General features: G+C 60.1%; 1 protein-coding gene across 3 annotated transcripts; it reads left to right on the top strand.

The window, feature by feature from the left end:
• The first annotated feature begins 13,309 nt into the window (after positions 1-13,309).
• SLC9A3 (solute carrier family 9 member A3) lies at positions 13,310-68,525 on the top strand. 3 transcript variants are annotated; one of them, XR_005210919.1, is made up of 17 exons: positions 13,310-13,667; positions 41,930-42,232; positions 45,829-45,989; positions 48,614-48,692; positions 48,798-48,975; positions 50,688-50,908; positions 52,351-52,553; positions 53,000-53,089; positions 53,379-53,449; positions 54,872-55,001; positions 61,889-62,004; positions 62,826-62,955; positions 63,203-63,379; positions 63,651-63,723; positions 64,038-64,148; positions 64,446-64,929; positions 66,892-67,020. XR_005210919.1 is itself a non-coding variant. In XM_037798986.1 (17 exons), exons 1-17 carry the CDS (start codon positions 13,451-13,453, stop codon positions 66,893-66,895), a joined length of 2,493 nt encoding a protein of 830 aa, XP_037654914.1. In that variant the 5' UTR covers positions 13,310-13,450; the 3' UTR covers positions 66,896-67,034. The 3 variants fall into 3 exon arrangements, 2 of the variants coding, with proteins under 2 accessions (XP_037654914.1, XP_037654913.1); XM_037798986.1 differs by having other exon boundaries at positions 64,446-64,674; positions 66,892-67,034; XM_037798985.1 differs by lacking the exon at positions 64,446-64,929 and having other exon boundaries at positions 66,892-68,525.
• The last annotated feature ends 544 nt before the right edge of the window (positions 68,526-69,069 follow it).

Here is a 69,069-nt window from a genome sequence, read left to right as displayed (position 1 = left end):
GCTGGGGGTCAGGCAGCTTCTCCGCCCCGAGCTGGGGATGGGGATTTGGGGTCAGTCCAGAGCCCCTGCACTGAGGGGCAGGGAGGGGAAGGGCTGTGTGGGGGTCCCGGGGTCTGCCTGCCACCCTGTGCCATCACTGCTGCATGAACGCTAATTAGCACGAGTTAATATGTAAGGCTCGGCCCAGCAGGTCCCTTACCAGCCCTGGCTATTGTTTGATAAGGATTTACAAGGAGAAAGGGAAAGCCCCATAAGCACCTTCTGCTATTGTGAGCTGCCCAAGGTCACGGGTGGGGGCAGGGGCGCTGGCACCCCCTGGGCCGGGGCAGGGCGCCAGGACATCAGGCCCGAGGCTCTCACCCCCTCGAGGCCCCATCCCAGCTGGAACCCTCCATGCGGGGCCCTCACCGCCCAGGGGCCGGGCCCCATGCACCCCCTCACCCACAGCCCCTGCCCGCGGCCGCAGTGCCAACATTGGGGCCGAAAGCCAGAACCCGGCAGCATAAATGTGCCTCATCCCCCAGCCCGTTCCGAGCACCAGGAGACGACAGCAGCCGCCACCACCTGAGAGCAGGGGCAGTGGCCGGGACTCGTCCTGTCACCTGCTGGGCGGTGGGACACGGGGGCGGGGCATCGGGACACGGGGGCGGGGCATCGGGACATGGGGGCGGGGCATTGTTCCCCGAGGGTGCAGGGCAGACACCCCCTTGCTGACCCTCTGGTCTCTGCGGCCACTTCTGTCCACGCAGAGACTCTGGGCCCAGGCAGGGGCCCCCAGCAGGGGCCTGGACCCCACCCTCTTCCTGGGCACAGCCCCTGGGGGTGGCCTCCCAGGCCCGCCGTCTCTGCACAGCCCCCTTGGGTGAGCACACGGGAGGGCGGCAAGGAAGACAGGCAGGTGATGGCTGGTGAAAGGGCCACCTGGGCAGGGGGGAGCCCCCGGCCAGGCCCGGCTCCACGTGGGCGCTCGTCGTCCCCCTGCACACGCCCGGCTTTGTCTCCAGCGTCCGGGCCGGTTTCGAGGCCACTGCTCCACACACACGCAGCCGCTGAGTCACCTCCCCACCTGCCCTGCCTTTGTGCCCAGAGCTCCGGCAGCTGGGCAGGAGGGCCCAGGCCTGGAAGGGCACATGGACGGCCTGCACTGACCTCCGCCCCCTGACCCTCAGCCTGGCCGGTGGGCTTCGGGGAGCCCTCAAAGGAAGCAGGAATGTGCACCCCGACCACGGTGGGGTTGTACCCTAGAGAGGGACACCTGACGGCCGTGGCCTTGACAAAAGGCAGCTGTGCGCACGGCACCTGGGCAGGAGCAAATCAGGAGAGGCCATCCTCCCCCCAGGAAAGTCGTTCTCTCCCCAGTAACGTAGGACAAGCTCCGGAAGTTTCTCTAGAGCTCTCCCGCAGCCGCTGCAGGATTTCCAGGCTTCTAGACATGATCCAGCCACACGTCGGGTGGAGCGTGGGTGAAGCGCAGACAAGGCTGTTTCTGACAGCTGAGCAGAGCGATTTCCCTCCAGGCCTCAGAAGCTTCCCCACGACAGGTTCCAGCTGCTGCTCAAGGTTGGCCAGGTCTCCAGGCGCCCCCATGGCTGCACCCAGAGCCCCTCCAGGAGGCTTTGGGACCTGGCCCCTGCTGCTCGCCCGTCCCGTCGGTGACTTTGTGCTGCAGGCGAGACTGTTGGGGCAGCGAGGGGTCAGGAAACACCAGGCCAAGGGTCCCCAAGTGGAGTCCGTGGCGTGGGTGTGCCAGGGCCCAACGGCGACCCGCGTGTCGCACACATCGGCTAGCAGACTACCTGTCACCCAGGGCCGGGCCGGACACATTAGTGAACTGGTCCACTGCTAGGGCCATCCTCTCCTGGAAAATCAGCCCACTCACTGCTGACCCAGGGCTTCCCTGCCAGCTGGACTCTGTGGGGCCGTGCCTGGCAGTGGCTTCTCTGGGAGGGCTGCACACAGCCTTCTGTACCTGAGGAGGGACGTCCTGCTCCTTCTCTCACCTGTGCCACACCTGCACTTACCTGCTCCCTGGATACCAGGTCCTCACAACCCCCATTTTACAGATGAGGAAGTTGGGGCCCAGAGAGGTTGGGTCACTCCCCCAAAGCAGCACAGCCAGCAAGTGGGAGGCAGAGTCCACCCAAGCAGCTCAGCCTCAAGCTGAGTTGGGGGCGAAGGGTGCAGGGGTGCCTGTGACCTTTGGCCCTGCAGCCTCCTCATTTTAAAATGGGGCTGGGGGTGGATGGTGCCTGCTGGGCCACCCCACAGCGTTCCCATACGTATCAGGTGAGAGTGGTGGGACCAGGCCCCACGGAGACACAGGTGCACGCGATGGGGTGCCGCGATTGTTTTCTAATACCTGATCTCTGAACAGGGAAGCGGGGAGGCGGGGAACAATGCACGTATTCATCTGTCGGCCAGAGAAAGTTTGGCCCCAGGAGCTGAGGCAGGGAGATGCCGGGGGCTGCAACGCCCCGAGAGGAGTGGGCACAGCTCTCCAGTCCCCTCCTCAGCGGCCTCGGCCGACGTGAGCCACCGAGCCTGGCTGGTCGTGAGCAAAGCATTTGCCTTCGACGTGCTCTCAAAACTCAGGCTCGAAAGAGGAACGCCCAGCACCTGTGGTTGAGAAGCGGGCAGGGGGCGCCCACCTGTTGCGTCCTGTTCCGTGGGCTCCGTGCGGCCACGGGGCCGGGAGCTGACACCGTCCAGCTCTCCTGCAGGGCTCCGTCTGCACACAGGTCCAAGGAAAACACCTCGGTTCTCACAGGCCGGAACGTCACGCGCACTAGAGACTAGTTTTGGAAAATATTATTCCTGAAACCTAAACTTGCAGCTGGGGTTTCCTGGCAGCCAATGTCGTTTGGCCGTTTCACACCTGGGTTTGGTGTCCACCCAGGGTCTGGCTGAAGCACCTCCGGACGCCCTGTTGGACTGGGAGGACGGGCTTCTGACTCTGCATGTTGCCTTGCACCCCGAATCGCACGAGCGGCTCGGCCCTGGGGTGCGGGAGGGTAGAGCTGGGAGCGGCTCTCCCACCCCCGTATCCTGCGCCCTGTCCGGGGCCACTGAACGGTGACTCAGCTCGCACTGGCTTCCGATGCCTTCCCCAGAATGACAATCAATAACCCCCGCTGATGCCCGTTTCCAGAAGGAGTCCTGGCTTGTGTGAAGTGGCACAACCATCTTCCTTTACAGCACAATTGACCTTGGCCCCGGCAGCACCAGCCCTGGACACCGTGCCCTACGTTCTGGGTCAGGCCCCTGGAGGGGGTAGGGGTCCTGAAACAACATCTGGGGATGGGACAGGCCCTGCCCTCCAGCAGAAGCTCCTCAGCTCCAGCCCCAATGGCCGGAAGACCCAGCTGTGCTGGGCCACGGGAGAAGCCGCTGAGCCGTCCCCTTGCCCCTTCTCTCCTTGAGCCGGCAGGAACCAGAGGAGCATGACCGGATGCAGACCAGCCTCCCAGCCTCCCAAGCGCCCGCCCAAAACGGCTTCAGAGGGATCTGGAGGTCAGTGCCTGCTCCACTGGGCCCCCCATGGTGCTGGGGCAGGTGACTGACCGGCTGGAGGGGCTGGGGGCAGGGGAAGGCCCTCAGGGGCCGTGTCTCCCTGTGCCTCCGTTTTCCCACCTGCACACAGGGAGCTGATGCCACACACTCTTCTGAAGCGTAAGGGCACTGCCCCGGGGCTCCGTGCCACCGTCACCTCTTCCCCTGACCACACTGCTCCTGCAGACAAGGAGGACACAACCAGCAGCTGCTGCGCTTGGAGCCAGGCTGGCACCTCCCGAAAGCCCCTTCCCAGGTGCGAGGTGGTCTGCTCGGAGTGGCCATGCCGCGAGCTCTCCGGGTTGGCAGTCGGGGTTTGAGAGCCCGGTAACATCCGCCCCAGAGCAGGGCTGGGGCGCTGCATGCTGAGACGCACACGGCAGGGAGGCCGGAGGGGCTGGATGGGGCAGGGACTCGTGTGTGGCCGTGAGGGCTCCTGGGTGGACAGGCAGGCGGGGAGGCCGGGGCTGACCACAGCCCTGTCCAAGCTGCCCAGGATGGAGAAGGCTGTGGGGGCCGCCATGCACGTACGGAGCTGGGGGGCTGTGCCTGGACAGAGGCCAGTGACCCCTGCCCTCAGCCTCTGCATCCCTGGAGTCCCGGATGCACCGAGGGGCAGGGCTAGGCCGTGTGGGGGTCTCTGGGCCCTGGCAAAGAGCTCTGGGGGCTGCACTGGTGACCTGATGTGTTCACATCCATCCGTGGAACGGAGACCCTGAGGCAGGCCCGAGGGAGTGCCCGGCACTCATGTGGATGTCCCGCTGTGGACCCCCACCCCACCCATGGGGTCCCCCTTCTCCAGGCCCTGACTCGGGCCTCCTGGTGCCCACAGCCTCTGAGGGGGTCCTGGAGGGTCCCAGGCCCCCAGCCCCTGCCCCTGCCTCCCTCCGCAGGACGCCAAGGGCCTGGTGAGCAGCAGAGGCGTCCCCCGTGGGGCTGGGGGGTGGCCACCGGCCAGCAGTGGATAGAGAGCAGCGGATAGAGAGTGGATAGAGCCCCGCTCTCCCCCCGTGCCGACCTCCACGCTCGGGAGTGGGTCCCGGGCGAGGGCAGCGTGGGCTTCGCGCCGGGGCGGGGGAGGACGCGGGAGGGCGGGGGCGGGACCTTGACTCCGGGCCGGGCGGCCGCCGGGGTCCTGCATGAGCACTTCGGATCTGAAAGGCTAATGCGCGCACACGGCCGCCGGCTCGGCCCACGGCCTCCTCCGGGAATTCCTTCCCCTCCCCACAAGCCGCGTGCCTTCCTCGCTGGGGAAATTTTCCACTGTGGGGGCGAGACGCCGCTGCGGTTCCTGCCAGCTGGGGAGAGCTGGGTGCCCGCGGGCCCCCTGCCCCAGCCTTGGGGTCCTTCCAAAGCAGCCGGCCCCTTGGCAGGGCTTGGCCTTGGCGACCCAACAGGAGCCAGAGCTGCTGTTCCCGAAGGGCCTGGGGGCAGCACGGGGACCGGTCCCTCAGAGACCCGCCCAAGGGAGGGGGAGGGGGCCCCGGCTCGCAGCCGGAGGCTTCTGGGTCCAGGCCCCTAACGATGCTGCACGTGGAAGGCCCCACCCCAGCCACGAGGAAAGCACGTGGGATTCGAGATTCTGCGGCGGGGTGTGTGCTGCGTCCACAATGGGGCTCCTAATCCCAGGTGACAAGCCAGCTGCCTGCCCTGTGCTGATGGACGCGCCCTCCGGCCACCCCTGCTTCCCAGGCTGTGCCTGGGCCGGAAGCCCCCGGGGCCGGTGTGTGAGCAGGAGGGAAAACAAGGCAGATGCAGGTAAAAGCCAACCAGTGGGCAAGGGCTAGAGAGGGGCCCCAATGCCCCTGCAGCGGCCCCAGGGGGCCCTGCCTCCCACCTCAGACCCCCCAGCAGCCCCCTGCGGGCCGGGGCAGTTCCCAGGGCTGGGGCTGGGGCCGGGGCCGGGCTGGGGCCCACCAGCCACGAGGGAGCCCCCAGACCTGTGCGCTGGCCCCGAGCCCCGGCTGGCCCTGGGGGGTTCCGGCCTGAGGCTCGCCTGGGGCCCCTTTGCTCCCCTGCTCCGTAATCCGGATAGTGATGACAGTCTAGAGCCCCCACCTCCACCCCCACCATGAAGATTTCAGCCTTCACTGACGCATAAGAGGCTTTAATGCCAGATTCTCATGTTTGTCGCTAGGAGCCCTCCCAGGTTCCCACCAGCAAAGCTTCCTTCTTTGGAAGTCTCTGGATCTTTTCAGAGGAGATCCTGTCAGGGGTGCATGTGTTAGCAAAGCCGCGTCCCTCCGCCGTGCACAGGCGCTCACCAGAGCACCCACGGGCTGCTCGGGGAAGCTGGGGCTGGAGGGTGGCCTGTGCATTCTGCTTACCCGGCGCCGCCCCACCTGGGCTCCCCAAAGCCTCCTGCACCCAGGCCAGGCCCTCAACAAGCCCCACTGCCACCAGCTCCACGTCCTGGGCCCATCCCTCGGCCTGGGTTTGCTTTGGAGCCTGCGCTGTTTCCGCGATGGCGGCCAAGTGTGGCTTTGCTGGCTCGGACAGCGCCGGTTTCCGGGCCTCATGGCCCCCTCCAGGCCAGCTTGCCGAGCCTGGGCTCCCAAAACCCTGGAGGCCCCTGGCAGCGCCCACCTCCCGACCTCAGGCTGCCGCTGGGAAGGCCCTGCGGCTGCGGGGCTGGAGGTGAAGCCATCGAAAGGGGCGTGGGGCTCCCCCCACCCGCCACCGTTGAGGGAAACAGCAAAACCCCCTCCCAGGGCAGGAGACGCAGTGGCCAGACAGCAGCTCCCTTCTCCAGTGGTGCCACCGAGGCAGAGCGGAAGGATGGTGGTGGCCATCGCGACGCCAGACTCGCAAGCCCAGGCCGCAGCAACAGGAGGGGGCACTGGTGGGTTCCAGGAGCCACACCCGCAGGTTAAACCGCTCACACCCTGCTCTGGCCCCTCCCAAGCGCCCCTCATCTCCACCCCACGGAGCAGGGCTGAGGGCCCAGGGAGGATGGGCATCTGCGCCCGACCCCCAGGTCACAGATTGGGCCCGGCCTGCGCTCCTGCTGCCACTCCAGGGACTCTGCTTGTCTGCCCGCCGGCCCCGGGGTCTAGAGACTGTGGGTGGGCTCCGCAGTCCTCGGCCGGCCACCCATAGGGGCTCCGGTTTGCCTTCAGGGTTGTGACCGAGCCCGTCCAGAGGCAGGGCTGGCTCTTCGAGCGAGGGTGCAGAGGCCGGCCCAGTGGGAGCAGGAGAGCAAGACCACAGCAAGCTGGACGGACGGCGGGCAGGTGAGCGGCCTGGAACCAGGCCATGTTGGCCAGGGCTCCCGGGGGCCTGGGAGGAAACCCAGGGATCCCTGGACAGCTGGGTTCTGTGCATCAGCAGTCTGCAGCCCTGCGGGCAGGGAGGTGGCCCGAGCAGATTGCTGGGGTGCAGGGACCAGGAATTGCCTGGGATGTGTGTGTCGGGGTGGGGTTGGGAGGGGGCCCAAATCCTGCTGGCTTGGAGCCCTTGCACCCCGGACCCCAGGCAATTCCTGACTTCACGACTCCCGAGCCCTGCTCCGAACTCGTGGGTTTGAACAGTGTCTGCAGGCAGATCCTAACAGCACTGAGCAAATATTTGTTGAAGTGCAGTGAATTATAAAATAAAGCCTGAACAATGTCCATGATTAACTGTACAAATATTAGAAAACTCTTCCATGAACCAGAACAAATGTATGACAATACAACTAGAAGTTAACAATAGAGGGACATATAGGGAAGAAACATATACCTATTGCAAACTATATACTACAGTTTGTAGCATTTCAACATTCTTTCATAAACAGTAACAAATGTACTATACCAACACCACAAGTCAGCAATTGAGGGGGGTTGGTTAGGGATATGGGAGGATTCAAGTTTCCTTTTCTTTTCCTTTCCTTCCCCCCCCCCCCCATCTTTCACCTTATTTCTTGTCTGGAGTAATGAAAAAGTTCTAAAAATTGAACAAAAATTAAGTGCAGTGATGGATGCACAGCTGTAAGAGGGTACCAGGGGCAACCGATTGTACACTTTGGATCTTTGGATAATTGTAAGGTATCTGAACAATCCCAATAAAAATAAATAAATAAATAAATAAAGCCTAAAGAAGTTAACAAAGAACAAAAAGGCAGTAAAAAAAATTCAAGGACACAAACCCAGAGCAAGTATTGTTTTCTGCTCTGGGTCTGCCTAAGTGAGCAGCACCCCTGGGGGATGTGGGGACGGGGAGGTGAGACCCAGCCCCATGCAGAGGGGAGGGGCCGGAGCAAGGCACAAGTCTCCCGTGGCCTGGGTTCGCCATCTGTCTGCAACCAGCTAAGAACAGACGCATTAAGACAAAGATTGTTAGACCCGATAATAAAACAAAAAATACACTTCGAGTATAAAGACAGATAGGTTGAAGATAAAAGAAAGAAAAACGATAGACCTTACCTAAAAGGAAAACTGGTGTGGCTATTTTAACATCAGACAAAATGGACTTTTGGCAACGAGTGTTATGAGAGATAGAGACATTTCATAATGAAAAGGGGTCAATTCAACAAGAAGACGTAGCAATCCTATATTTGTTTGGAGCTAGTCATAGAACTTCAAAACATAGAAAGCAAAAGTTGATAGAACTAAAGCGACAGACAAATCCACCCTTCTAGATGAAGAGCCCAGCTCTCTCATTTACTGAAGTTGAGTAATGATGTAGATGTGAACATGATTCACCAGTTTGACCAAATGGACAGGTTAAAACACTACATCAACTGCAGAACCTACATTGCTATCACAGACACATGGAACATTTGCCAAAATAGACACTCTAAGCTATAAAGCAAGTTTAAACAAATTCAAAAGAATTGAAGTCTTACTATATATATTCTCTGACCACAGTGTAATTAAATTAGATCCCAATAACAGAAAGATAATGGGAAAAATCTTCAAATGTTTAGTAATTAAGTAATTTCCAATTAAGCAACATATTTCTAAATAACCTGTTCAAAGTAGAAATCAGAAAATATTTTGAGCTCAATAAGGAAAGCACAATGTATTAAAAACCTCTAGAATGTAACAAAATTAGTTCTCAGAGGGAAATGTATAGCTGGGGGGGGGGGTAGAGACAATCAATGATCTAAGCTTCCAATCAAGAAGCTAGAAAAAGAACAGCAAAATAAAGTAAAAATAATAATAATAAAGAAGTCTATGAAAAAGAAGACAAAAATACAGTAAGAAAATCAACAAGACCAAAATCAGGTTCTCTGAAAAGATTAATAATGCTGATAAACCTCTAGTGATATTGATCATAAAAAAAGAGAGAAAACAAAAATTACCAACCTGAGGAATAAAAAGGGACATTCATCACAGAGTCTAGTCATTAAAAAAGATATCAAAAGGATATTATGAACTTTGCATTAATGCAAAATTTTAGGTGAAATGGAAAAAACTCCTTGAAAAGTACAGTTTATCAAAACACACAAAAAGAAACACAAAATCTGAGTAGCCTGATATTTATTAAGTAAATTAAACCTACTATTAAAAACCTTTGTACAGAGAAAACACCAGGTCCAGATGAACTCACGGGAGTACGCTCCACGGCCTTCAATTGAATTCTCCCACAAATGTCCTGCACGCCTTTTGTTAGATTTTCCCCCTAGGGATTTCACATTTTTGATGGTGTGTAAATAGAACTTTGTTGCTAGTATATAGAAATGCAATTGATTTTGGAATACTGATTTTGTGATTGGCAACCTTGCTGACCTCTTAATCCTAACGAGGTGTTTGCACTCGGCATTAAATACAGGCGTCACCTCATACGCTAAGCCAGGCCTAACTGTTGGATGCTTCTCACGTCAGTCCTTCCCCCTTCATTTCTCTTCCCACCTTCCTGGCCGGCTGCGTCTGCAGCACAGAGCGGCGAGGGCACGCGTCCTCGATTTGTTCCCGATCCCGAGGAGGAAACCTTCCAAAGTTTCATCAATAACTACACTTGGTGTAGGTTTCTGTAGACATGATTGATCAAGATATGAAGTTTGCTTCTATTCTAAATTTGCCAAGAGTTTTCCTTCTTATATTTTTGCCAGGAGTGGATTTTTAAATTTCTGCAAGGCTCCCTCTGCATCTGTTGAAACGATCTTTGGATTTTCTCCTTTAGTTTACTAAGTGTGAAGAATTGTACTAATTGCTGATGTTAAATTAACCTTTCACTGCTGGATACACTCAGCTTGGTCAGTACTTATCACCTTGGCTGGATTCGGGTTGTGTTCACCCCGGGGCGGGCCTCCCTTTTCCTTTTCCTTTCTTGGCGCTCCTCTGCCCAGGACCACCCTGGTGTCAGCAGCACGGTCTGGGCAAATGGGGCGGTGGGTCACCCCGTCCCGGCAGGTGGGGGAGAGCCGGACCCCATCCCCTGAGGACTCCTCCCGCCACAGTGCACAGACCGCCTGGGGGCCGGGGCCCAGCTGGATGTGGCTGTGGGTGGAGGGACCCACTGGCCTAGGCCCTGCGCCGGGCGGGTGGGGGTCTGCAGGCTGTTTTCAGGGAGGTGGAGCAGGCTGTGCTGGTCAGGGGGTGGGCACCATGGTCCTGTCTCCAGGAAGGGGTGGGGAGGGGCTGGGAGCCCGGAATGCCCAGCACGTGGCCCTGCCCATGGAGGGGCTGCAGAGTCCATGGGGTCAGCCAGACATCTGCAGGGCCAGGAGAGCATCTGAGGTCAGAGGCGGTCTGGGAAGGGGGCTGCGGGACAGGGGGTGCCCAGCCACCCAGCCAAGGTGACCCCACAGAGCCAGGATTTGAATCCATGCCCTCTCCACTGCATGAGCTGCCACTCCCCTCGGCATGAAGCTGCTGGGAGAACCCAGGGAAAAAAGTCGTTCTGGGAGCCCTGACATATGCTCAGACAGGAGGAGATGAATCTGTCTGCCTGTCTGCCTGTCGGCCAGTCCATCCATCTGTGCATCCGTGCATCCAGCCATCTGTGCATCCGTGCATCCAGCCATCCATGTATCCGTGCATCCATGCATCCATGCATCCGTGCATCCAATGTTTGCTGAGTGTGAACGGGTGCCAGGTGGTGTTCTGGGCAGTGGGGTACCGTGTGAGCCAACAGCCCCTCTCCTGGAGAAGGCAGACGGTAAGGAGATAAGCTATGGAGGAGAGGCAGGAGGGGTGGGTGCTCTCATGGCAGGTGTTTTTTTTAAATGCAATTGTATTGAAATATAGTCACATACCAGATAAGCACCTAAAGTGTACAATCAGTGGTTCACGGTATCATCATATAGTTGCGCATTCATCACCACAATCAATTTTTGAAGATTTTCAATACTGCAAAAAAAATTTTTTTAAATAAGAATAAGAATTAAAAGGAACACTCCAAACACCCCCTACCCCCAGCCCCCCTATTATTTATATGTATTTTTTGTCTTTGTTTTCTTACTCATCTGTCCATACACTGGATAAAGGGAGTGTCATTCACAAGGTTTTCACAATTACACAGTTACACAATAAAAGCTATATAGTTACACAATCATCTTCAAGGATCAAGGCTACTGGGTTGCAGTTCAAAAGTTTCAGGTATTTCCTTCTAGCTATTCCAATACACTAAAAACCAAAAAAGGATATCTATATAACGCTTAGGAATAACCTCCAGAATGACCTCTCGACTCCATCTGAAATCTCTCAGCCACTGAAACTGTATTTTGTTTCATTTCTCTTCCCCCTTTTGGTCGAAGACTTTCTTGATCCCATGTTGCCAGGGAGATTTATACACCTGGGAGTCATGTCCCAGGTAGGGGGGAGGGCAGTGAGTTCACCTGCAGAGTTGGCTTAGACAGAGAGGCCACATCTGAGCAATGAAAGAGGTTCTCTGGGGATGACTCTTAGACACCTTTATAAGTAGGCTCAGCCTCTCCTTTGCAGTAACAAGCTTCACAAGGGCAAGCCCCAAGATTGAGGGCTCGGCCTACTGCAGTGTAGTCCCCAGTGCCTGAGAGAATATCAGTAATTCCCCAAGTGAGAAACTTTAATATTTCCACATTTTCCACCAGTCCCTCAAGGGGGACTTGCAAATACTTCTTTATTCTCTGCCCAAATTATTCTGGGATATATCGAGGCATCACAGTAACCTGTACAAACCAGCAAGATCTCACTCCCTATTCAAGTTTCCATGTAATAATCGTGTTTGAATAAACTGACCATACAAGTTAGATTAGACAGTATGCCAAGATAATATAAATTATGCACCAAATAAACATCTCTACCTTTGGCCATACACTGAAGTTAAAGTTTTAAAACACAGTCAGTATCATCCTTTACCCTTTAGTCTGATTTTCCTTAGTCCTAACCAGATCCGCTTCATTCCTATCTCTAAATGAGGTCTGAACTCTTTTTTCAGCTTTTTTTTTTAAACAGTTGCTGTATGGGGTAATCCTGACATTCCTAGCTGCCGAACTCTGGCTCCGAGTCTCAGGTGTCACACAGATACCTCAAGTCCCAGGGACCCACCAGGTTATACACAAAGAGCAAAGCATTTCAGAATTTAGAAATAGCTATCACAACTCAGGAATAGACGTGACTGCAGTGAGAGCTTACAATCTAGGGACCTTTACAATAAGCCTTCCCTGACAACCCACGCTGTCAGATTCAATTCTCAGAGTCTGCACATCATGGTTAGTCCATGTTAGTGAGATGTTGTATTTGTCTTTTCGTTTCTGGCGTCCTCAAGGTCCATCCACCTGGCTGCCACAGTTGTTGTGGTTTTAAACTGGGCAGTCACAGGATGGAGTGAAGGGAAGGGACATTTGAGCAAAGACTCGCGAGCAAGGGGGTGAGCAGGTGGCATCTGGGAAGGGGCTTCAGGCGGGGAGAAGGCGCAGGTCCCCCGGGGGGTGATGCCTGGCGTGGGGCAGGGGAGGGGGGAGGTCCGAAAGGGGCTGGGGTCGGCTCTCCTGCAGCCTTGAGTTGGAGGGTTCGGACCAAGGGCGCTGGATGGAACTTGGGCTTTTTGATGGGGCGCTGTGGCGGGGCAGGGGGCCCAGCAGGAGCCCTTGCCGCTGCTGGGCGGTGGAGAGGGCCGCAGGTTGGGGTACATTTTGAAGGCAGAGCGGACAGTAGGCCGGGAGGGTGGAAGGCTGAGAAGCAGCAGCGAAGCGCTCTCCATGCCTGGGCGTGACAGCCGGGAGCGCGCGCTGGCCTGCGTATCGCGCGGGGGCCGCTCCGGGAAGGACTGCGGGGCGCGGCACTGCCCCGCGAGCCGAGATGCCCAGCACGAACTGTGCGGCAAGAGCGCCCGCGAGCTCGGGGCGGGGCCGCGAGGCCGCAGCCCCCACGGGGGCGGACATTCCCGGTTCTGGCGCTGGAGGGCCGAGCGGCCGCGGGCTCCCGGGTCAGGGGCGGCGGGGATCCTCGGGGGCGCTGCGCTTGCGGCCTGCCGCCCCCTCCTCGCCTTCCCGATCCTCGGCGAGGCCCAGGCCCCGGCCTCCCCGCGCGGCATCGGTGGATGCGGAGCGTCCCGGGCAACCCGCGAGCTGAGCGAACGCCTCCGTGGGGTGCCCGAGGCTCCGGCAGACGCCCCGAGTCCACGGACCCCGGCCGGCCCTCCTGGCCCTTCGCACCCGCCGCGGGCTCCGGGGAGGGGCGGTCGCGGGGGCGGGCGGAGGCCGCCGGACGCGCGGGGCGTGGCAGGGCGCGGGGCGGGCGCCCTCGGGGGCGGCTCCGGCGCGCGCGGCGGGGGCGGGAAGGCCCCGCCCCGGTACGGGAGGGGGCCGCGGGATAAAGGCCGCCCCGGCGGGCGGGACGCGGACAGCCGCCCCGCTCCGGAGCGCGCCCGGCTCCGCGACGCCCGTCCTGCCCGGCCCGGCGCGTCGTCCGGCCTTACAGCCGCGCGTCACCCCTAGCGCAGCAGGGACTCGTGGCGACATGTGCGCGCGGCAGAGGCGCTGAGCGGCCGCGGGATGTCGGGGCGGGGGGTCGCGGCCCCGGGCTGGGGGCTGCTGTGGGCACTGGCGCTGGCGCTGGACGGGCTGCCGCGGGCGCAGGGCACCGAGGAGGCGCCGAGCAGCGCGCACGGCGCGAGCCAGGGCTTCCAGGTGATCACCTTCAAGTGGCACCACGTCCAGGATCCGTACATCATCGCGCTCTGGATCCTTGTCGCCAGCCTGGCCAAGATCGGTGAGCGCCCGCCCCGCTCTTCCTCCCGTCCGCGGGACCCCGCTGCAACCCCAGGGGCCAGGGCCTCTGCCCTTGAAACGCGCGCATCGCATCAGTGGCCGCGCTCGGGTCGGGCCCCGGAGCTGCGAGTCCGGTCAGGCTGAGCGAGGTTTGGGGGCGCGAACCTGGCCTGTCCCGGGACGCCGGGCGGGTCCCCGCAGGGCACCGCACCCACCCCCGGGCCGCCGCTGCCTCTCGGGCTCCGCAGTCGCAGGGTCGCCGGATCCCCCGCGCCCAGATCCCCGCGGAAGCACCTGGAGCCCCAGGAGCCGAGTTGCTGGGGCTGTTGGAGCTGTTTAAAATGCACAGAGAGACGAAATGTCCTTGCTCTCGGGTATGGGAATGACATTTTTGTTTGTTTCCAGTGAAGAAAAAAGACCCTATTCAAGATGTAAACCCAGAAAAATCCTATTTTTTTGGAGCAATCTTCCAGCTGACAGTCTTCTTTCTCTCTTTTTATGGCCAATCTGTTAGATTTCTCTTAACGATTTGCTTCAGTGAATCAAAGAAAGTGGGAATTCTGATTAAGTCTTGGGCAAGGTGATTGGAAGGTCAGTTTTCTTAGGAGCTTGTGAGGATCGAAGTTTCAAGGTGTTGGTCAACCCCAGGGCTGACTGCTCCCTGGAGCCTGGAGGAGTGGGGGGGGGGCCTGGAAGGGGGTCTGGGGGCCCTGGGGACCAAGAGAGACAAGGCCAGTTGGGCAGGGGGTGAGGAGGGGGCATCTAAAATGTGGTTTTGGAATGCGGTGGGGCAGGGTGAAGAGGAGAGGGCCCCGGGGGGCTGGGGAGGGTGGCAGTGTCCTTGGCCAAGAGGAGGGACAGGTTTTGGGGACAGGCGCTGGCGCACCTGGAGGACGTTGCTTGAGCCGACTTCCCTCAGCACCCGGTATCTGTCCTATTTATGCCGACATCTCCCCTCCCCTTTCCAAGTCCCCGTCGTTCCTCTCTGCTTCCTCGCTCACTGCTGCCTCCTCGTCCTTTCTCCTGGCCGCTTCTGTCGGTCACTTTGTTCTCTTTGTCCTCTGCTGGACTTTGCCATCTGGTGCCGCCTGACTTTTGCTGGGAAGCGTGAGCGCTGTGGGATGGCCCTTAGATGCTGTCTCTGCATGGGGGGCTGCCCATGCCGCCCACTTTCCACAGTCACTTTCTCAAGGCCGAGGGCCACAGGCCCCAGGGAGGTCCCGGCTGGACCTCCGCTCTGGGAGTGTCCTTCCACCCCACGCCGATGGCCACACTGCCCCCCTCTGAGCTGACCGGTTCCAGGGGGCAGAGTGTGGCTTGAGCCCCCCCCTATGTGAGACCTGGTGGACAGGACAGCTCCAGGACAGGGCCAAGGGGATCCCTCCTGGAGTGTGCCCATGCCCTGCCGAGACCCCCGTCTTCCCCATCATGGGGCCCCTCCACTGGGGGCCCTTGGGGCCAGGGCTGGGACAATGCTCCTTGCTTGCGTGAAGTGAGCCAGTGCTTTTCCCGCAGCCTGGGAGCCGGTCCTGTCTCAGCCCAGGGCACGGATGGGGAGCCTGGCCCCCACTGTCCATGACTGGGTGGGCTGCCGGGAGGTGCGGGGGGCCCTGGGGCGCCGAGCTGACAGGGCAGACCTTCTTACGTGCCCAGGAAGAGCACAGCCCATGATTTACCCAGCACAGCGCTGGCCCTGGTCCATCCTTCCCCACCCCCTTGGGGCGAGCTGGCCCAGAAAGGGCTTCCTGCTGGTGACGGCTGTTTAACAAGCTCCGCTGAGAGCGCGTGTTCCTGTACCGTTGTCTCTATTTTGATGCCACGCACCTTGAAGGGGCTTTGGTGGAAGCCTTGGGGCCGTTGGAACCTGGGAAATGACCCGGGAGGGCTGGCGATATCTCCCCGACGGCCTCTACCTCTCTGCCAGTCGTCTGGGGGGCCGGGCCCTGGCCGCAGGCCCACCCCTCTCTCTGGGACCTGGTCTTGGCAACGCAGGGCTTGTGGAACATTCCCCCGCAAACCTCGCCCAGACCCCACCCGCCCGACCCGCTGTGCTCAGAGGCTCCTGCAGCGAGGACCGGACACTCAAGGGCGGGGTCCCTTCTGGGGGCAGGTGGCTGTGGAGGGAGGGCTCAGGCACCCCCATGTAGACAGAAGCTGGCCCCACGCCCACCCGCGTCCCTCCGATGCCCGCCCCCTGCCCACTCACCCTTCCACCCCGTCACCCCTCTGTGTCACCTTCCATCCCGTCTGGCTCCAGTCCCCCGTCTGCTGACACTGACCCTGCCCAGTCCCCATGGCCTCCCAGTGGCTCCTTCTTGGGGCCTCTCCCACTCGGCCACCCATCCGGCTTCCAGCCCCTTCTCTGGCAACCCACCCTGTGGATGGCTGTGCTCCCTGGGCCTGGGTCCCCAGCCTCCCTCCTCACGTGGGACCCCTGAGCTGTCTCACCCCACAGCGGGGGCCCCACCTCTGTGGGCTGCCCCCCCACCTGGGGTCTCTGCGTGGACACCTCCAGCCCCTCACGCCCTCGGTCCCCTGCCGTCCACCTCTCGACAGCAAAGCTCGGCAAACCAGCCAGACCCACCTGCTCCCCCTCAGCGCCCAGCTGACCCCCCAAAACCCTGGGCTCCTCCAACACCTCATCTTGGCCACATCCACCCAGTTGCCACATCCCAGGGGTCCGACTTACTCTGGGCCAGACCTCGTCCCTCCTCTTCACCTTCCCTGTGCCGCCCTCCCGGCCCCACCACCCACCTGCATTCTCCAGCCTCTTTCGCTCGTGAAGAGGACAGATCTGATCTCCGCCCGCTGTGGCCACCCCGATCTCCCACAGCCCTGGGCCCAGGCCCCCAGTCCCACCTCCTGCCTGGGTTGGAAGACCCTTCTCTGCAGCCCAACCCGGCTGCTCCGGTGAGTGCCGGAGCCCTCCTGACCCCCACCTCTGCAGGACTGCAGCCTCCCCGGGCCCAGCCCCTCCCGCCCCCTCCCCGTGAACTCAGGCCTTCCTCTCCCATCAAGGCCGAGATGTCTTCCTCACATCTCCCAGGCTCCTGCAGACCCCCACCCTGCATCTCCCCCACCAGAGCCCCCCACTGCCGCCCCTTAGGCCTGGCCTGACTGGAGCTGCATGGAGCGGGGCACGGGGCCCACAGGCAGGCCAGAGGCCACTATCTGTGGACAGACGTGGAAAAACGTGAATTCCAGAGAACCCACTCAGCATCCCCAGGCGTTCAGGGTTCGGACTTGCTTTGAAGTATTTGGCCCTTTTCTTTGTTTCCCGTGATCAGGGGTTGTCCATACTATTTCCATCACAAGTTGCATGAACAGAAACCCATTTTCTAACCAAAAGAATGGTTGAACTTGTGTGGATTTTCCAAACATTTCTTGAATGTCTCACATTTTGTGCTAAGCGCTGCTAACGTGCTCATGCAGCTTTGCGCTCGCGTGGAGGGAGCCGCTTCAGCCTCCTTCCGGCCGTCTGTGACCTGGTGGGAAATAGGGTGCAGGGGGCCCCGAAACACAGAGCAGCGGCAGAAAGGCCCTGGCAGCTGGGGTGGGGCCCGCGGGGGAGGGCGCTGGGTCTGGCTCGCAGAGGGTGGGGGTCTCACCCCTCTGTGCAGCTGGGCCCCCGGGGCTCCCCTCCCCGTTCCGCTGCCACTTCAGCTGATGTAGAAGGGGAGGAAGTGGCCCCCACGAGCCAGGGCCAGGGGGAGGGTCCCGCGTCACCCAAAGGGTCAAGGAGGGGCCGGTGTGTCCCCACCTTGGGGTAAGGGGCGCCTCCCCCAGACCCACGGAGCCCAGGATGCCCGCCCCCGCCGGGAGGGAGGGGTCCTGCCGCCAGCCCCGCAGTGTTTCCTGGGGTGGGGTCTCTTTACCCCTCAGCCCCGCCTCAGGGCTGGGAGCCCAGCACGGCTTTCTCCGCCTCCCGGGCCGGGCCATGAGGAGCTGGCGAGCACGGGTGGGGGGCAGCGGGTCCCCCGGGGACGGCACCGAGGCGGCTTCTCCGAGAGGAGGCGGCGGGCGGCCGGGGAGGGGCGTCCTGGAGGCGAGGCCGGGCCCCAGGACTTTGGTCTCCATTTGGGGCTCCGAGGAGGGCGGCTGAGACTCTGGCCTGGCCGAGGGCGGAGAGCGGCCGGGAGGGATTCCAGAGGCGCCCGGCGCGTCTCCGCGGGACGGGGTTCAAGGCCCGCGGTGCAAAGTCTCGTTTTCAGAGCCGCGTGCGGGAGAAGGAGCCCCGGCCGTGTGACAGTCCGTGGGCATCTGGGGCTCAGGCAGCGCCCGGGGCAGCCCAGGCGGAGAGGGCGAAGGTCAGAGGTGCCCCGGCGTCCGGGGCTCGGGGAATGCGGCCGCCCAGGCCACCCTGTGCCCGACATGGTTGGCTTCCCAGGAGCGTCCCGCCCGTGCCCACTTCGGGACTGTAGTCTCCCTCTGCGAGGGGCCCGGAAATGGCGGACCCCACCACAGCCTCTCGGAGACACTGCGCGTCGGGCGTCTGTTCATGTGGCACTTCTGGCCTCTTTTGTGCTTCCGAGGGTTCACGTCAGACCCCTGGTCCTTTCCCCGTCAGGAAGGGGCCGTGGCATGTCCTGCTCTGCCCCTGCCGTGCCCACCAGGATGGCCAGGCCCCGCCGTGTCCTTCCAGGGAGCCGGGGTTCCGAGCAGGAGGCGTCTGGGGTCCGGGGACTTTGCACTATTGTCCCCCTGGTGTTCGGGGCAGGGTCCCCTTCAGCAGCAGCTCAGGCTCCCCTGGAGCACACGGGTGTCTGGGAACTCAGGCCGCCAAGGCCAGGGCCACCAGGCTCTCCTGGGGTTCCCCACCCAGGGAGGGCTAAGCCTGGCCCCTCGTGGTGGTGCCCCGGGATGCTGGGCTGCGTCTGCTCAGGGTGATGGGCCTGGGGCAGGGCTGAGCAGCGCCTGCTTCCCCACATGGGTTCAGCGTTCTCGTGGGTGCAGGCTGGTGAGGTCACTCCGTCTGAGCTCATCGCCACCTCCCTGCCCTCGCCCCCTTCTCCACCTCACTGTCGTGTCTTGTCTTCCGTCTCCCTTCAAAGCCTGGGCAGGGAGGGGGAGCTGGGCCAGGCCAGCTGCTCCCTACGTGGCCCCTCCCACCCCTGCCAGCCTGAAGACCTGTCAGGACTCGGGGTGGCGATGGGGGCGGTCCTGAGCTCAGGAGCCAGTGTGCCAGGAGGGCAACTGGGCCATTACTGAGAGAGGGGAGGGCAGGGGAGAGAGGAGCAAGAGAGGAGGGAGGGCGGGAAGGGTGGTGGAGCCAGCAGCAGAGACCCTCGGGGTGGCCAGGCACAGGGAGCAGGAGGGCCCAGGGAGTGTGTGCGGTGACCCCCTCTGGAGGCCGAGCTGTGCCCCCGACCCTGTCCTTCACGCCTGGGAGCCCGTCCAGCCCTCCTAGGTCACACGGGTTGCACAGTCACCGAGCCCCACCCACCAGGCTCGTCCCTCCCCAGCCAGGCATCTCCCCCAGCCACCTGTATTTCAACACCTGCACCCTCTCCACCCCCACTGTTGTGACAGGCACACGGGGACAACTTCCCAGTCTGCTCCAGCTGATGCACATCATCCGCCGCCTCCCCAGAACTATGTTCTTTGGCTTAAATAGGTCAGCTCTGCTGTTTCCCCAGTGCTCAGAATCCACCTGGCCCCAGCATGTGTTCCTGAGAGTCTGTGGAGGGATGGCGGGCGGATGGTGGATGGATAGAGGGATGGATGGTGGATGCATGGTGAGTGGATGGGTAGATGGATAGAGTGGGTGGATGGTGAGTGGATGGGTGGATAGGCGGTGGGTAGACGGGTGGATGGATGATGGTGGGTGATGGTGGATGGATAGTGAGTGGATGGATAGGTGGATGGGTGGATGGATGGTGTTCTAGTTTGCTAATGCTGCAGAATGCAAAACACCAGAAATGGACTGGCTTTTATAAAGGGGGTTTACTTGGCTACACAGTTACGGTCTTAAGGCCATAAAGTGTCCAAGGTAACACATCAGCAATCGGGTACCTTCACTGGAGGATGGCCAATGGTGTCCAGAAAACCTCTGTTAGCTGGGAAGGCACGTGGCTGGCGTCTGCTCCAAAGTTCTGGTTTCAAAATGGCTTTCTCCCAGGATGTTCCTCTCTAGCAAGCTTGCTCCTCTTCAAAACGTCACTCACAGCTGCACTGAGTTCCTTCTCTTTGAGTCAGCTCATTTATGTGGCTCCACTGATCAAGGCCCACCCTGAATGGGTGGGGCCATGCCTCCATGGGAATAGCTCATCAGAGTCATCACCCACAGCTGGGTGGGGCACATTCCAAACAAATCTAATTAGCACCAAAACGTCTGCCCCACAAGACTACATCAAAGATAATGGCATTTGGGGGACACAATACATTCAAACTGGCACAGATGGCTAGTGAGTGGATGGATGGGTGGATGGGTGGATGAATGGATGGTGGATGGATGATGGTGGGTGGATGGATGGGTGGTGGATAGATGGTGGGTAGATGGGTGGATGGTAGATGGGTGGATGGGTGGATGGTGGATGGTGGATGGATGGATGATGCATGGGTGGATGGATACATTGAGGATGGATGGGGCCCCATTTTTCTGGAAGCTTTTTGCAAACCACCTAGACGGGCCTGGGAAGAGACTGCATTATCTTGCCAAATTCTTTCCCCAAATTGTCCATATCCCCTCTGAGCATCAAGACTCATGACAGCATTCTCAGAGCCACCACCTGGGGGAGGAATGGGTTGATTTCACCTGCAACATGGGATTATTAGAAAGTGATGCCATGGTCCACCTCCGAGCAGGGAGGGAGGGAGGGAGGGTGGGTGTGCCGTTTTGGATATATTATGTCCCCCAAAACACCACTATCTTTGATGTAATCTTGTGTGGGCAGACCTATCAGTGTTGATTAGATTATAATTATTTGAGTGTTTCCATGGAGATGCGCCCCACCCATCTGTGGGTAATGACTCTGATTAGATATTTCCATGGAGGTGTTGGTCCACCCATTCAGGGTGGGTCTAAATTAAATCACTGGAGCCACATAAATGAGCTGACAAACAGAAGGAACTCAGTGCAGCTGAGAGTGACATTTTGAAGAGGAGCTACAGCCAAGAGGGACACTTTGAAGAAAGCACAGAAGCTGAGAGAGGAGCTGCAGATGAGAGACAGTTTGAAGATGGCTGTTGAAAGCAGACTCTTGCTCCAGAGAAGCTAAGAGAGGACAAACACCCCAAGAGCAACTGAGAGTAACATTTTGAAGAGGAGCTGAGGCCTAGAGAGGAACGTCCTGGGAGAAAGCCATTTTGAAACCAGAACTTACAGCAGACACCAGCCACATGCCTTCCTGGCTAACAGAGGTTTTCCGGACACCATTGGCCATCCTCCAGTGAAGGTACCCGATTGCTGATGTGTTACCTTGGACACTTTGTGGCCTTAAGACTGTAACTATGTAACCAAATAAACCCCTTTTATAAAAGCCAATCCATCTCTGGAGTTTTGCATCCCGGCAGCATTAGCAAACTAGAACAGTGGGAGTGCAGCAGTCCCTCCACACACACACACGGAGCTCACCCTGGGGTGAATGGGTCCCAGGGGGCAGGCCGTGCCCCGTCTCCCTTAGCCTGGGCCTAAACTGCACCCAGTGCATGAGCTGAAACCTGCTGCTGGGTCCATGCCTGTGCCCTGGTTCTCCCTTCCAGAATTAAACAGAAAAAATCTTTCCAGCCCTGCACTGTCGGGCCCCTCCCTGAGCTGGACCTGATCCATGCAAGGAGCAGTTGAGTCCTGGACAGTGTGGGACTCGGGGCGCCAGGACAGCTTTTGGGGCCTTGAGCAGATTGATTCATTTTAGTAACATAGCCCAAAACTGCTTGATTGTTTTAGCAGCCACGTCTCTGTGCATTAGAAAAACACTCTCTGGTTTAACATTAATTCAACAAACATTTAGTGCCCACCGGGGCACTGCTGTGGGCAGCGGGCTCCAGCTTCGGAGAAAACAGCACCATCTCCGTGGAGTACAGCTGCCGTGGAGAGGCACACGGAGGAGAGGGCAGAAGGGGTGGCGGTGCCGGCGTCTGCCGTGGGACCCTGGCGGGGCAGGAGGCCTCAGGAGGGGCGAGCCCCATGGCGGGGCAGCCAGGAGGTCAAGGAGGGAGCAAAGCCCGCTGGGGTGGGGGGCGGAGGAGCCAGGTGGCGGGAGATGCAGGGGGGCCCTGGGCCGCGGCCGCCGACCGACCTAGCTCTGGTGGGGCCTCTCTGGCTGCAGAGGCCGAGCAAGCCAGGCCCAGGCCTGGGTGGGAGCCGGAGTCACTGCCCCGGGGGGAGGTGGAGGGCAGAGGATAGGCGGGCGGAGCAGCTGGGGCGCTTACGGGCTCCAAGGCCACCGCACCACCAGCTCCGGGCTTGGTTCTGCCGAAAGCTCTGGTGAGTGCTGGGACACCTCATCTGTGAAGGCTGGGAGGGCTGGGAGGAGGGGAGCGTGAGGTGGGGGTGGGGGCATGAGGGAGGGGGTCCAAGCACGTGCATGTGGGCAGGGGGCCTCAGCCAGGGGCTGGGGGCCTCATAATGAGGGGCTTCCCACCTGGGGGGCAGCCAGGGGAGTTCAGGGGACAGGGCGGTCCCTCGGCAGGTGAACCCCCTGCCCTCTCCCCTACGTGGGCCCCGACTCCCAGGGGTGTAAATCTCCTGGCAACGCAGGACATGACTCCCAGGGATAAACCTGGGCCCGGCCAGACCACCAGCCCCGGACCCCGGCCCGGGGCCCCCATCCTGGGCCGAGCTGCCTCTGTCTGGCTGGGGAGGAGCAGGAGCGGTTGGGTGGGTGCAGGTCAGGTTTTGTTTCTTTCTTTCCTGGGTCGGTCAGGAGGCCTCCTGACAAAGTCTCTACCTGCGACGTCTCGTACCAAAGTCCACCTGGTTTTGAGTTCTCCGGGAGCGGGCCTCCTGCAAAAGCCGACGGGGGAGAATTGAAAATGCCAGTTTGCAAGAGCGTTTGGAAGGCAACTAAGTGTGGAAAATTACCAGCTCTCAAGGGCTCCTTTTCCGATTAAGAACCTGAAATGGTAGCAGGCAGTGGATGTGGGCTTGGGGCCTTGCCCAGGGCAGTGGAGACGGGGTCCCTGGAGGTGTTGGGGCTCCATGCGGCTCGGCTGTGGCGTTCGGCGCCCCTCCACCAGGCATCCCGTCTCTGCTCACGCTTCTCCATGTGTCTGCTGGAGCCTGGGGTCCCATGGCTTGGCCCCAGCTTCCTTCAGGGCACGTGCCGAGAGCAGCGGCCCCGGGGTCCCTTCCACGGGAGACAGATGGAACGCCGAGGGACACTTTCATCGGCCTGTCCGCGCGGCAGCCAGGCGGGGGCTTCCCCTGCAGAGGGCCGGACGCTCTCTGGGCTCCCAGCCCCTGGGCCCGGTGGGGTCCTCGCCTGGGTACAGGCACGGCGGACCCCCACACTGCAGGGTGGCTGTGGGCTCCTGTCCCCCATCCTTCGCCCTCACTCGGGCCACCTGTGATGGGAATGACGTGGTGTCTCCCTGGCGGGCGCTGGCTTTTACATAAGAGACGGCCGGGCCCTGCACTGCCCGGGGCCTGCGTGTCCCCCCTTGGTACACGTCAGCCATGACACAAGCTCGCCCGTGCTCCTGCAGTACATCAGGGCCAGCATTTCCTGACCATCTCCAGGAAGATGTTGCTGGGGTCTGGCGGGCGTTTAAAACTGGAATTACCGGACAGCACAGGGCTGGGGTTGGCCGGGGTCGGGATCGGCAGTTACTGAGCCCAGGACATAACCCACCCACCCCGTTCTTCTGTTCTGGGGGTGCACAGGCAAAGGAAGTGGCCTTAAGTTTTGGAGAAGACCTGGCATTGAGAACACAGCTTCTGTTGTCAAAATCCTTTACTCACTAACTTGAGGACGCCACGGCGTCCTCCCTGGGCCGGCGAGAGCCTGGTGCCCAGCCCTGTGTTTCGGGGACTGGAGGCCCTAAGAAGGGCATGTCCTGGCCCGGCACCCTGTCAGGCGTCCCTGGGGTGGCCGCAGCAGGCCCCGGGACGGGCGCACGTGGGTGGCCACTGGGGACGAGGAAGGCCCTGGGGCCAGAGGAGCTGGTGCCACTGCCCGGGAGCCCCAACCCCCAGGCAGGACCCTGCAGGGTCAAAAAGGCTGTCTCCCCAGCCAGGGTCTCCAGGACCCACTTCCAGACCTCCTCGTCCTCCCCAGGGACCCTCCCCCTGCCGTGCAGCCGCCCTAATTGGGGCAGTTTTCTCGAGGCCCGAGACTATTTCGGTACCAGCGAGAGCCAGCTGTGCTAGGAAGGCCACCTGTTGTCAAAGCCGCCTTCCCCGGCTGGGTGTGCGTCCTGCATGGGGCATCTCGTGCTGTCGGGGCACTGCCCGTGGCCCCTGGAGAACTGACCAGAGCAGCTTTCATTGGAATGGATTTGGGGAAGCCGTGTTTGCTCCAGGAAACGCTAGGATGACGAGGAGGTGCAGAAGGGAAGCCGGCTGTTCCGGAAGCTGTGTGTGGTGGGTGTGCGCCTGGGGTGGCCTGTGCAGAGGAGAGAGGGACCCTGGACACGCTGTCCACCTTGCTCCGGGTGGCTCTGCCTTGGGCTGAGTGGGGCAACTCCCCCCAGGATGGCTGCCGGGAGCACAGGCCCCCCTCGCCACCCAAACCCACTCGCGCGGCCCCTGAGGCCTGACTGTGGAGTTAGTTAAACAAGACACTGTCCCGCTCTCCCAGGGACAAGGTCCTCCTGCTGCGTAAGGGCCCCGTGGGCCAGCCCCTTGGCCAAGGAGCCAGTGGAGGGGCCGCAGTCCTCGGGGCAGCCCGTCCTGCCGCTGGAGCCTTTCGGGCGGGCTCCACCTTCCTGGGCCCAGTCTTGTACACAGCAGGGGCATGTGCATGAGGTGGGGATGTGTGTGCACGGCAGGGGCGTGTGTGTGAAGGCGTGTGCATGGTGGGGCATGTGTGTGGAGGTGTGTGCACAGCGGGGGCGTGTGTGTGGAGGTGTGTGCACAGCGGAGGTGTGTGTGTGAGGTGGGGATGTGTGTGCACAGCAGGCGTGTGTGTGTGGAGGCGTGTGCACGGCGGGGCATGTGTGTGGAGGCGTGTGCACAGCGGGGGCGTGTGTGTGGAGGCGTGTGCACAGCAGGCGTGTGTGTGTGGAGGTGTGTGCACAGCAGGCGTGTGTGTGTGGAGGCGTGTGCACAGCAGGGGCGTGTGTGTGTGTGGAGGCATGTGCACGGCGGGGGTGTGTGTGTGGAGGCGTGTGCACAGCAGGGGCGTGTGTGTGTGTGGAGGCATGTGCACGGCGGGGGTGTGTGTGTGGAGGCGTGTGCACAGCAGGCGTGTGTGTGTGGAGGCGTGTGCACGGCGGGGGCGTGTGTGTGGAGGTGTGTGCACGGTGGGGGCGTGTGCGTGAGGTGGGGGTGTGTGTGCATGGCGGGCATGTGTGTGTGTGGAGGCATGTACACGGCAGGGGCGTGTGTGTGGAGGCGTGTGCACGGTGGGGGCGTGTGCGTGAGATGGTGTGTGTGCACAGCAGGGGTGTGTGTGTGTGGAGGCGTGTGCACGGCGGGGGCGTGTGTGTGGAGGCGTGTGCACGGTGGGGGTGTGTGCGTGAGGTGGGTGTGTGCGTGCATGGCAGGTATGTGTGTGTGTGGAGGCGTGTGCACGGCAGGCGTGTGTGTGGTGTGTGCACGGTGGGGGCGTGTGTGTGAGGTGGGGGTGTGCGTGCATGGCGGGCATGCGTGTGTGGAGGCGTGTGCACGGCAGGGGCATGTGTGTGGAGGCGTGCGCACGGCAGGCGTGTGTGTGGTGTGTGCACGGTGGGGGCGTGTGTGTGAGGTGGGGGTGTGCGTGCACGGCGGGCATGTGTGTGTGGAGGCGTGTGCACGGCAGGCATGTGTGTGGTGTGTGCACAGCGGGCATGTGTGTGTGGAGGCATGTGCACGGCGGGGGCGTGTGTGTGTGGTGTGTGCACGGTGGGGGCGTGTGCGTGAGGTGGGGGGTTGCAGTAGTCACAAAGTGCCGGTGGCATCTGAAGGCCCCGAGGGCGCCGGGTCAGGACCCCAGTGGCTGGGGCTCCCCCACCCCAGCCCCCAGCTGCTGCTCCCTGTCCTCCCGCCCCCTCCCCACCCTAGGAGGACTGAGGCCATTTTCCGGGTCTGAGGCCAGGACACGCAGATGGGGGGTGGGAAGGGATCACCACACTGCAGAGGCCCCTGTGAGCCCCGAGCGAGGCCCCGGCAGCGAGGCCCGAGCCTGTGGCGCTTTGGGTGGCCCCTTTCTCCCCCTCGGGAGACAAGTTCTCTCCCCACCCAAAAACATGCATGAACCGAATCTCAGGTTCTCCACCCATCCAGGAAAATACGACAGGAGCAGAACCCCAGGGCGGAAGGAAACTAGCGAGGCCGCACGCTCACGCCCTCAGCCCCGCTTTAGCCACCGCCAGAGCGGCAGGTTCTGGAAACGCCCCTGGTTTTGGTTTGCTGGATCCACCAGCCGCCTGGTTTCTCGAGATGGCACTTCCCTCTGCCCCTCCACACTCACACCCACTTGCACCCATCTACACTCACACACTCATGTGCACACAGGTAACACTTCACACCCTCACGTGTGCAAACACTTGTGCTCACGTGTGCACACCCACATGTGAGTACACGCACGTGCACACATTTGCACACCACATGCTGGCATGCATGCACACTCCTCCACTTGCACACACACTGTCTCTCGGCCTCTGGCCCCCCAGCCCCCGGCCCTGCACCGGGAGGCCTCAGGTTCCCGTGGCACAACCCGCTTCGGCCTTCCTGGGTTCAGGCTTTCCTGCACCCCACTGCCTGTCAGCAGAACCCTTCGCTGCTCGTAGAAATTTGCAGGCATCTTGTTCCCGTTCTGCCCTTTCTTTCTCTGTTCTGCTGGGGGTGAAACCTCTGGTTATTTTCCAGCAAAAAATGGAACATTATTTGTTTTTAAAGTGGCAAACTCTCCCCGGTGTCAGTGCTGTGGCACCTGAGGGGAGAGGCCGGGCCCCTGCCTGCTCACCCTGGGTCCTGCCTCCCCATGGCCCGACCAGCCCTCCCTGAGCACCGCCCCGGGGCCCTGCAGTGCGGGGCCTTGAGCAGACGGTGGGGGGGGGGGGCTGTAGTTCCAGGTCCGGGCTGGGTCTGCCACACCCCCAGCCCCCACAGGGACCCCACTGTACCTCAGCCCCTGCCCCTCCATGCCCAGCGGGGCCCTGGAACCTGAGTGCCATCCCTGACGCTTGGCTGTGCTGTCAGGCCTGGGGATTTTAGGGTACCTGGGTCACCCACAAAACCTTTCAGCAACAGGGTGGGAGGGGGTGTGGTGAGCTTACGAGGGTGGGGGGGACCTGGCACGATGAGGAAGGCTCCAGCCAGGGGGGCTGGGGGCCAGGCTGAGGGTGGACACAATCCTGTCGGGGGAGCCACGGAGGCCCTGGAGGAGCAGGTGGGCCCAGGATAGCTGCGGGGCTGCGGGTGAGGCCCTGGCTCACTGTCCCCTGGGTCCCCGCTCTCCCCTGGGTCCCCGCTATCCCCCCGTCCCGCTCTTCCCTGGTCCCCGCTCTCCCCTGGGTCCCCGCTCTCCCCCGGGTCCAGCTCTCCCCCAGCCCAGCTCTCCCCTGGGTCCTCACCCTCCCCTGGGTCCAGCTCTCCCCCAGCCCAGCTCTCCCCTGGGTCCCCGCTCTCCCCCGGCCCCCTTGCTGCACGAGGCTGGGCAGCAGGTCACATCAGCTCACAGAAGCGGGGTCACAGTCCCAGCTCTGTGGCCCCTGGGCTGCATCTGCCCTGCCCGCCTCCTCCCAGGGTCCCTGCTGCCCAGGGGTGGCCACGGCCCAGCTCTGCCGACAACGCTGGGGCTGAGCCCCTGCCCACTCGCTCGCCCGCCCACCTGCCCCCAGCCCCTCACAGGCGATCTCAGGGAAGCATCTCTCCCCCTCTCCCCCTCTCTCCCTCCCTGTGGGATCTTCTCTTTCCACAATGAACTGCTTTGGAGCAGCTCTGATTCTTCCGTTTCACCTGGACACGCACGTCTCTGTTTCAGGAATTTCTGTGACTTGGTCCGTGTCCTCCCTCCATGTTCTCTAACCTCTCTCTGAAAATCCTGTGGTTTGGCTCTTGGGCCTCCTGAGTATTCCTCTGCTTCTCTTACGTTTCCTCTCTTATGCTCCATTTCTTTGTCTTTTTCCTCTACCTTCTGAAAAAGTAACTCAGTTGGGCTCTCGCACTGTTCACTTCCGAGAGGTTTCTAATCTCTGAACGAGCTTCTCCTCGAGGGTGTGGCCTGCCCCTGTGTCGGGGGGTCGCGGGGGCTCTCTCCTCCCTGCAGCCCCCGGCTCCCCTGCGTTGCTTTCTGTGTGTTCTGTGCAGCTGTGTGGTTCGGTCTCTGGCTGTTATGCCCACAGCCCTTCCCTTTGGTTGGGTTTTGGGTTGGAGCCGACGCGAGTGGAGCTTTTAATCCACCCCTGCCTTTTGCACAGTCCAGAAAGGCCGAGGCTCGTCTTCACTTCAGTCGCGGACCCAGGCGCTCAGGGGGGCCGGCTTCCAGCCCCCGCTCCGTCCTCTCCTCTCCCTGCAACTTCGTTCAAAGTGCGTCGCCCCCGTGAGACGCTGTCGTTGTCGCGGGCGAGCTGGGCCTCGGGCCGGCGGTGCTGCTGTGGGCGGCCCTGGCTGGGGGGAGCGGAGCCCAGGGCCGCCCAGGGCAGGTCTGAGCCGGGGCCCCCAAAGGAGCCCCCCACGTGCCGCCAGCCTCAGGGGCTCGTGCCCTCCCCGACATGCCCTGCGGAGGCGCCTCCCGGCCCGTTCCACGGGACTTTCCGTGGCGGAGCCCTTTGTCCTCTGGCTGCACGTGTGAAGCTCGACGGCCACAGCTGCTCCCTCCGGCTGGCGCGGGCAGAGGTGCGTGGCAGGGACACCAGCGGCTCCGTGAGCAGCCCCGGCTCCGCCACACAGCCTCGGGACACAGCCCCAGCGCTGTCTGCACAGATGTCCTCAGAGAAAACACGAAGGCGTAGAGGTGGAGCTCTTAACCGCTCCTTTAGAAGGAGGCTGTTCGCAAAGCCTCGTCACAGTTTACGGGGTGCCCCACCCTCGGCCCGCCCTGGGTGCAGCGTCACCTGCCTCTGCTCAGCAGGCTTGTGGCCAGTGGATGGGGCGCCCTGCCCTGGCCTCGCTGTCAGACGGACACACGGCCCAGGCCTCGCTGGCAGATGGATGCACAGTCCAGGCCTCGTTATTGGACGGGGGCACCCTGCCCTGGCCTTGCTGTCGGAGGGACGCACGGCCCAGGCCTCGCTGTCGGGTGGGGACGCCCCTTCTCCTACCACACGATTAACGTTTCATGTTCTTGAAACTGAAAACTCCACAGGAAGCCTTTTCTGGTCTGTTCAGCCCAGGGCTTCGAGGCTTTGGTTCCCCTGTTCTGCACCAGGGCCAGCGTGCCCTCACCGTTCTGCGGCCCCACAATGTTTCCCCGGCATCGCCCGGGACCCGCGTGTCCGTGTGAACGTCTCTGTGCCCTGTGCGGCTGCGCTCACTGCTGGGTGCTGAGGCGCGATGTGTCCGTCGGTCAAGGCAGGCCTGAGGGCGGCCAGCACGGCCCCTGAGCACCCGTCAAATCGACACCGTCAGCCGCTCTCCTCCGCGGGGGACACGGCCCTCCTGCCCCCACTCACTTCTGACCTTGGCTGTGAGACCCTCCTCCACCCTCACTACCTGCACACGACTCTCAGCTTCTCCCCACCTGTTCCAGGTGCAGACACGTGTTGGTCCCTTCACCCAGCCCTCGGGAAGTGGGGCGAGCTTGCAGTGGGAGGGCCCCAGAAGCCCCCCTCGGGCACTGCTCTGGGCGGGGGGGAAAGGTGGGGCCCCTCTCTGCCAGCTGGGAGGGGGTCTGAGAGCCACGGTCGTTCGGCGAGTTTTCCTTTATACCCGGGAGCTGAGTTAACACGGCTGCTCCAGGATCTATGATTCCAAAATCCACGACTTGTCATGGTCCCACTGTCCCGTTTCTTGTGTGTCTAGTAATTTTGGGTTGTGCCCGGGACACTGGTGCCTGCACCCCACGTTGTTCCTCTGGAGCTTGAGCTGCTGAAGTGCACGTCCCCACGCGGTCAGCAGCAGGACAGGCTGAGAACTGCTCCACCACGGGGGCCGTTGGACCTCTACGCCATTCCTTTCGTTTCTGTTACCAGCTTGAGCCCCACTCATGTAGAGGTCAGGGGTCAGCCAGAGATTTTGGAAGAGTCTATACACAGATTTCGGTCTCCCCTCTGGCTCTTTCCTTCCTGGAATTTCCTCCCTCCCTTTCCAGCTGCTGTGGTCATGTGAGTGTGTTCTTGGTTTTTCAAGCCACAAAGACCATGGTTTTGCCTGAGTTTTAGCTGCTCTGCATGACCCAGCTGGGGTCTGCCCTCAGGAAAAGGAGCCCAGAACCCAGGAGCCCACGCAGCACGGCCCCTGCTCCGGTGCAGACCCCTGGCTCCCACCTGCTTGGGCCTGCAGTTGCCGTTTTATATGTTGTGTCCACAGTTGTTGGGGGTTTCTTTAATTGTCACAAACCCTTCTAATTTTTAATTAGAGATCAAATCATGAAATCATAGAAAGCAAACCTTAAACGTCGTAATCCTTTGTATGTGGTGTACGTTAGGAGTAGGACAGAGGAGGGTGGAGGGGCAGGGGGTGCTTGGAGAGCAGGCAGCCGTGGTGTGGGCTCCGGTGCTCCCCGGGGGGCTGGGTCTGAGTCATCGCTCACCCACCTTCTGCTGCCAGGGGCATGCTGCTCACTCCCCGTGGGCCTCGTGCAGGGCAGAGGGCTTGGCGTCCGGGGCTGGGGCCTATTCTCAGCAAACGTGCCCTCATTCTGGAACCCTCCATCCCAAACCAGTGGCTGCAGCTGAATCAGAAACCCTGTCCTGCCATCTTCCCGGGCTTCCGTGGATCACGGCTCCTCACGAGGCCTGGGGCAGCCGGGCCTTGAGTTTCCTCTCGCCCGGGTTTCCTAACCTGACCCCGGAGGCCACAGGGGAGCAGTGCAGCTCTCAGGCCGCTCGATGGGGCCTGTGGGGCGGACGACGCGATGGGCAGGTGACAGGTAACGAGGTTGAGAAAATAACTTGAAACGGTAGCAGCTGCAGTTTCCAAAGAATGCGATCACCTGAGTGGTGACAGTGCTTCGGAAGTCGGGGCACCGGCTTTGCACGCTGCCCCGAGGGTTTCCTGGGCCTGTTTGGTCAGTTGTTAGCGACTGAGGGGCCTGGGGGAGAGAGTGGGGACAGAAGGCCACGGTGACCCCCAGAGGCCCGGCGGGCGGCCGGGGGCCCAGGGCTCCTGCCCCCGTTCCCCCTCCTCCTGTGCTCGCGTGGCTCAGGGCGCAGAGCCCGCCGCTTCCCTGGGGAGCTGCCAGCGCCGGTCACTTTTCACCTTAAACTGACAGTTTGCTTGGTGCTTTTCACAAAACGTTCTAGCTGTGCTCCGGCTGGTGGGCAGACGGGCCAGCCTGGGAGGGCCGGGTCGCCTGATGCCGGCGAAATTTGAGCCCGTTCCCTCCGCACGGTGGGCAGGATGCGGCCGCCCCAGGCCCAGCCACCCGGCTTACTCGGGGAGTGCAGCTTCCATATGGCCTGTCCTGGGCAGGAGGGCAGGGCCTCGGCCACGCGGTCAGTTAACCCTGTCGGCTTTGGTGCGCTCAGCTGGAACACCCCAGTGGGCAGGAGGTGTGGGGCAGGCCGGTGAGCGTCCCTAGGCTGACGGAGGGCGCGGTGGACGCCTCTGCTTCTGCCCGGCCGGCGGCCGCTCAACAGCTACAGTTCCCCGCACGTCGCCGAGCCAGCTCCACTGTGAGGCCGGCACACTGAGGGCGGGTGAGGGGCTGCCCCTCGCGGCCTGGGAGCTGTGCCATGTGGGCACATTCTGGGTGGTGAGCGTGAACCCGACACCACTCCCAGAAAAATACTGCAGGGGCCACACGTCCTCCACAGCCAAGGAGAGCACTAGAGCACTCCGGAGAATCAGCACTGGACGTCCGGTGTGCGTGTGTGAGTGTGTGAGTGTGTGCACCTCTGGGTGTGTCTGGAGTGAATGTACCTGTGTGTGTGACAGCACGTGTGTGCATATGTGTGTGCACCTCTGTGGGAGTACACGTACCCGTGTCTGAGAGTGTGTGTGCACCTCTGTGTGAGTGCACGTACCCCTGTGTGTGAAAGCATGTGTGTGTGTGTGTGCAGCTCTGGGTGTGTTGTGTGTGAGTGCACGTACCCCTGTGTGTGGGGGCGTGTGTGTGTGTGTGCAGCTCTGGGTGTGTCATGTGTGAGTGCATGTACCCCTGTGTGTGAGAGCATGTATGTGTGTGTGTGTAGCTCTGGGTGTGTCGTGTGTGAGTGCACGTACCCCTGTGTGTGGGAGTGTGTGTGTGTGTGTGCAGCTCTGGGTGTGTCATGTGTGAGTGCACGTACCCCTGTGTGTGGGAGCATGTGTGTGTGTGTGCAGCTCTGGGTGTGTTGTGTGTGAGTGCACGTACCCCTGTGTGTGGGGGCGTGTGTGTGTGTGCAGCTCTGGGTGTGTCATGTGTGAGTGCATGTACCCCTGTGTGTGAGAGCATGTATGTGTGTGTGTGTAGCTCTGGGTGTGTCGTGTGTGAGTGCACGTACCCCTGTATGTGAAAGCATGTGTGTGTGTGTGCGCGCGCAGCTCTGGGTGTGTTGTGTGTGAGTGCACATACCCCTGTGTGTGAAAGCATGTGTGTGTGTGTTTGTGTGTGTGTGTGTGTGTGTGTGTGTGCACAGCTCTGGGTGTGTCATGTGTGAGTGCACGTACCCCTGTGTGTGGGGGCGTGTGTGTGTGTGCAGCTCTGGGTATGTCATGTGTGAGTGCACGTTCCCCTGTGTGTGAGAGCATGTATGTGTGTGTGTGTAGCTCTGGGTGTGTCGTGTGTGAGTGCACGTACCCCTGTGTGTGAGAGCATGTATGTGTGTGTGTGTAGCTCTGGGTGTGTCGTGTGTGAGTGCACGTACCCCTGTGTGTGAAAGCATGTGTGTGTGTGTGTGTGTGCAGCTCTGGGTGTGTTGTGTGTGAGTGCACATACCCCTGTGTGTGAAAGCATGTGTGTGTGTGTGTGTGTGTGCACAGCTCTGGGTGTGTTGTGTGTGAGTGCACGTACCCCTGTGTGTGGGAGCGTGTGTGTGTGTGCAGCTCTGGGTGTGTCATGTGTGAGTGCACGTTCCCCTGTGTGTGGGAGCGTGTGTGTGTGTGCAGCTCTGGGTGTGTCGTGTGTGAGTGCATGTACCTCTGTGTGTGACAGTGTGCATGACATTTCAGGTCCCACCCTGACCCTCCCATCCCACAAAGGATGAGGCCCCCGTGTATTCTCAAGTTCTTCCCATTCTTCTCTCTTGAAAGGCTTTCATGGCACCGTAGAGCTCTTTCTGTTAAACAGGTTTAATTCCCCCAGGTTTGCTCTGTTAAAGTAAAACCAAGGGAGCCACTGTGCTGGTGCGTTTACATGGACTCAGCTGAATCTGCACCTGCCGTGAAACGCTGGGGGTGGGGTTGTGGCAGGCTCTGGGCCTGACCCCAGGGGCTCTCCCAGGCCCCCTGTGGGTTCCGAGAGGGGGTGACACAGCATGTGAAGCCCCTCACCCTGAGGCACCCGCTTTGTCTGAAGCAGCCCTGAGTCCAGCTCTTTCTGATGCCCACTCCGGGGTTGCTGGTCAGCTGGCGATTGCCGACCTTTAGCATCGGTTAGGAAGGTTTGTAATTAGAACTAAAAGCATTTGTTGCCCTGTTGTTACCATAAGGAGCTGTGCCATTTTGTGCTTAATTGGCTGTAACCCCAGCACTTGTTGGCGAGCCTTGCGGGCTGGGACGTCACTCTGCTGACACTCTGCTGTCGGGAAGGGGCTCCGGGACCCGGCTCCCCACGCTCCCCCACTGGTCCTGCCCCCTCTGCCCGTCTCTGCTTCTGAGGCCGCTGCAGGAGCTGTCACCATCTTGGCACTCGTGGGCCCCTCACCTATCCGTCAGATTGAAGTTTACACCACCAAGTGGCTTCTGCAAAGGTTTGCCTGCGTTTGGGCTCAACCCATCCTCAGTGCAGCACATGGGCACAGCTTCCAGATGATTCTCTGCCTTTACGTATAGTGAGCTGGGAGCTCCCAGTTCTGCTCTCCTCGGTTTCCCCAAGACCTCAGGTGTCTCTGCGTTTGCAGCTCGAAGGCGTGGACTCCCCCCGACGACGCAGCAGGCTTGGGGGCTTGGGATGTCAGTGCAGGCAGCTTCCCAGATCACAGCCGCCGGCGCCCTCGCGGAGGACAGCGTTTGCCCGGAGAACACCGCGCCGTCCCCTGTCATGGGCCCAGGTCCTCAGCGAGGCTGGCACACAGCACGTGTGTGGGTGTGGCGTCCATACCGCCTCGGGGTTGGCAGGGAAGTCAGATCTTTCCACACGGCCCCAGGTCTTTGTGGACCTCCCTGTGCTTCCCCGATGCCGGTCGTCAAGGTGCTGGGCTTCCTGCAATGTGATAAGACGTTTGTGCGGAACGGGGACGGTCGCGAGGGGGAGCCTGGGAGACGACCACTGGGGCGCACCCTGAGCCGTCCTGATAGCTGCCCGCTCCAGCACCCTCTCTCCCTCTCCTTTCTCCAGAAAACCAAGCTTCCCTGGGGAGCAGTGGTTGCAGTTCATCTGCACACACATCCGTCGTTCCCTTCTCTTCGTACCCCGGGCCACGGGTATGACTTTCCCCAACCTAGAGACGTGCAGACGTGCGGACGCGGTGTCTGCCTGTGGGCCCAGCTCTCGGGCAGAGCCAGCCCTGGCCTGACGGCCAGTTGGGGCCTTGCTCGTGCCGATACACTAAGCCCACGTTCAGCATGCGGTCAGGGCTGGGCAGATGCTCCTGCACGGGGACACACACAGGGCCAGTCCCTGCCCGATACCCCCACAATCGCCGCAGCAGCGGGAGCTGGACCCCCAGGGCCCAACCCGGCTCCCGGACCTGAAAGGCCCATTATGCACCTAATTGCTGAAACGCGTGCAAATTGCCACTTAAAAGCAATGAGGCCTTCGGTTTAATTAGCTTGTTGCAATGCAGATTGCAGTTGGAAAGTGGTCACGAGCAGATGGGAAAGTCCGAGCGGATCAGACCAGTCCCGGGCTGGGGAGGGTCCCGGCCAAGCAGACAGGGCAGCTGGTTTCTGGGTAGAAACAGCAAAACAGGACCCAGGCCAGGCCAGGCCCACAAGCGGACAGCAAGTCCAAACCGTCACCAGTGGCCCCCCAGTGGGGCTGTGCTGGTGTGAAGCTGTCTGTACCCCAGAAAAGGCCACGTTCTTTTAATCCATTCCTGTGGGTACAGACCTATTGTGGGTGGGGCCTTTGATGAGGTTGTTTCAATTGAGATGTGACCCACCCCATTCGAGGTGGGTCTTAATCCTTTGCTAGAGCCTTTTATGAGAGGATAAAACTCCTGGAGAAGCTGGAGATGACATTCAGAGAAGCACCCAGAGAGCTCGGAGAGAAAAGGCCCGGAGAAGCCAGCAGGGACACGTGGACACTGCAAGAGCCACTGCAGCCGGAACCTGGAAGAAACGAGGCCCGGGAGCGAAGGCCCAGCAGACTCTGCCGCACACCTCCCGGTGTGACAGACGAGCCCAGGTGCCGGCGGCCTGTCCTCGGGGGAGGTTTCTACTTCCTGATGCCTTGACTGGGACATTTTCATGGCCTTGGAGCTGTAAACGTGTGAACCGATAACCTCCCCACTGGAAAAGCCAAGCCCTCCATCATGTTCCAGCAGCTCCAGCAAACTGGACCAGGGGACTGTCTACACGGTGCCTCCCGGGGAGCCACACGGAGACGGGGCTGAGCAGCTGGAAGTGTGTGAGCAAAACGCACGTGAAGCCAGCATGGGGGGCCTTCCCTGCTGCCGACTCTGTCTGAGCTGCCAGTGGCCCGGCCACACACTCTGGGGAGGGGCAGCCTCTGACCGCCGGACCCCGTGCTCTCAGGGCCCTCAGACGGGGCCCCAGGTGGCCCCCAGGGCTTCCCAGAGCTGCCCTGGACGAGCCGCTGGCGTGTGGCAGCCTCGCGATGCTGGAGAGCTGACCGGACAGGTCCTCGCTGGTGGCAGCCGCGCACCTGCCGGGAAAGCAGCCCTGGGCGTGGCGTGAGTGGAGCCGCCGGCCCCGCGGACAACCCTTGGCTCTGTGCGTGGGATTTGCTGGGAGCTCTGGGGGCACGAGAGGAAGTGAGGCATCGCTTCCATCCCCGAGACAAGGGGCCATGCCCCACAAACGCAAGACAGTGCCGCAGCCGGGCACTCACGTGTGTGGGGGGCCGCTGCACCTGCTGAGACCCCGTGCCTGGGGATGACGGGCACCTGATACCAAGCCCAGCTTCTGCAGCCCCGGGAAGGGAAAGGAAATGATAAATTCCATTTACCTCCAACACCAGTAAAGTCTCCTGTGGAGGGGAGCCTGTGGAAGCCCAGTGTGGGGGGCAGGGTCCCCCAGCACCATGAGGACATCACGTGAATTCCCGCAGTGGTCAGAGCTGTGAAGGGGTCTATCCCCACTGAGATCCGGGCTCCAGCAGCACCTGGGTCTGGGTGTCCTGGCCTTCTGCCTGGTTCTGGGCTCATGGCTGTCTGGGCAGCTCAGGGTGCAGAGACGCCGTCTCTCCAGGGGCTCCGAGACCCCATCCAGAGTCACCACCCAGGCCTGGCCATGCTCTGAGGCCCTCGAGGGGCGAGAGCCACAGGGAGGAGATGTTTCTCTGAGCTTTGGGGCTGCCCCTGCCATGGTCAGCTCAGGGAGCACCTGCTCTAGGAACGCAGCACTGCAGAGGATCTTGATGGGGCTCCTGGGGGCCCACATCACGTGAGAGCAGAGCTCGGGGCCTGGGACGGGACCGCTGGACCCCTGCCCTTTGCCCACACCAGCAGCTCTGCCCAGCTGGGAGACCCCAACGTCTGGGGCAACAGGAGGCTTTTCACCCCAGGAAGGCTGAGCCTTCTGATAGTTCCCTGTCGGCACACTGGAGCGGGCTGGCCACTGCCAAGGGCCCCAAGGACCTCCAGGGAACCGGCCTCTGAGTCCTGGGGCAGCCCCTCGTCCCAGGCAATCCCTCTCCTGGAGGCCACCCGTGCCCAGGTCTGTGGCATCACCGCTTTGCTCCCGGGGCCTGAGCACTGGCCGGTGCTTCTCCACAAGCCCGGAGCCCCTGCTGCCTTGCAGGATGGCACCACGTATGGGGCTTCCTAGAGATCCCTGACACAGCCAGTGCCCCCATCCGATACGGGGATGGAACCTTGATCTGGAGACAAGTTGTGTGGCCGAGCCTGGGGGCAGCTCAGGGGGCTCCGGAGATCCTGGGGGCCATGTTGGGGTGGGCGGCCCCCCAGCAGGTCCTCAGATCCCGAAAGCATCGACTCGTTCTGTCATCCTGTAGTGGGGAAACCCAACCCTTCCCACACCTGCTGCTTCAGAATCACCTTGACCACATCACCAAGGGGTCTCTGTGGTACAGCAGATGGGGAAGCAGCCGGCAGAGCCCCAGCCAGTGCTGGGCAATGTTGAGGCCACACAGGCCACGGCCTGGCGTGGGGCAGCCGCACAAAGATCCACGCACAGTGTAAACCCCACATTTTCGCCTGTCAGCCCGCATCTCTGACTTGGAGAGGAGGGAAACCAGTATTCCTGTAGGAGTGTCCCTGCGGAGAACAACAGTGATGAGGATAGTTGTGGCACCGGCGTGGAGCGTGGGAACCTTCTCAGACGCTGAAAGGCAAGTCGGAGCCGGTGTGCAGACGACAGCACTGCAGCATTTTACTGGGGACACCAAGGTTTTGCCACAGCCAAGGAAGCCAGATCACGTGCAAGGGCGGAGAAGCTTCGGGGTTCTAGGGATGGCGGACGATTTTCATAGACATAAAAAGGAAGTTAATTGACTGCTACTGATGGGGCGAGGGTTTGTCTTTTAGGGATGAGGTTAGGGCAGGGGGGCTTTATGTCATTCATGTTGGGTCAAAGTAATGAACCAGGATCTTGATTGTCTATCTGGGTTGGCTGCCTTGACAGGGATTTTAAATTTCAAAAAATATCAAGAGGGAATTGGAAAAGGAAGTAGGACACAGATTTTTGGCTCTGAGGGCTCTCCAGGGCTTTCTCTGTATAATGTAATCAGCTGTCCCACAATCTGCACAATCGCCGTCACCACAGTGAGGAAAAAGGCCCAGGAAGGGCCTCCAGGCGCCCCAGTTAGGAGGGTGAGGCCAGGGCTGGACCCCCCGACCCCAGCTCCCAGCCCGGCCGTCCCTCGGCCGCGTCCACGGATTCCTCCAGGGACAGAGGGGCGTCTGTGCAACGGCAGGCGCGGGGGCGGGCGCGGGGGCAACACGTCCCAGGCAGAGGGGCCCTGACAAGGGCGGTTCCAGTGACGTGTCCTCACCGAGGCCCGGCTCCCTCCGGTGGGTTGTTCCCGGCTCCCTCCGGTGCTCTAAGGAGAGCTGCTCTGTGCTTAGACGAGCGCCCATGCACTCGGGAGAGAGCTTTCTTCAGAACTTCAAGACCGTACATAACAGCGCTTCAGCAAGTGAAGAAGACAATTCCGTATTTGCTTTAGCCAGTTCCCGCTGTTTGAGACCAGGCTTCACTCAGGAACTCTTCTCGCCTTTTCTTTTCGGGTCTGAAGACACAGGAGAAACCGCCCGGCGGCTCCGTCTCAGCCCTGCCGCCTGGGGGCCCCTTCGCTCCGAGGTCCCCGCGGGGTTGGCGGTTGACCAGCTGGGGCCGAGGGGCCAGAGGGGGCACCAGCAGGGCCTGGGGAGAGCCTGGAGCCCCGACGTCCCCCTGCAGCACCCACTTGGGGCGTCAGAAGGTGGCCCCTCCAGGAGACCTGGGGTGCGTGGGAGGAGGGGGCGAGGCTGGACGCAGCCTCTGGGGGGCACAGGAGAAAGGAGCTGAGTGCGGGCCAGGAGGGGGCTGCGTGGCGGCCCCTCACACCCAGGGGGGCAGAGTGGGCATTCCTGGTAGACGACCAGACCCGCCTGGGGGTACGGAGCCCGGGGCAGGGGTCCTCGGAAAGGGAGGTGCCATGGTCTTCCTTGCTGCCTGTTGGCCCCATTCTCTCCACCCACCTCCTCCAGCCTGGGGAAGGGGAAGGGGCTCATTCTCTGGTGGCCTCCAAATGTGAAGGCTGCATGGGGGGCAGCAGAAGACAGTGGAGGAGGGCGTCCCCGGGCAGATGTGGCAACGTGTGGGGCGGCAGGGTGAACAGGGACACACAGGGATGCACAGGGACACAGGGACACACAGGGACACGCAGGGACACACAGGGACACACAGGGATTCACAGGGACACGGGGACACACAGGGATTCACAGGGACACAGCGATGCACAGGGACACACAGGGGCACACAGGGACACAGTGATGCACAGGGACACACACAGGGATGCACAGGGACACACACAGGGACACACAGGGATTCACAGGGACACGGGGACACACAGGGATTCACAGGGACACAGCAATGCACAGGGACACACAGGGACACACAGGGACACACACGGACACACAGGAACACACAGGGATGCACAGGGACATGGGGACACACAGGGATTCACAGGGACACAGCGATGCACAGGGACACACACAGGGATGCACAGGGATTCACAGGGACACGGGGACACACAGGGATTCACAGGGACACAGCAATGCACAGGGACACACAGGGACACACAGGGACACACACGGACACACAGGAACACACAGGGATGCACAGGGACATGGGGACACACAGGGATTCACAGGGACACAGCGATGCACAGGGACACACACAGGGATGCACAGGGATGCACAGGGACACAGGGACACACAGGGACACACAGGGACACACAGGGACACGCAGGGACACACAGGGATTCACAGGGACACGGGGACACACAGGGATTCACAGGGACACAGTGATGCACAGGGACACACAGGGACACACAGGGATTCACAGGGACACACACAGGGACACACAGGGATTCACAGGGACACGGGGACACACAGGGATTCACAGGGACACGGGGACACACAGGGATTCACAGGGACACAGTGATGCACAGGGACACACAGGGACACAGGGATGCACAGGGACACAGGGACACACAGGGACACACAGGGATTCACAGGGACACGGGGACACACAGGGATGCACAGGGACACAGGGACACACAGGGACACACAGGGATTCACAGGGACACAGCGATGCACAGGGACACACAGGGACACAGGGATGCACAGGGACACAGGGACACACAGGGACACACAGGGATTCACAGGGACACGGGGACACACAGGGATTCACAGGGACACAGTGATGCACAGGGACACACAGGGACACAGGGATGCACAGGGACACAGGGACACACAGGGACACACAGGGATTCACAGGGACACAGCGATGCACAGGGACACACAGGGATTCACAGGGATGCACAGGGACACAGGGACACACAGGGACACACAGGGATTCACAGGGACATGGGGACACACAGGGATTCACAGGGACACAGCGATGCACAGGGACACACACAGGGATGCACAGGGATGCACAGGGACACAGGGACACACAGGGACACACAGGGATTCACAGGGACACGGGGACACACAGGGATTCACAGGGACACAGGGATGCACAGGGACACACAGGGACGCAGGGATGCACAGGGACACACACAGGGACACACAGGGATTCACAGGGACACGGGGACACACAGGGACACGCAGGGACACACAGGGACACACAGGGATTCACAGGGACACAGTGATGCACAGGGACACACAGGGATGCAGGGATGCACAGGGACACACACAGGGACACACAGGGATTCACAGGGACACGGGGACACACAGGGATTCACAGGGACACAGGGATGCACAGGGACACACAGGGACGCAGGGATGCACAGGGACACACACAGGGACACACAGGGATTCACAGGGACACGGGGACACACAGGGACACACAGGGACACACAGGGACACACAGGGATTCACAGGGACACAGTGATGCACAGGGACACACAGGGATGCAGGGATGCACAGGGACACACACAGGGACACACAGGGATTCACAGGGACACGGGGACACACAGGGATTCACAGGGACACAGCAATGCACAGGGACACACAGGGACACACAGGGACACAGGGATGCACAGGGACACACAGGGACGCAGGGATGCACAGGGACACACACAGGGACACACACGGACACACAGGAACACACAGGGATGCACAGGGACACAGGGACACACAGGGACACTCAGGGACGCAGGGATGCACAGGGATGCACAGGGACACACAGGGATGCAGGGATGCACAGGGTGCCACCAGCATTTTCTAGATTGAACGTGCGGACTGTGGGAGGTCCCTGCCCCATCAGTGGCAGAACCCAAACGCAGCCATCCATTCACCTCTCCCCTCTCACCCTTGACCCGTCTGCCTGGTGCACACTGGAGAGGAATAGCTCAGTTCCAAGAAGAAACCTGCCCACCATTAATTGGTTCTTGCCGAAAATCTACTGGGGGCTGACACACCAAGCCAGGGACAGGGGCTCTGCAGATGCCCTTCTGGGGCTGGACCCGGTCCCAGCCTTGCTCCCAGGAGGAGAGCCTGCCCAGGGAAGGGGTGACCTGGTACCCCCCGGAGTCCCCCCACTGGGCAGCTTTACTCCTGTTGGGGTCTCTGCTCCCTCTAAGCCTTCTCCCAGCAGTCCTCCACCTGGGGGTCCCCCACCCCTCCCCCACAGTCCTCCACCTGGGAGTCCTCCGCCACTCCCCCCACAGTCCTCCACCTGGGGGTCCCCCGCCCCTCCCCCCACAGCCCTCCACCTGGGGGTCCCCCGCCCCTCCCCCACAGCCCTCCACCTGGGGGTCCCCGCCCCTCCTTCACAGTCCTCCTCCTGGGGGTCCCCCGCCCCTCCCCCCAGTCCTCCACCTGGGGGTCCCCCGCCCCTCCCCCCCACAGCCCTCCACCTGGGGGTCCCCCGCCCCTCCCCCACAGCCCTCCACCTGGGGTTCCCCCGCCCCTCCCCCACAGCCCTCCACCTGGGGGTCCCCGCCCCTCCCCCCACAGCCCTCCACCTGGGGGTCCCCCGCCTCTCCCCCCACAGCCCTCCACCTGGGGGTCCCCCGCCTCTCCCCCCACAGCCCTCCACCTGGGGGTCCCCCGCCCCTCTAACCCGCCCCTCCCCTGCAGTCTTCCACCTGTCGCACAGGGTCACCAGCATCGTCCCCGAGAGCGCGCTGCTCATCGTGCTGGGCCTGGTGCTGGGCGGCATCGTCTGGGCCGCTGACCACATCGCGTCCTTCACGCTCACACCGACCGTCTTCTTCTTCTACCTGCTGCCGCCCATCGTGCTGGACGCCGGCTACTTCATGCCCAACCGCCTCTTCTTTGGCAACCTGGGCACCATCCTGCTGTACGCCGTCATCGGCACCGTGTGGAACGCGGCCACCACGGGCCTGTCCCTCTACGGCGTCTTCCTCAGCGGGCTGATGGGTGAGCGCCGGGGCCCTGTGGCTGCCAGGCTGGGGGCAGAAGGCCAGGGTGCCCGGCACGGGCCTCAGAGGGGCGCCTTGGGGGCGCTGGGACCATCCACAGGTGGGCCCATTTCAATAGCTGCTGCCCAGCTGCCGGGGCTGGGGGTCCAGTGGGAGCCCCTCTGCCGTCCTCCCACAATCTTCCCAGGTTTCCAGCAAGGGGGTCCTCACCCCCCCTCCAGCTGGGGCTGCTTTCCCTGGCACCCGTCATCAGGCAGAGCCCCCAAGATCCCAGGATAAAAGGAGGAGGAGACCCCTTTGGCAAAGGTTGGCAGCCAAGCGCCAAGCAGCATGCACACAAGCAGAGTCCGTGCCCTGGGCCATGACTGTCACCCATCGCTGCGAGACAGCCCGGGTGGCTTGTGTTTCTCCTGTCACAATTTCATCTGCTCGTCTGCAACTACCTCCCGGTCGGTGTGTTCCCTGCACATTTTTGGTCACTTGGTCGGGCCCTGGCTTGCCTCTTGCCGCACCCAGCCTGCCAAGGGGTTGCCTCCGCACCCGCCGAGGGAAGGAACCTGGAGCGCGGCCAGCGTGGCCTGCGGTATGGCCTGACCTGCTCCTGCAGCCCCATGGATGCCTCGGGGCTGCCCCACTGGCGGCTTGCGTCATGGCCTGCAGGTTAGCGCTGGTCTCGGGGAGCCCTGCGGAGGGCAGGAGGCGGGTGCCGGCTCACGGGCCCTCCAGCCTGGCCCCCCGCCCAGTGCCGTGGCCACCGGCAGAACCAGACCCAAGTCGGCGACTCTCCGTCTGAGTTAAGGAGGAGCCTCCGGTGGATTAGAGACCTTGAAATCTCCATTGCTACGGAGGCTCACTGGGGAAGAGGAGAGCAAAGGTCCCTGATCGGATAACCGCCTCAGCCGGTGCTTTCGTCCCTCGGGACTTTGTCCCCAGCACGCCTGAAGCCCTCCAGCCGCCTGTCACTGCCCCCAGGCCAGCAGGGGGAGGCCCCGGGATTGGGCAGCCAGTGCACCAGGTGGGCACACCAGGCTCAGGGGTCTGCAGATGCTCAGACAGCAGCGCCTGGGCAGCTGCAATTTGACCGATGTCCCCCAGTACCATCACATAATTGTGCCGGGCTCGCAGTGGCCGATGCCAAAGGCTTCCGTTTGGAGCATGGACTCCTGGACCCAGAGCCTGCTCTGCCACTCCTCGCGCCTGCTCATCAGTCGTGCTCTCTGGACTGCCCTGCCTTGCGCCAGGTCCCTCAAAGGGACATTCCCCCAGAGTGTTTGCAGGAAGGAGATGCAGAGCGCCCACAGCCTGCCCTGCCCATAGCCCTGCCCCTCCCACAGCCAGGCCCCGCCCACAGCCCTGCCCCTCCCACAGCCAGGCCCCGCCCACAGCCAGGCCCCGCCCACCACCCTTCCCTTCCCATGGCCAGGCCCCACCCACAGCCTGCCCCGCCCATAGCCCTGCCCTGCCCTCAGCCAGGCCCCGCCCACAGCCTGCGTTGTCCCTGCGGCCAGCGGCCTTGAGCCCATGGGTCTGTCACCACGTGGTCAGGGAGGATGCTTGAATGTGCTGCCAGGAAGCAGTCTGGGCCACAGGGAGGCAGCTGCCCCTGCCATTCCATCCCAGCACCCGCAGGTGGGCAAAGCAAGCTCAGAACTTTCTGCCTGGGGTGGACAGAGGGTCCTGAGGGTCCCCCTGGGTCCGCTGCTGCGTGGGGGAAATGGCAGGGCCTGCAGTGGGAGGAGTCAGTGCCGGCTGCTCAGGAGAGCTCTGGAGTTCCGAGCCCCAGGGTGCCTCGTGTCCAGGCAGCAGACGGCCTGGGGTTGTGCCCCTGCCCAGAGCCAGCCAGTTCCAAGGTCAGGTGTGCAGGGCTTCCACTGGCAAAGCGTGCAAGGGCGCGTGGTGGGTCCTTGTGGATCGGTGATCTGACAGCACATGCACATCTGGAAGCCGTGGACGTTTGAAACTGAGCGAGGACTGGCCCCTAGCAGACGCATGGACTCATGACGGTGTGGGGATAGAAGAGTGAAATGAGTGACTCCCTTTCCACCACGGAGTGGCCAGGCTCACTGAGAGCTGATCTTCAATGTGAGACACGACTTCAGAATGTGGACGCCATCAGGGCGCGGACACGAGGCTGCTGAGCTCACCGAGACATCCTGGCTTCAGATCACTCTGCAGAGACAGCCCCTTGTCCCTCGCAGCCATCGGTGGGGGCTGGGTAGAGGGCCAGTTCCCTGTTCTCACCTGCCGGGGGGTGGCCACAGATCCAAGACCTGTCGTGGTGCGCTCTGGTCCCTGCTGCTGTAACCCTGGCCCCTGGGGGCCCGTGTCCTGGATCTCAGGGAGCACAGCAGCTCCCCAGGCAGGCAGGGCACTGGCACACGGCCTCAGCGCTCTCCAGCCTCTCCCTCCTGCTCTGTTTTCTCTGCCCCCCACCCCTCCCTTCTGCCTCTGTATCCCCTGCCAGGGCCCCCAGGCTGTGACTGTCACCAGGGGCCCCTGAGATCCAGTGGGTACATTCGGGCTGGGAAGGGCGGCCAGTGGGAAGACCCTCCACTGAGCTGCCGCTGACTGAGCCTCCGGCTGAACCCCCAGCGTGTGTGCTGAGATTGCACACACCCCCACCCCACCCCTGTGCCCTTGCCGGGGCCCCGGGACAGGAGGAGACAGCAGCTGCATGGATATGGGCTGGCAGAGGCCGGGCCTGGATGTGGCAGGCTGTGCCATGGGGCCTGCTCATCCTCTGGAAGCATGGCATGGATTCCGAAGGGTCGTGCAAGATGAAAGAGCATTTCTCTGAAAAGTCCCCATGAGGGGCACCCCGACTGAGCAGGGAGCCAGCCGCGGGCTGCGTTCCTCCCCCTTCTCCCGCAGCCCCTGCACGTACCCTCCTCCCCACAAACACTCGCAAAGGCATCCATGTCTCTCCCCACTGTCACCCTTTTGGTCCTGGCTTCGGCCGCCTCTCCTCGTCTGGTCCTGGCTGGGACTTCATTCCCCCAAGACCATCCTCACCCCCCACCTGCCCCTGACAGCACATAAGTGACTCGCGGCCACACAGCCACTCATGAGGGCATCGGTGCAATGTCAGATCCAAGCGCCAGCCTGGGCGCTGGAGGGCAGGGACCCCCGGGGCTCCACGGGCTGTGCTCCACGCCACAGGGATGGGCCTGCAAGAGCTCACCTGGGGGCCAGGGCGTCCTGGCAGGGGGAGGGGACCCTCAGCGTGGGGACGCAGCTGATGGGGACGGATCCCAGGCCCTTGTGGGGAGAGGAGGTTGGGCTGGACGTGCCCCATCCCTCGAGCATGGGGGCCTGGGAACCACAAGCCCAAAGCCCTCTCCAGGCCAACAAGGACCCTGGGCCCCTGGAGACGGAGGGACTGGGGCAGGCCATCCTATTTGGAGGTGATGAAGTCTCCCTGGTGCTTGGGGAGTGGCGGGAGGGGGGCAGCCTGAGCCCAGAGGCCCCAAGAGGCCATCCCGGGAATGGCCGAGCGTGGGGTGGGTGCAGCTGGAGCCTGCCTGGGGCCGCCGGCCACCCTCTCCCGGGCTCTGTCCCCAGAGCCTCCTGCGAGCGTGCCCGTGTGTCTTCCAGGCGAGCTGCAGAGCGGGCTGCTGGACTTCCTGCTGTTTGGCAGTCTGATTGCGGCCGTGGACCCCGTGGCTGTCCTGGCCGTGTTTGAGGAAGTCCACGTCAACGAGGTCCTGTTCATCATCGTTTTTGGGGAGTCGCTGCTGAACGATGCGGTCACTGTGGTGAGCCCGCGGTGGGAGGGCTTCCGCGAGCTGAGGTCTACAGAGCGTGTCGCAGCTACTGGGAGGCGAAACAGTCGTTGCTGTATAGAAAAGCGGCAGAATCGATTTGGCCTTCCAGATGTGCACGGGATGGAGCGAGGGAAGGACGAGGCGGGTGGGTCGTCTGGCGGGAGCCCTGCGCCCCTGCTTCTATGCACGAGACCCTAAACCTGCTCTGGGGGTGCTGGGGGCCTCATGAGTGCAGACCCCGGGACAGCTGGCCAGGCTAGAGGGCTTCAACTGACGGTCACCCGCACGCACCTAGTTTTTCTCGGCTTCCCCACCCTTTAACCTAAATTAACCCGACTCAGAGTAATTGGATGTTTTTAATCAGGAAATTTATTTTATTCATTCTTTCATAATTCTTAAGATACTGCTAGCTCACATCACATTTAAATTATTTCACTATTAATGTCCCTCAGTTGCCGTTTCATACAGCAGTGGTTCTCTAAAAGAATAAATAAACAAAACAACAGAATCCCACAGGAATTAAGAAAGGGAAATGAGCTAATGTTGGTAGTGTACATCTCCAGGGTCCTTGAACACTGGCCACACAGCCCCAGCCCAGGCCTGCAGGCCCATAAGGCTCCAGAATGTTCTCTCAGGCATTCGCTGGAGCTGCTCCGGTCCTTGGCTCCTGGCGAGCCAGTGTTGACCTTATTTTCACAGAAGTTCCTTCGTGGGTGCTCCCAACACCAGGCGGGTCTTCCTCGTGAATTCCTGAGGGCTTGTTGTTTCATTTGTTATCTATTTTTGCTGAAAACCAGGGGGTAATAGCCTCAGCTCTGTGGATGGTAAAGGGCCATCAGCACGCTCACGTTAGCTCCCCTTCACGGGGGCTCCTGACGGGTTTCTCAGGGGAACTGGTCACTCACGGAGCCCACGGTCCCCCAGCAGGACGAGGGGCTCCTTTAAACCCCACGCCCTGCACCCCCCGCCATGGGCTCCACACTAGGGCACTCTCGGCACCCCGATACCCCCTGCCCCATGGGCACCCCACAGCCGGCCCCCGCGGGAGGATACCGTGCTGCTCTCCGGAGCAGTGGGCTCCCTGGGCTCGCGGGGTTGGACCCCCCCCAGCCCCACATGTCAGTGCCGTCACATGGCTCACAGCTCCCATCCATCTCCACGTGCCCAAAGACGGTGTTCAGGGTTGACCCTGTGGGGGTCCCCGGACCACTCTGATGCCCGTGACACAGGCCCCGCTGGGGGGCTGGGCAGGAAGAAGCTGAGAGTGGGTGGAGGCCGGTGGCCGCCAGACTCAGGGTGTTCAACTGGCTGTGCCCCAGAGGGGTCCAAGCCTCGGCCGCAGGCAGGAGGGCAGGGGGCACGTGCCAGAGGGTCCGAGGCCCCACCGACTCCACGTGAGGAGACCCGCAGGCCTCGGAAGCGTGCGCGATCTTGCTTCAGCAGCAGAGCGGCCATGAGGAAGTTTCCAAACCCAGCCCCGGGGGTGGAGGCCGGAGTCCGGCTGGGCGGGATGCGGCTCCCGGCGGCCTTGGCGCAGCCCCTGCCGCCCTCCCCGCCGCGGCCTTGGCAGATGTGGCCGGGTGCCAACCCCACGGACGGCAGGAGCGTCCTTGTTTCCTCTAAAAATGCCTGTGGTTTCTCCGGGAGGTTCTCTGGTTTCTGTCATGCTCCCTTAGAGTTTAGGAGTGCAGAAAACTCCAGAGGTTTTGCTCAGAACTTTGTGCCGGGCCTCTGCCAGACCTCTCATGGTTATGTAGCAGATGAACTGTTCTTGGGGGGCTGGGGGAGCACCCAGAGGCCGGGCCGGGGGCTCACGGTGCAGGGGTCTTGCGAGGGCACACGGGTGCCGTGCCGTGGCGGTGCCTGGGCCTCTGCAGCGTGGGGGAGCCCCTCTCGGCTCGTTTCTGAAAGGGCCCCACTGAGGGGTGCAGGCCCTTGCTGAGGCCGCTCCCCACAGCCCTGGCCGGGCCCCTCTGCCCGCCTTTGCAGCCCCAACCCCGGCTGCCCACTTCCTTTCACATTAACACCCTGCCCTTGGGACCCTCTCTCCCCTTGAGAAGAGCTCAGATTTGGAGAATGGGGGCAAAAGTTCCTTCCCAAGGGGCCTGCAGCCCCAGGACAGCCCTTCTGGCAGGAGGATGCCACCCACCCCCCACCCCGTGCCCGGCCCACCCTCCCAATGGAGAGCTCGGCTGGGAAAACACAGCCGTCCCAGCACCCGTGGGGAGCGGCAGCCACGCGGGGCTGGTTGCTGAGCTTTCATCTCTGTGTCTGGACAGGATGGAGCTTAAATGTCAACATGCAAAGGCCAGAGGGGGTGGGATTCCACAACCCCAGTGCACCTGACGGCCGGGTTGCTTAAGAAGACTGGGTTCGTCTTGGTAAATGAGAGTGATAATTCAGACACTTCAGGCTGGCTTCGTGGGGGTCACCATCTGCCAGGAGGAGGAAAGGGACAGCTTTGCTTCAGAAGGTTCTAGTTCCTTCCAGATTGTCCTCCCACCTCACGCATTCCACTAGCTGGCCCACTTTTGGCCGTCATCCCGTTGACCGTGATGGCCTGGAGATGATTTTCCTTCCAGCCATTTTCAGCCCTGCTGACTCTGTCCTCCCAGGTCCTGTACAACGTGTTTGAATCTTTCGTGACGCTGGGCAGTGACAATGTGACTGGTGTGGACTGCGTGAAGGGCGTAGGTGCGTAGCTGGCAGGTCCTATCTGTCAGGGGCGTGGGTGGCCGTGTCCGTCAGTCTCTCCACATGGCCTCAGAGGGCAGTGGCTCAGCAGCGTGTCCCCTGCAGTGTCCTTCTTCGTGGTCAGCCTGGGCGGCACGCTCGTGGGGATCCTCTTCGCCTTCCTGCTCTCCCTGGTGACGCGCTTCACCAAGCACGTGCGGATCATCGAGCCGGGCTTCGTGTTCGTCATCTCCTACCTGTCCTACCTCACGTCAGAGATGCTGTCCCTGTCGGCCATCCTGGCGTAAGTGCCCTCGGTGCGCAGCTCCGGGCAGCCCATGCGGATGGCCACAAGGTTCCTGCGGGCTCACACCCCTGAGCTGGCGCAGTCCACACAGAGCCCACCCAGTCCAGAGGGGGTCGGAGGCCGGGGCTGTGCCCCCCATGGAGTCTGCTGGGACGGGCCGCCCCTCCCGTTCGAGCGGTGCAGCTTTAGCAGCGTGTCTCCCAGCCTGCCTCACCGCTGCCCGAGGCCGAGGGAAATTTCCTTTTTGGACGTGCTGGGGAAAGGGCTTCCTGTTAGGCGGCAGCGTCCTGCCCTGAGCCACGCTGGACGAGGATTCCTGAGGACAGGGAGGGGACGGGGCTTCTCGGCCTGAGGTTTCAAGGAGGTTATTTCCAGAAACCACTTGTCCATCCCCTTCCCAGTCCTCATGCCTGGCCCAGGGCCTCTGAGCCAGGAAGGACGGCCAGCACCCCTGGGCTCTGTGTCCTCCCCGAGCATCTGTCCCTCGAGGGCCACAGTGGTCCGTCTGTCCTGGCTGCTGCCTAGACCCCACAGGGCGGACCCCACAGTGCGCACTGGGCTTCAGCAAGGACTGGAACAGCCCACTCTAATTTGGGTCACAAAAGGCTCCTGAATAGACCCTTAGGCTGTGCTGCCGTGGGCACAGGGGTCACCTGCGTGTCGGGGGCGGAGGCCTCGACCACAGCTGGGGGTGCACGGGCAGCGCTGGGACCCCAGCTCACAGCTCTGGGCCTGCAGGTCCTGATCCCCGAGGAGGGTGACAGTGGGGTGGTCATTGATCCAGGGTTGGGGAGCCTGGTGGCAGCTCCCAGCCGGTGTACATGTCCTGGGGGCAGGTCACGGCGGTCGCCCCCGCGTGCCCGTCCTGAGGCAGGTCCATGGCCGTCCCCCGCGTGCCCATCCTGGGAGCAGGTCCATGGCCGTCCCCTGCGTGCCCATCCTGGGAGCAGGTCCATGGCCGTCCCCCGCGTGCCCATCCTGGGAGCAGGTCCATAGCTGTCCCCCGTGTGCCCGTCCTGGGAGCAGGTCCATGGCTGTACCCCGCGTGCCCGTCCTGAGGCAGGTCCATGGCCGTCCCCTGCACGCCCATCCTGGGAGCAGGTCCATGGCCGTCCCCCGCGTGCCCATCCTGGGAGCAGGTCCATAGCTGTCCCCCGTGTGCCCGTCCTGGGAGCAGGTCCATGGCCGTCCCCCGCGTGCCCATCCTGGGAGCAGGTCCATGGCCGTCCCCCGCGTGCCCATCCTGGGAGCAGGTCCATAGCTGTCCCCCGTGTGCCCGTCCTGGGAGCAGGTCATGGCTGTACCCCGCGTGCCCGTCCTGAGGCAGGTCCATGGCCGTCCCCTGCACGCCCATCCTGGGAGCAGGTCCATGGCCGTCCCCCGCGTGCCCGTCCTGAGGCAGGTCCATGGCCGTCCCCCGCGTGCCCGTCCTGGGAGCAGGTCCATGGCCGTCCCCTGCGTGCCCATCCTGGGAGCAGGTCCATGGCCGTCCCCCGCGTGCCCGTCCTGGGAGCAGGTCCATGGCCGTCCCCTGCACACCCGTCCTGAGGCAGGTCCATAGCTGTCCCCCGTGTGCCCATCCTGAGGCAGGTCCATGGCCGTCCCCCGCGTGCCCGTCCTGAGGCAGGTCCATGGCCGTCCCTTGCACGCCCATCCTGGGAGCAGGTCCATGGCTGTCCCCACGGCTCATGACCTCGCCACGCCTGCAGGATCACCTTCTGCGGCATCTGCTGCCAGAAGTACGTGAAGGCCAACATCTCGGAGCAGTCGGCCACCACCGTGCGCTACACCATGAAGATGCTGGCCAGCGGGGCGGAGACCATCATCTTCATGTTCCTCGGCATCTCGGCCGTGGACCCTCTCGTCTGGAGGTGGAACACGGCCTTCGTGCTTCTGACGCTGGTCTTCATCTCCGTGTACCGGGCCATCGGTAGGGGCGGGGGCTGCGGTGGTCCAGGCGCTGAGCCTTGGGAGCGGGAGGGCCCTTTGGCAGCTCAGGCTCCTGGGGCCGCCCCAGCAGGGACCACAGATGGGACGGATGGCCTGGAACCGCGGACAGTTATCCTCCCACGAGCCGGGGGCCAGACGTGCAAACCACGGCGCCGGCAGGGCTCGCCCCTGAGGCTGCAGGGGTCCCTCCCATCTGGGCTGGGGGGCCGAGGCGATGCTTGGCCGGCAGCACAGCTGCGCCCCACTGCGTGGCCTCTGTGCCCTGTGTCCGCTGTGTCCGGTTCCCTGGTTCTCCTGCTCTCTGAGGACAGCAGTGTAAGCCTAGCGCCTGCTCCAGCGCGGCCTCCTTTAACTCAACTCGCTCTGTTTGCATCAACTCTGTTTCCAAATAAGGTCACGTCCCGGGTGCAGGGCTGGGATTGCGGTTCCTTCCCCAGGGACGGGTTCTCTTAGCCTCTCGGCGCCCTCGGTGGGACGTCCAGGCGTTTGCATGGCTTGATGTGCACCTGGCAGGGGTGCCAGGATGCAGGTGGAATGTTCCAGGCCCTGAGGGAGGCTGGGGGTGGGCCCCTCCTCATTTGGCTTCACACTGACTCGCCCTGGACACGGCCACTCAAGAAAAGGCCTCGGGCAGTGGCGGGTGGCATGGGCCGTCTTCCCCCATGGAGCCCCCAGCCTTTCAGGGGTGAAACCATGTGCTCCTGCCCAGACCCAGTGGGCCGAGGACGTGCTGGGGCCGGACAGAATGAGAGACCTTGGGACCAGCCCATCCGCCCCCGCCTGCCCAGGACCACCATGATAAAGGGCTGCCAGAGAAATGTCCCGCGGTGGGGGGTGTCAGCCTGGCACTGCTCTGCGGCCCCCGCCCGCGCTCTGAGGCATTTCACTCCCAACAAAGAGCTTTCAGTGGCAGCTCCAGCCAAGTCACCTCTGGGCACCCGGTCCCCGCCCGTGCCCACCCCTCGAGCCACTTGAAGTGCCCAGTGGCTGCCGAGAAGCAGCTCAGGCCCCAGAAACCGCTGTGCCTCTGGGTGCACCCCTGCAGGAAAAGCTGGGTCTGGGGTCCCAGGCTGCCCCGGGTCCGCAGGAGGAAGCTTTCTCCCTCTGGTCTGTGCTGGGAGCAGGCCGCCGGCCGGGGGTCTCACCACTGCCAGAACGGAGGGTCCCCAGTCACTTCCTTGCAGTTGCTCTTGCCAGCCTGTCACAGTTCTCTGGGAGTGGATTCAGAATCCACTTACACTCGGGAAGCGTCAGTCCCTCCCCCGGGCTCCCTGGGGGTCCGCAGCCTCCAGGGACTGAGACTGAGGGTGCCGTGGCACCCAGGTGAAGCTGTGCGGAGGTGGCTCCATGCCCAGGTGAAGCTGGCGCCCAGGTGCTCCATGCCCAGGTGAGCCCCCGCTGAGCACCCTGTCGCCTCTGCAGGGGTCGTCCTGCAGACCTGGGTCCTGAACCGGTACCGGATGGTGCAGCTGGAGATCATCGACCAGGTGGTCATGTCCTATGGGGGCCTGCGGGGGGCCGTGGCCTACGCCCTGGTGGTCCTTCTGGACGGTCAAAAGGTCAAGGAGAAGAACCTCTTCGTCAGCACCACCATCATTGTGGTGTTCTTCACCGTCATCTTCCAGGTAGCGGCGCCGCCCCCAGGCAGCCCCCTGGCCTGCTCCTGGCCGACTGCCCGACCCCCCCAGGAGCGGGGTGCGCCGCCCTCTCCGACCCGGCCCTGAAGGCTCCAGGCCATAATTGGACTGTGTAATTTTAGCACGGAGGGGCCGTCCTGTAGGTTGTCCTGCGGCCCCACAGGGGAGTCAGCCCAGTTCGTCCTGAGGACGCTCGCCCCAGTTCACACCTCCTCGGCGTCACTCGGCTGCAGACACGAGTAATGAGGGAACGCGCCCCACTTGTCTGGGGCCCCAGAGGGGTCTGCCCCGGGGCGCAGGGCCTGCAGGAAGATCCCCGACGTGCCGGGGTCCCTGGGTACGGAGTGGGCGGCTCCCAGTGGGCGGGTGCAGGAACCCGGGCGAGGGCGGGCGGGGGTCTCGGCCCCCAGCGCTCAGCCAGGCCCCTCCCCCAGGGTCTGACCATCAAGCCCCTCGTGCAGTGGCTGAAGGTGAAGAAGCGCGAGCACCGCGAGCCCAAGCTCAACGAGAAGCTGCACGGCAGGGTGAGGGGCGGGGGCGGGGCTTAGGGGTGGGGCGGGGCCTGGAGGGGCGGGGCGGGGCCAAGGCAGGGAATAGGGCGGGGCCGAGGAGCAGGGAGGAGCAAGGCAGGGTGGTGCAGGGAGAGCCGGCGGGGCCGAGAGGGGGCGGGGCCAGGGCGGTGCCAAGAGGGGCGGGGCGATGGGGTGGGCGGGGATTGAGGCGGAGCCAATGTGGGTGGGCGTGGCGAGAGGGGACGGGGAGGGGCTTGGAGAGGGGCGGGGCGGGGCTGACCGGCCTCTCTGCCCCGGAAAGGCTTTCGACCACATCCTCTCGGCCATCGAGGACATTTCGGGGCAGATCGGACACAATTACCTCCGAGACAAGTGAGTGGCCCCCTCACCCCTAAGCGGACCGCAGAGGAGATGCGGCAGCTGCGCCGTCCTCCCCGTGGGCGTCGCCGTCTCCCGGGTAACCGGGGCCCCTCTCTTCGCCGCCAGCTCCCAGGAACTGTCTGGCGGGGAATCCCGCGGGGGCGGCCTGCGCCCGGGGGTCGGGGGCCCGCAGGAGCGGGGCCGGGGTCCGAGGAGACTCCGCAGCTACCAGCGGGTCCCGCCCGGATCAGAGCTGCACTACCCCTGCCGCTTCCCGGGGGTAGGAGATTAATTCAAAATTGTTGAATTTCCCAGATATTGAAAATCAGGAAAATATTCCATTTCCCCTCATGCTGTGAACAGAGGACAGTTGTGTTAGCATCTAGTCGATAGTTAAAATTTTTTCTGTCCACAAAACTGAAAGTTGTATTTTATCTTAAAAATAAATCTGACACTTAAAACTATAATCTAATAATTAGAACACCTAAAAGTCTACATGTATTGGTTCCAGTTTTATTAAATAATGAGTTCAGTGTTGAGGAAACTACCCAGAAAAATGATGGTGTGGTTTATTTAATAAAGTCAGGTGAGCGCCCTCGAGGCGGCTGCGACTCCTTCCCGGTGGGGAGAGGCGCGGACCCCGCCTGGCCCACTGGCCGCGCCCGGAGCCTCTCATTTCTGCTCCAATGAGCGGCAGCTTCGGAGCCAAAACACCCACCTGAGTGAAACGTCGGAGTGATCACTGCTCTGCAGGATGGAATTGTGGACGAGGAAGGGGCATTTGATCCTGGGGTGCAGCTGACACTATGTCGGGGGGCCTGGGACCCCGTGCTGCCTGGCATGTCCGTCAGGTCTCGGGGGCAGGCTGGGCACCCCCGGCTCACCCTCACTCTGGCTCCTCCCGACCACCCCTCTCCTGACCTGAACATTCTGGTTCTGTTTGATTAAAACCTCTCCCTTCCAGTCAGCTTAGTTCTCTCTAATGTGAGTTCAGTGGGATCTGTTCTCTCCTAGCCTTTGGTCACGGCGGCTGGAGCCCCAGAGACAGCCCTAGACACCCCAAAACCCTGAGGATTAGGTGGTAGTTTACGGGATCGCACTAAAGGAAATGGAACCCACACTCTTGCCCACATGCTAATGGCATCTGGGGGAGCACTGGGGAAGGGCAGGGGAGATGGAATGGGCAGAACGCTCAGGGCCACTGCCATGACCTTAGAGCACATCTTGGTGGCTGCTCAGTAAAGAAAAACTGGGGGGGAAAGGGCGAGGGCAGCTGCTCAGAGACGTGTACCCAATCTTGAGTCCGGGAAGCTGGAAAGGTTCTTCCAGGGAACCCCCCATCTCTCCCCAGGCCAGGCAGGGACTCCAGTACTTGCCCCGAGTGCTGTCCTGGCTGACATCGCTGTCTGGCATCGCTGTCTGTCTGTTCCCCAGGTGGTCCAACTTTGATAGGAAATTCCTCAGCAAAGTCCTCATGCGAAAATCAGCCCAAAAGTCACGAGACCGGATTCTGAACGTTTTCCATGAGCTCAACTTGAAGGATGCGATTAGCTACGTGGCTGAGGTACCAGGAAAATATTTCGTTTATAACCCTTTGCAGGGTGCAGTGGCGGGAGGGGCAGCTGGGTGTGGAGCCTGGCCCCTGCTCAGTCCTCTTCCCTGCTCCCCGTTCGCAGCCGTCTGCACCTCAAAGCCCAGCTCCATTATCTTCTTGACAACATGCTCTGTTCATGGTGGCACCCCAAGGCGGTCCCAGAATAGGTTGCATTACAGCTCCCACATTCATGGGAAACTGAGGCAGAGACCCCAATGAGTCCATAGGACACAGATCTGAAAACAGGTCCTCTGTTCTTTTCCCTCACAGGAGAGGAGAGCACAGGGGCACAGAGAGTAGGTAGGAGGGTCTGGAGTCACAGCCCCAGCAGGCACACACACACATCCAAATGGATACACCTGCATGCATGTGTGCACATGCAGATGCACATCCATATGCACATGTTAACGTGCGTGGCTCTGTGCATGCAACAAATGCACACATGCATGCATGCGCCCCACACATACCTACATGCAATAATGCACACATATGCACACAGGCAGTACATGTGCACACATAGGCATGCTCACAAACATGTAGACTCATCAAGGGGAATGCAGCCATGGTGCCTCCCACCTCCTGCGGGATGAACGTGGCACTTGCACCTGGACAGGACTGTGCCAGGTGAGGAGGATGCTCCTGCACCTGCTCAGCTCCCTGGTGCCCCAGACACCTCAGGTTGACCAGGTAGGAGAGGAAGCTCTCCAGAGACTGGTAATCAGACTGGGTGTGGCTTAAATGAAATGGAGTTGAGGGGTGCACCCTTTAGGAATAAGGGAATAAGTGCTGGCTGCTGCCAGCCACTTGGCAGTTTTAAACAACCCTTGGATAAGTTCAAAAAGTGTGCAACAAGACCGCGAGAAAGTCTATGTGATGTAACCGAGGGCTTCTTACAAATGGAAGTCCTAATCCTAAATGGATTTCTTTTTACTAATTTAATTTATTTTCTTTTTAGCACCTTTATTGAGACATAATTCACATACCATACAATTCACCCATTTAAAGTGTACAACTCAGTGGTTGTTATTATATTCACAGATAGTTGCAACCAATATCACAATTTTAGAACACTTTCATTACCAAAGAGAGACTCCATGCCTCTTAGCTCCCACACTCCATCTTCCTTTCGCCAACCCCCTGGCAACCACTAATCTCCTTTCAGTCTGAATAGGTTTGCCTCTTCTGGACATTCCATATAAAGGGGGAATTTTATAGCCACACAGTCTTTGGTGACTGGCTTCTTTCACTTCCTATGTTTTCAAGGTTCATCCATGTCATTGCATGTATTACTTCTTGATTCCTTGATTCCTTTTATGAATATTATTCCATTGTGTGGATATGCCACTTTTTGTTTACTTGTTCCTCAGCTGATAAACATTTGGGGTTTCTACTTTATGGTTATTATGAAGAACGATGCTATAAACATTTGCATGCAAGTCTGTGTGGACATATGTTTTGTTTCTCCCTAAGAGGGAAATTGCTGGACCTGTGGTACTCTATGTTTAACCATCTAATTAACTGCCAGACTGTGTTTCAAAACCACAGCCCAATTTAACATTCACATCAGCAGAATACGAGGGTTCTGATTTCTCTACATCCTCACCAACACTTGTTATTATCTGACGTTTTAATTCTAACCATCCTGGTGTGTGTGAAGTAATATGTTCTTGTGGTTTTGATTTGCGTTTCCTTGATGATCACTGATGTCGATCATCTTTTCATGTACTTATTGACCATTTGTGTACTTCTTTGGAGAAACATCTATTCCAGCCTTTTGCCCATTTTTTAATTGCATCTTCTTTTTATTATTGAGTTGTATAAGTTCTTCATGTATTCTAGGTACAAGTCCCTTATCAATATATGATTTGCAAATATTTTCTCCAATTTTGTGGGTTGTCTTTTTACTTTCTTGATGTCCCTTGATTCCTGAAAGTTTTTAATTTTGATGAAGTCTGATTTAACTTCTGTTTCTTTTGTTATTCATCTTTTGGTGTCATATCTAAGAGCCCACCACCAAGTCTGAAGTCATGAAGATTTATCATTAAATCTTCTAAGAGTCTTAGTTTAAGCTCTCACATTCAGATTTTTGATGGAATTAGTTAATTTTTATATATGGTGTGAGGTAGGAATCCGTCTTTATTGTTTTGCATGTTGCACACTCTCCAGTTGTCCCAGCACCATTTGTTGGAAAGGTTACTCATTCCCATTCAATCGTCCTGGCACCTGTATTGACAATCAGCTGGCCATAAATGCATGAGCATATTTCTGGACTCACAACTCTATTCCATTGATCTTATACCAGTGCCACACTGTCTTCATAGCAAGTTTTGAAATCAGGAAGTGTGAATCCTTGAACTCCAATATTTTTCAAGATTGTTATGACTATTCAGGGACCTTTGCAATTCCATGTGAATTTTAGTATCAGACTGTCAACTTCTACAAAGAAGCTGGCTGTGATTTTTATAGGGATTGCATTGACTCTGTAGTTCAACTTGGGGAGTGTTGTCATCTTAGTTGCATTAAGTCTTCTGATTCATGAACATGAAAATTTTGCCATTTATTTAGATCTTCTTTTCTTTCAACAGTTTTGTAGTTTTCAGAGAATAAGTTTTGTACTTCATTTGTTAAATTGATTCCTATGTATAGTATTCTTTTCAATCCTACTGTGAATAGAGTTGTTTTCTTAGTATCATTCTCAGATTGTTCATTGCAAGTGTATAAAAGTACAATTGTTTTTTAATTTTTATTTTGAAATAATTTCAAATTTACAGAACAGCCACAAAAATAATACAAAACCCACACAGAAAACTCCAGCATACCCTCCCCCAGATTCCCAGATCTACCAATGTTAACATTTTTCCATATTTGCCACATCATTCTATCTATCTATCATCTATTATTTATATATCGCTATCATCTGTATATCTATTTATCTGTTTTTGGAACATTTGAGAAGGTTGTGTGTATCAGGCTCCTTGAACACAACACTTCCGTGTACGTTTCTTAAGAGCAAGGATATTCCCTTTTGTAACCACATTAAGTACAGATACCAACTTCAAGAAATTTAATACTAATATAAAACTTAAAGACTTTATCCCAACTTTTCCATATGTCCCAATAATGTCCTTTTAAGCCTTTTCTCCTCCCATTATTAGATCTCATCCAGCATCATGTATTGCATTTAATCATCACTGTCTCTTGAGTTGCTCTTCTTTCGATTCCAGGAACTTATAGAAAACATAAGCTCTCCCATCTCAACTTCTCCCAAGCATGCCATTGGCAGGGGAGGGGGCTCACACACTCGCAGTGTCAGCCCCACCCATTATTGAATGTCCCCATCACCCAAACCCTGTACCCTTTATGCATTAACTCCCCATTCTCCCTGCCCTCTGACCTGGCAACCTGGACTCTCTGTCTCTGTGAGGGCACATATTCTAGCTATATCATGTACGTGGATCATACAGTATCTGCCCTCTGTGTCTAACTTATTTCATTACAGTTGATTTTTCTATATTAATCTTGTATCCTGCAACCTTGCTAAACTTACTAGTTTTAATAGGCTTTTAGTGGATTCTTTATGATTTTCTATTATAGGATCATGTCACCTGCAAATGGAGATAGTTTTATTTCTTCCTTTCTAATCTGCATGCCTTTTCTTTTCTTTTCTTTTCTTTCTCTTGTTTAATTGCCCTGGCTGGAACCTCCAGTACAAAATTGAACAGAAGTACCTAGAGCAGACAGCTGAGGGGAAAGCATCTGGTCTTATCATTAAGTAGATGTTAGCTGTGAGTTTTTGGAGTTGCTCATAATCATATTGAGGAAGTTCCCTTCTATTCCTAGTTTCTTGAGTGTTTTTATCACGAATGGGTGTTGGATTTTGTGAAATGTTTTTTCTACATCTATTAAGATGATCACGTGATTTCTGTTTTTTTATTCTATTCATATAGTGTATTATATTAATTGTTTTTTGGATGTTAAACCAACCATGAATTCCTGTGATAAATCTCACATGGTCATGGTGTATAATTCTTTTTATATGATGCTGGATTCAGTTCACTATCTTCTTACAAATTTTTGCATCCCCCTTTATAAGAAAACTAGTGATGTATTTATCTGGTTTTCGTGTTAGGGTGATAGTGGCTTCATGGAGTGAGTTGGGAAGTATTCCCTCTTCTTCTAATGTTTTGGAAGAGTTTGTAAAAAAAAAAACACTGATATTCTTCTTTAAATATTTGGTAGAATTCAGCAGTGAAGCCATCTGGGCCTGGACTTTACTATGTGGGTAGTTTTTTGATGACAGATTTGATTACTTTCTTTCTTATATGCCCATTCAGAATTTGAGTATTTCATCAAAGTTAACTAATGTAGCATAAAATTGTTCATGGTATTCCCTTTACTTTTTCTATTTCTGTAAGGTCAGTTGTACTTTTCTTTCTTTTATTTTTAATTCTTGGACAACCTTAGCTAAAGGTTAACCAATTTTGTTGATCTTTTCAAATAACCAGCCTTTGGGGTCATTGATTTTCATTATTTTAAAAAATTCTCCATATCATTAATTTCTGCTCTAATCCTGCTTGCTTTAGGTTTAGTTTGCTCTTCTTTTTCCATCATCTTAAGGTAGAAGGTTAGATTTTAATTTGATTTGTTTCTTCCTTTTTAACATAGGCATTTAGAGCTTGTTGATCTTCTACCTAGTTATTATTGAGAGGGGTATTGAAGTTTCCAACTATTATTGATGAATTTTCTATATCTCCATTCATTTCTGGTAGTTTTTGCTTCATATATTTTGTGTTCTGTTGTTAGGTGCATTGTGTTTATAGTTGCTATATCTTCCTGATTGATTAATACTTCTATACTTGTGAAATGTCCCTCTTTATTTCTATTAACCTTTTTTGTTTTAAAGTCTACTCCATCTGTTATCAGTGTCACCAGCTACCTTGTGATTGTTGTTTGCATGACACATATTTTTCCATTAGTCTGTATGTCTGTCTTTGTGCCAACACCACACTGTTTTGATCACTACGGCTTTGTAATATGTTTTGAAATCAGGAAGTCTGAGTCTTCCAACTTTGTTCTTCTTTTTCAAGATTTTTTGGCTATTCGGGGTCTCTTACCCTTCAATATGAAGTTGATGATTAGCTTTTCCATTTCTGCAAAGATGACTGTTGCAATTTTGACTGGGATTGTGCTGAATCTGTAAATCATGTTGCATAGAATTGATTTCTTAAGAAGATTAAGTCTTCCAATACATGAGCATGGGATACTTTCCACTTATTTAGGTTTTCTTTAGTTTATTTCAGCAATTATTTGTAGTTTTCTGTGTTCAAGTCCTTTACATTCTTGGTTTAATTTTTTCCTAGATTTATTCTTTTAGTTTCTATTGTAAATAGTGTTGTTGTGTTTGTTTCTTTTTCAAAGCATTTGTTGCTGGCAAACAGAAACACTAATTTTTGTGTGTCGATCTTATATTCCACCACTTTGTTGAACTTATTTATCACCTCCTATAGCTTTGCTGTCATACTTTGTGATATTGTATATATGGGATCATGTCAGCTATGAATAGGGATAGTTTTACTTCTTCCTTTCTAATCTAGGGGCCTTTTATTTCTTTTTCTTGCTTCATTGTTCTGGGTAGAATAGCAGTGGTGAAAACAAGCAACCTCATCTTGTTCCTGATCTTTGAGGGAAAGCTTTCCATCTTTCACCATTGAGTACGATGTTAGCTGTGCATTTTTTTCACTTTTGCCCTTTATCATGTTCAGGAAGTTTCCTCCTATTCCTAGTTTTCTATGTGTTTTTATCATGAAAGGATGCTGGATTTTGTCAGATGCCTTTTTTGCAGTCTATAGTTTGTTTTGTTGTTGTTGTTGTTTGTTTTTTTCTTGTGGTATCCTTGTTGGCTTTGATGTGAGGGTGATGCAACTTCATAGAATGAGTTAGGAAGTGTTCTCTTCTCTTCAGTTTTTTGGAAAATTCTGAGAAGGAGTCATGTTAATTCTTCTTTGAATGTTTGGTAATATTCACCAGTGCAGCCTTGTCCTGGACATTTCTTTGTTGGGAGGTTTCTGATGACAGACTTAGTCTCTGTACTTGTTATTGTTCTGTTGAGGTCTGTTTCTTCTTGAGCCAGCTTAGGTAATGTGTGTTTTTCCAGGAATTTGTCCACTTCATCTAGATTATCTAATATGTTGGCATATGGTTGTTCATAGTATCCCCTTATAATCTTTTATTTCTGTACTGTTAGTAGTAATTTCCCACCTTTCATATCTGACTTTTTTTTTTAATCCATCTAGCTAAAGATTTGCCAATTTTATTGATCTTTTCAAAGTACCAACTTTTGGTTTTGTTGATTCTATTGTTTTTCTATTCTGTTTTTCTTTATCTCCTTGCCAGCTTCCTTCTACTCACTTTGGATTTAGTTTGCTCCTTTTTTTTCTAGTTTTTCCAGGTGTGAGTTTGGGTTACTGATTTGAGATTTTTCTTCTTTCTTCTGTACTATTTGAACATGCTTTGAAGGTTTTGTCTCCTTCATATGGAGATGCCATGTGAAGTTTCCTTATAAGTACTAACTGACCACCCTGTCGCTGTGGCCTATGCGGAGCCTTAAAAGCTCAGCACCTTGCGGCTTCCAGCATCTCTGCCTCTGGCTGGGCCCAGCTGCGAGGATTTTCTGGGTTGCAGACCCATCACTTGGTTTGGTGTGGGCAGGGCCTCCCTTGCTCATCTCCGCCATCTCTGCCTCCGGGTGCCCAGAGCTCCAGGACCTCTGAGGAAGAGGGGGCAGGAAGCCCATGTGCTGTGCCCTGTCCGCTGGCTCACCTGCCCCCGCGTGGCTGACGGGGTGTTTCTCCCCTCAGGGCGAGCGCCGGGGGTCCCTGGCCTTCATCCGCTCCCCGAGTACCGACAACATGGTCAACGTGGACTTCAACACACCGCGGCCCTCAGTGGTGGAGGCCTCTGTCTCCTACCTGCTGTGCGTGAGCCCATGTACCACAGCTACCCTGGGTGCCCCTCACCAGGACCCTGGAGGCTGCGGATGGGCAGGGGTCTTCCCTGGCTGGTACCTCCTGTCCAGCCCTCCCAGGCCTCCTGATCACCCCTGGTCAGCAGGGGCCTCTGGACAGATGCCAGAGGACATCTCAGGGCAGTTGAGGTCACAAATGGGGAAAGTGTGGGGTCCTGGCTTGGACCCCACAGGGTGTGGCAGAGATTGGGGGGACACCCCAGGGCCCCCCTCCCCAGATTCCCAGGGCTCTGTCCTCGGGTTGGGCAGACACGCCTGCAGGTCCAGGCTGTAGGCCAGTGAGCAAATACATGTTTGCATCTGCATTACTGCAGGAAAGAAGGGTGGTGGGGAAGGGAGGGATACAGGGGGGAGGGAAGGGAGAGGGACTGATTCAGGCAGCAGCTTGCCAAGGACCCACAGGCTGACCTGCATCTGCCCCCCCCACCCCGAGGCCCCTTCTGGCCCCGGCTTTTGGGCCTCCTGACCTGGGCAAGGAGCCCCTCTGGTGCCCCTCTGGTACCCCTCTGTGTACCGAGAGCCGAGGGTAGGCCTTGGCTCCCCTGTGTTTGTTCAGAGTCCCTGTGTGTGGTGTCCTGACTGTGGGGAGCTGCGTGAGTGTGGCCGCAGAAAGGGGCGGGGACCCTGGGGGTGACCCTGGTGGGCAGCCTGGGAAGGCCTTGTGGCTGGGTGCTGCCAACCAAAGCAGGAGAGGGGGCCAGCGGGGCAGAGCAGTGGGGATGGGGCAGCTGGCGTGGCTTCTGGGGGACACTGAGGCCTGTCCCTCCCAGGAGAGAGAATATGAGCGCCGTGTGCCTGGACATGCAGTCGCTGGAGCAGCGGCGGCGGAGCATCCGCGACACGGAGGACGTGGTCACGCACCACACGCTGCAGCAGTACCTGTACAAGCCGCGGCAGGAGGTGGGTGCTGGGGCTCCCGCCCCAGGATCCCCCTCCCCAGGATCCCCCTCCCCAGATGCCCAGGGCTCCATCCTCGGGGTGGGCAGACACGCCTGCAGGTCCGGGGTTGGGACGGGCTGGGCTGGGCTGGGGCTGCAGCGGGGGTCCCCTCTGGGGGTCCCATCCTGGGAGCTGTTCTGAACGACTCTGATGTGTGCCCTGGCCTCATGGGCCGCGGTAACTGCTCGGGCCTCCTTCCCTGCTGCAGTACAAACATCTCTACAGTCGACACAAGCTGACTCCAAATGAGGATGAAAAGCAGGACAAGGAGATCTTCCACAGGACCATGCGGAAACGCCTGGAGTCCTTCAAGTCAGCCAAGCTGGGGATAAACCAGACCAAGAAGGCGGCCAAGCTCTACAAGCGGGAGCGGGCCCAGAAGCGGGTGAGAGGGCAGGGGCTGCGGGCAGCGCAGGGTGTGAGCCCAGCCCGGGGGGGCAGTCATGGAAACACCACGGCGCCTCCTTGATGGCCTCGCCCCGCCAGGGCCAGGGGCCCAGGAAGGGGAGAGTGGACGGTGCCAACTCAAGCCAAGGACACCCAGAACAGGACTTGCCCGCCCGAGTCCACCCCGCTGAGGGGGGATGCCTGCTGGAAGGCTCAGGCCCCGTCTGTGCTGCATTGGTGTCTGTAAACGGTTTCATTTTGCTTCTCAGAGAAACAGCAGCATCCCCAACGGGAAACTGCCCACCGAGAGTCCGGTGCATAACTTCACCATCAAGGAGAAAGGTAGCGGTCAGGGCCGTGGGGGGAGCCTCGGTGGCGGCAGTCACGGGGAGCGGGGCCCGAGGTGCGGAGAGCTGTCCTTCCGGGCGACCCTTCCCCTCACCAGCGCTCCTGTGCGCCCTGGATGGACCCGACTCGGGGGGCTGGTGGGGAGGGCAAAAGGGGCAACCGCCACCCACTGGACCCCCAGTTGCACCGGCAACCCCCAAGGGACCCTACGGTGCCCTTTCCAGGGTGGCCGCAGCGTTAACTTGGGGGCTTCAGGCCCCAGAACGTGTTCCATCTTGTCACACACACACACACCCACCCACCCCCAGATTTGGAACTTTCGGACCCTGAGGAGGCCCACGACTACGGTGCTGAGGACATGAGTGGGGGGATCGAATTCCTCGCTGGCGTCACACAAGACACCGCGACGGACTCGGCAGGTGAGCGGCCGGGGTGGGGGAGGCGCAGGCAGGGCGAGGGGAGCCCGGGCTGAGCGCAGGGCCACGTGGCTGGAGTGGAGGTGCGGCAGTGGCCGGCGCCGCATCCCACCCGCTCCCGCGACCCCCTGCTCGGCCGGGACAGGCCGGGGTCCTGCGCGCTGTTCCTGCCGTAGTGCGTCCGGGCGCACGCCTGGACGGAGACACACTGAGCCGCACCTTGCAGGTAACCGCGCCGGTGCCTCCGGGTCTGGCCAAGGGGCGCCCCGCAGTGTTTCAGCCGCTGCCCTCTCTCCTTAGGCGTTGACAACCCCGTGTTCTCCCCGGACGAGGACCCGAGCATCTTCACCAAGGTGCCGCCCTGGCTGTGCCCGGAGGAGACGGTGGCGCCGTCCCAGAGGGCGCGGGTGCAGCTGCCGGGCTCCCCGGGCGGGTTCCGCCGCCTGGCGCCCTTCCGCCTCAGCATCAAGTCGGTGGACTCCTTTCTGCTGGCCGACAGCCCGCTGGAGCGGCCCGAGTCCACGGACATGTAACGAGCCCCTAACGCGTCTCTCCCCCGCCTCTCCTAGGCGCTCTCCCACCTCTCTCTGTCCGGGACGGACTCCGCGCTCCTGCCGCCTTCTTTCCGCAGGAAACCTCTCCCGTCCGGGGAGCCTGCTGCCTGCTCCCGCCCGGCCGCCCCGCAGAGGCGCCCAGGACCCCCTGCTTCCCTGCTAAGCCGTAGGACCCCGGCGGGAGCGCGTGGTCTTGGGGAATTTACTTGAGGTTGCTGGCGCGAGCACAAGTCAGTCCAAACGAGTTGTGAAGCTCATGCAGCCTCTGAACCGAACCCGGGAGTCCAGGGGATAGCAGAGCTGAGCGCAGGGGCCGCCTGGGAAGGAGGGAGACGTCTGGTTTTCCCCCTAAGGGGCCGGAAAAGTCCAGGTGACAGAAGCACTTCCGGGAGGGAAGCAGCCCTGAACCCTCTCACGGAGAGGAAGGCAGGCGCGGGACAGTGGGGCTCTGCCAGGGCCGGGGCCACCTAGCCGCCGGCTCCTCTTGCTGGTGCCCCCTTCCTGCGGGGCCTGTGGGGAGGTACCCTCCCAGCTCAGGAGAGGAGAGGAGGGGGAGAGGAGAGGAGGGGGAGGGGAGAGGAGAGGAGAGGAGAGGAGGGGGAGGGGAGAGGAGGGGAGGGGGAGGGGAGAGGAGGGGAGGGGGAGGGGAGGGGAGGGGGAGGGGAGAGGAGGGAGAGGAGGGAGAGGAGAGGAGAGGAGGGAGAGGAGAGGAGAGGAGGGAGAGGAGAGGAGAGGAGGGAGAGGAGAGGAGAGGAGGGAGAGGAAGGAGAGGAGGGAGAGGAGAGGAGAGGAGGGAGAGGAGGGAGAGGAGAGGAGAGGAGGGAGAGGAGAGGAGAGGAGGGAGAGGAGAGGAGAGGAGGGGGAGGGGAGAGGAGAGGAGAGGAGGGGAGGGGAGAGGAGAGGAGGGGGAGGGGAGAGGAGGGGGAGGGGAGGGGGAGAGGAGGGGGAGGGGAGAGGAGGAGAGAGGAAAGGAGGGGGAGGAGAGGAGGGGAAGGGGAGGAGGGGGGAGGAGAGGAGGGGGAGGGGAGAGGAGAGGAGGGGGAGGGGAGAGGAGGGAGAGGAGAGGAGGGAGAGGAGAGGAGGGAGAAGAGAGGAGAGGAGGGAGAAGAGAGGAGAGGAGGGAGAAGAGAGGAGAGGAGGGGGGGGAGAGGAGGGGGAGGGGAGAGGAGAGGAGGGGGGAGAGGAGGGGGAGGGGAGAGGAGAGGAGGGGGGGAGAGGAGGGGGAGGGGAGAGGAGGGGGAGGGGAGAGGAGAGGAGGGGGAGGGGAGAGGAGGGGGAGGGGAGGGGAGGGGAGGGGGGGAGAGGAGAGGAGGGGGGGAGAGGAGAGGAGGGGGGGGAGAGGAGGAGAGAGGAAAGGAGGAGGGGGGAGGAGAGGAAAGGGCAGGAGAAGGGAGAGGAGAAGAGGGGGAGAAGGGGGGAGAGGAGGGGGAAGGGGAGGGGCAGAGCAGAGGGCAGCGCAGCAGCAGGAGAAAGGGAAGGGGCGCGGCGCCCCTGGCCCTGGCCCTGGGCGCCGACTGACGGAGCTGCCTGTCCCAGCCTGGGCGAAGGGTTCCGCCCCAGCCCGGCAGGGTTTTGGTTTCCTTTCACGTTTCCCCTGGGTGACTGCTGGGCAAGGAGGAGGCTGCCACCGTGGAGGAAACACGCAGCGGAGCCTCTCTCTCCGACGTAGGTGGGCCCACGTCGGGCTCAGGTCCGATTTCCCGCTCCTTTAAAAGGAAGCAGGAACAAGTTGTTTCTCCTTTCGGACAGCCTGACCTGAGGGGTGCAAGCGGAGCCCGCTGGCGCAGCACAGGCCCTTCCTCGCCCGCGGAGAGGCGGGCGCGCCCGTCTGCACGGCCTGGGGCGGGTGTTTTCTTTGCAAGGAGCCCGCCTTCCCCCCGAGGGCTGCGCCGAGAGAGGACGGCCTCGCCCGCGCTTCGCTCCCCGCGCCTGTCGCCGCTGCCGCCTCTCAGCCTCCTGCTCCCCTCCCCGGGTGTCGCCTTCAGCGCGGGGCGCCGCGGGCCGCGCAGCCGAGGCACCCACCCTGGGGCAGGCGCGACTCGTCAGGGCCACCCAGGGCCGGGCCGCCCGCGGCCTCGGGAGGACCCGGCAGCGCCGGAGCAGCCCCGCGCTGAGGGCGCCAACACTCGGTCGGGCCCCGGGCCGGGACCACCAGGCCGGCGCCGCGACCCTCACGCCGTGTCCTTCCGCAGGTGACACGGGATCCGACGTGCCGCTGACCGGACGCTCGTCCCCGCGCCAAGGGCCGCCCCCCGCCCTCGTAGGGGCCCCCGCCCGCCCCCTGCGGCCGCGAGCCCCGAGCCCCGGCCCCCGCCCCGCCCGCCGAGCCCGCGCTCGCGGAGCCCGCGCCCGTCGAGGCGTCCGACGCGACCCGGGGGCGGGGCCGGCCTCCGAGCGGCGGGGGCGGCTGCCGGGCGCGCATGCGCGTTCCGCTGCGGCACGCCGTCGTTGCCACAGCCGGCGCTCGTTCAGGCGGCCCCGCGCGCGCCGCCGCCCTGCACTGCTCAAGCTCGCGTCGCTGCCGCCGTCGTGCCACGCGCCGCCGCACGCGCTGGAGCAGGAGGAGACGCCGCTGTAGGGGCGGCAGTGGGGCGCCAGCGGACCCGGAGACCCCCGGACGGCCTCGCGGGAGACCAGGCCGGCTGGCGGGACCGCGCTCCCGGCTCCCCGGGGAATCCCCTTCCGCGTCCCGGGCGCTTTGCCACCAGGACTCAGGTCCCAGGGCCCTCCGAGCCGTCCAGGGCCTGGGCGCGGGAGCCGCCGGGGCTGCGCGGACAGGGCCCTGCAGATGCTACGGCTGCCTCCGGGCCCCCCACCCGGCGTCGCACAGACCGCGAGCGCCCGCAGAAGCGTCCTCGCTCTCCTCCGTTTGCGCTCCTGGAGCACCTGCCCCGCGTCTGCACCGCAGCGCGTGCACCGCGCTCTCAGGGCGGTCTCACCCGGAGGCCAGGTGTCTGGCCCCGACGTTCCACCTGCCACGAGGCCCCTGCAGATCGTCCGGGCTGGCTGCTGGGCAGGACGTGCCTGCTCCCCAGCAGACGGAATTGGGGCGGAACAGGGAAGGGTGGGGACGTCTACCCGGATTAACAAGCAACTTTCGTTTAAAACCAAGAGGCCCGGTTTGTAATTAGGTCAGGGGGCCGGGGCGCTTCCTCTGGCACCACTGAACCGCAGCACGAGGAGGATCTGGTGCAGGCGCTGCCCGCGGACGCTGCTGACCTGGGAGCGCCGCGGGGTGGCGAGAGGATGCGGCCCCCGGGCTGCCGTGGCACGGACCCCTCCCCCGGGTCTCAGGGACATGGTCCTGAACAGAGCCCGCTCCTTCCCGTGGAGCGAGCCCGCTCTGCCTGGGCCTTTCTGGGGGAGAGCCGTCGGGCAGGCGTGGGCGAGGCCGAGCTGGCGCGGAGCCCTGAAGGGTCCGTCCCCAACTGACCCCCGAGCCACCAGGACGCCGCCTGTTTTTAGTTTGAGGAAGATAAAATGAAGGATTAAAGGGATGGTGGATTTAAGGACACTCCAAAGCAAACTAGACTCTCAAGCTCTTTGCTCAGGAAAATGAAATTATTCATTTGTTTTATAACCAATTTTATTGCGACCGTTTATTTTCTCGAAGCAGTTATAGGTAAGAAGGAGTTGTTTGTATTAATATTGCACATTGAATCCTTGATCAAAAACAGTCTACAATTTTCTGTTCAGAGCGTTATTATTGAAAAATGAAAGTAAAAGGGAAGAGTTACTGGAATTTGTGTACCAACACAGAACCCTCTTTATGATTTCTGGCTGCCGAGAGTCTTTATCACTGATTGAAGAGGGTTTGTTCAAGGAATCCAGAGTTTCTCATTATTTGTCATCACTAGCTCACCTAAGATCAAGGGCAGTCACGTTTGGATTTCGGTAGGTGTTCTCCACATTTTGCAACCATTTTAATCAACTCTCTTCCGAACACAAAATCCAGCCATTATCTATACAACAAAATCCGCCCAGTTGTGATCCCAGCGGGGAACTCCCAGCCGGGCTGCGGCGCTCCGCGGTGGGATTTAGGAAAACGCACCTTGTCCGCTCGCTGAGAAGGGCTCAGGGCCCCGGGGCTGGAGGCACCCCCGGTCGCCCGCACTGCAGTAGGGTCTTCCGGGGGCTGGGGGGAGCACCCTCCGCGGCGACCCCCCCAGGGCCAGGAGCAGAGTCGGGGGGCGCCGCGGAGCCCGGGCAGCAGCCGGATTTCAGCCGCCCGCACGCCTCCCCTGCCCGGGACCGCGGGGCGCCTCCGGCCGCAGGGTCCGAGGTGTGTCAGGGACGGCGCGGGGGTCCTGGGAGCCCCCCCACCCGCACCAGACACTAAAGGGCCAGGGAATTAAAAGTGCAACTGCCAA

The sequence above is a fragment of the Choloepus didactylus genome, chromosome 11 (assembly GCF_015220235.1).
Source record: "Choloepus didactylus isolate mChoDid1 chromosome 11, mChoDid1.pri, whole genome shotgun sequence".
Classification (NCBI taxonomy): Eukaryota; Metazoa; Chordata; class Mammalia; order Pilosa; family Megalonychidae; genus Choloepus; species Choloepus didactylus.
Note: the sequence above shows the minus strand (reverse complement) of the source record. Positions and strands in the feature narration are given on the sequence as shown.

What these genes read in the sequence shown, in the direction of transcription:
- SLC9A3 (XM_037798985.1), top strand. Translation starts at nt 13,451, where the DNA reads ATGTCGGGGCGGGGGGTCGCGGCCCCGGGCTGGGGGCTGCTGTGGGCA. An exon ending in CGCCAGCCTGGCCAAGATCG is followed by an intron (nt 13,668 to 41,929) that starts GTGAGCGCCCGC and finishes CCTCCCCTGCAG; the next exon opens with TCTTCCACCTGTCGCACAGG. An exon ending in TGTACAAGCCGCGGCAGGAG is followed by an intron (nt 62,956 to 63,202) that starts GTGGGTGCTGGG and finishes TCCCTGCTGCAG; the next exon opens with TACAAACATCTCTACAGTCG.